Source organism: Moschus berezovskii, chromosome 14 (genome assembly GCF_049115385.1).
Source record: "Moschus berezovskii isolate FMDL1 chromosome 14, NW_MosBer_1.0, whole genome shotgun sequence".
Lineage (NCBI taxonomy): Eukaryota > Metazoa > Chordata > Mammalia > Artiodactyla > Moschidae > Moschus > Moschus berezovskii.
In genome coordinates, this window is record NC_142473.1 from 88,390,559 (window position 1) to 88,455,659 (window position 65,101).

At 44.9% G+C, this 65,101-nt stretch overlaps 2 protein-coding genes across 3 annotated transcripts; both read left to right on the forward strand.

The window, feature by feature from the left end:
* Positions 1-1,653: 1,653 nt before the first annotated feature.
* LOC129554212 (membrane-spanning 4-domains subfamily A member 5) lies at positions 1,654-28,623 on the forward strand. Its single transcript, XM_055422818.2, has 5 exons — positions 1,654-1,806; positions 9,298-9,426; positions 12,760-12,816; positions 13,699-13,851; positions 28,501-28,623. Exons 1-5 carry the CDS (start codon positions 1,654-1,656, stop codon positions 28,621-28,623), a joined length of 615 nt encoding a protein of 204 aa, XP_055278793.2.
* A 4,785-nt stretch (positions 28,624-33,408) lies between these two features.
* Positions 33,409-48,921, forward strand: MS4A1 (membrane spanning 4-domains A1). 2 transcript variants are annotated; one of them, XM_055422819.2, is made up of 7 exons: positions 33,411-33,613; positions 42,480-42,653; positions 43,109-43,228; positions 44,395-44,451; positions 45,930-46,166; positions 47,286-47,387; positions 48,484-48,921. In XM_055422819.2, exons 2-7 carry the CDS (start codon positions 42,495-42,497, stop codon positions 48,718-48,720), a joined length of 912 nt encoding a protein of 303 aa, XP_055278794.1. In that variant the 5' UTR covers positions 33,411-33,613; positions 42,480-42,494; the 3' UTR covers positions 48,721-48,921. The 2 variants fall into 2 exon arrangements, with proteins under 2 accessions (XP_088699484.1, XP_055278794.1); XM_088843358.1 differs by lacking the exon at positions 44,395-44,451 and having other exon boundaries at positions 33,409-33,613.
* Positions 48,922-65,101: the final 16,180 nt, after the last annotated feature.

Here is a 65,101-nt window from a genome sequence, read left to right on the forward strand (position 1 = left end):
TTTTAACAAGAAAAAACAGAGGATGCCAACATAGAATGTGCAAAAAGCACGGTTCTCCCCTCCCCTTCATCCATGCACTGAGAGCAGCTCCTCCTCTGGAGATACAGGAGTCCACATTTTCACCCCTTGAATCTGGGGTCCATGCCATTTGATGCCAGTGATCAACGGGACATGAGCACACGTGATTCAGGAGACTTTCGAAAAACATTTGAGGTGCAGGAGCCCACCAACTGGCAGATACGTGACTGCCTGCATGAGTGCTAAGTTGCTTCAGTCATGTCCAGCTCTTTGTGACCCCATGGACTGTAGTCTGCCAGGCTTCTCTGTCCAAGGGATTCTCCAGGCAAGAATACTGGAGTGGATTGTCATGCCTTCCTCCAGGGGACCCTCTCAACCTGGGAATTGAAGCAGTGTCTCTTTTGTTTCCTGAATTGGCAGGCAGGTTCTTACAACAAGAGCCACCTGGGAAGCCCAGATATGTGACGGAAGTCATACTAAATCATCTAGCTATGGTCCCTTCACTAGCTAACCACAGATACATCAGAAAGCCTGATAGAGAACAGCTGAGTTGGACCGGACCAGTAGAATCACCCAACAGAATCCAAAGAACTGTGAGCAATATCAAATGGTGGCTGTTTGAAGCCAGAGTCTTGAAGCGGTTTGTTCACAGCCAAGCTAATAAAGGTCTGTCTAGTCAAAGCTATGGTTTTTCCAGTGGTCATGTACAGATGCGAGAGTTGGACCATAAAGAAAGCTGAGCACTGAAGAATTGATGCTTTTGAACTGTGGTGTTGGAGAAGACTCCTGAGAGTCCCTTGGACTGCAAAGAGATCAAAACAGTCAATCCTAAAGGAAATCAACCCTGAATATTCATTGGAAGGACTGATGATGAAGCTGAAATTCCAATACTTTGAGAATTGCCTCATGAGAAGAACTGACTCATTGGTAAAGACCCTGATGCTGGGAAAGATTGAAGGCGGGAGGAGAAGGGGTCGACAGAGGATGAGATGGTTGGATGGCATCACTGACTCAATGGACATGAGTTTGAGCAAGCTCTGGGACAAGGAAGCCTGGTGTGTTGCAGTCTACGGGGTTCCAAAGAGTCAGACACAACTGAGCAACTGAACTGAACGGAACTGAAGCTAATAAAGTCAGCTGGCAAAAAACAAAAGTGACAGGCTAAATAGACATGACGTCTGCTTCAAGATGTAGCTAATTAATTCTGTGGGCTGAGAGGTTTTGTTTTCTACCTGTCTGAAGATAGAGAACTAGAATAAATGTCCATAAAACTCATTCATTTGAGAATTGAAATGTCTTTATAAACCATTTAGTCCAACCCAATCAGTGCGCAGATAAAGGCTGAAACCAAGAGGGGGCTATGACTTGCCCAAGATCACAGTGAGCTCCCAACTGAATCAGGTCTACTGGCCAGACCCTCTGAACCCCAGGTCTGGGCCTTTTACTCACTAACCTTCCTGTGATCTTGACCAGTCCTGAGATTCCATGACTATGACTCAGCGGTTCTATAATTCCAAGACAAAGCACAACAATGGCAGCGCTTCAGACAGCCTTGGTACAGAAGAACATGATCTAGGCTGAAGCATCAACTAAAGCACTTTTTTTGTTTCACTTCAAAATCTCAACTACAGCATCATGGACTCAAGAGCTGCACACAGTCCTGTGTTTCTAGTGTTTCCTCCAGACATCACTGTGCCCGAATTGCAGTCAGGGGACGTTACAGGCACAACCTATGACTCTAGCATGCCCTTTCCAAAATTACTTGCTACGAGAATGAAAATCTTAGGGGTGAGTAAGATTTTCCCCCTGTAAATTCTACAGAGGGTATGTTAGAGGCTTAATGTTTGTTAGCCCCCAAATTTGTATTTGAAATCCTAATCTTAATATGATGGTATCTGGAGATGGGGTTTTCAGGAGGTCATTAGTTTACGATGGTGGAGACCACATGAATGGGGGATTAGAGCCCTTGTAAGGAGAGGCCAGAAAGCTAGCTAGCTTTCTTTCAACAACAGCACTCTGCGACCTGGCAGAGGACCTCCTTCAGAACCCAACCATGCCGGGAATCTGACCTCAGACTTAGGGTCTTCAGAACTATGAGAAATAAATTTCTGCTGTTTGTAAGCTACTCAGTCTATGGTACTTTGTTAAAGAAGCCTGAACTAAGACAGTGGGTAAGAAGAAAAGAGGGGTGGGGAATATATATACACGGCAGAGTTATGTTTATTAAATTCATTTTATTGAAGTGTAGCTTATTTACAATGTTGTGTTAATTTCTGCTGTGCAGCAAAGTGATTCAGTTATATACACATTCTTTTCTATTATGGTTTATCACAGGGTACTGAATATAGTTTCCCATGCTGTAGAGTAGGACCTCGTTGTCTATTCATACTATACATAATAGTTTGCACCTGCGAGCCCTGAGCTCCCAATGCAACCCTGCCCCCACCTCCCTCCCCTCTGGAAACCACAAGTCTGTTCTCTAGGTCTATGAGTCTGTTTCATCGACAAGTTCGCTTACGTCATATTTTAGATTCCACATCTAAATGATATCATATGGTGTTTGTCTTTCTCTTGCTGACTTACTTCTGTTAGTGATAATCTCCAGGTCCATCAATGTTGCTGCAAATGAGATTATTTCATTCCATTTATAGCTCAGAAATGCTCCACTGTGTATATAAACCATGGTCGTGGTGGTTTGGTCACTCAGTCATGTTCGACTCGAGATCCCAAGGACTGTAGCCTGCCAGGCTCCTCTGTCCATGGGATTCTCCAGGCAAGATTACTGGAGTGGGTTGCCATTTCCTTCTCCAGGGGATCTTCCTGATCCAGGGATAGAACCCAGGTTTCCTGCATTGTAGGCAAATTCTTTACCAACTGAGCCACAAGGGAAGACCTATATCTTGTCTATTTATCTGTTGATAATATATTTAGGTTGCTTCTATGTCTTGCCTACTGAAAACAGTGCTGCTATGAACATTGCAAGGGCTTCCCTCGTATCTCAGCTGGTAAAGAATCTGCCTGCTATGCAGCAGACCCCAGTTCAATTCCTGGGTTGGGAAGCTCCACTAGAAAAGGGATAGGCTACCCACTCCAATATTCTTGGGCTTCCCTGGTGGCTCAGCTGGTAAAGAATCCTCCTGCAATGTGGGAGACCTGGGTTCAGTCCCTGGGTTGGGAAGATCCCCTGGAGAAGGGAAAGACTACCCACTCCAGTATTCTGGCCTGGAGAATCCCATGGAGTGTATAGTCCATGGGGTCTCAAAGAGTCGAACACGACTGAGTGACTTTCACTTTTCATGAACATTGCAGTGCATGTATCTTTTTGAATTATAGTTCTGTATGGATATATGCTCAGGAATTGGATTTCTGGATCATATGACAATACCATTTTTAGTTTTTTAAGGAACCTCCAGTTTTCCACTCCCATCAAGAGTGTAGGAAGGTCTCCTTTTATCCGCAGCCTCTCTAGCATTTACTTTTGTATATATTTTTAACGATGGTCATTGTGACCAGTGTGAGGTGGCCTCCTTGTATATTTTCACTTCTTAATAATTAGTAATGTTGAGCATCTTTTCACGTGCCTGTTGACCATCTGTATGTCTTCTTTGGAGAAACACCTATTTATATTCTATACATTTTTTGATTGAGCTGTTTGTTTTGTTGTTGTTGAGTTGTATGAGCTATTTGTATGTTTTGAAAATTAAGCCTTTGTTAGCTGCATCATTTGCAAATATTTTCTCCCATTCTTTAGGTTGTCTTTTTGTTTTCTTTATGGTTGGTGACACCATGTTTCAAGGTAGGAGCCAGTTGCAAAGTTTATGTTTGTTAAATTCAGGAGATGTGTATCACTTCTATATCAATCATGTGTAAGATTCTATGGAAAGGAAAACATTAAATGAATAAACCAAGATCCCTGGACTCTTAAAAGTCACAGAGTAGAAATCCCCAAACTGACTACCTGTACGGTTTTTTTCCAGTCACATTCAGAAAAAAGAAAGGAAGGAGAAAATCGAATAGAAGCCAACAGACTAAGCTCTACAGCCCAGGTTGTTCAGTTCTACAGTTTCACATTTTGCCAATGAAAAGTCAAAATTCAGTTTGACAACAATGATATGGTATTTGTGTGTGTGGAAACTTCTTGCAGAAAATCAACTTAATACTATAAGTCTTCATCTATCCATCCATCTATCCACTTCATCAACATTAATTATCAATTATTTAGCAATCTTCTTTTCAGACAATGTGGGGATTCAGGTATGTTTGAGGCTATGAAAGTGAAAGTGTAGTAGCTCAGTTGTGTCCGACTCTGCGGCTCCATAGACTATAGCCCACCAGGCTCCTCTGTCCATGGAATTCTCTGGGAAAGAATAGTGGAGTGGTCATTCTCTTCCTCAGGAGATCTTCTCTTTCTAGGGATTCAACCCAGCTCTCTTGCACTGCAGGCAGATTCTTTACCGTCTGAACCACTAGGGAAGCCGTTTGAGGCTGTAATATTGCCCAAATCTTAGAAAATATCTTTTCAATACCCAGACCTCTAAGAATAGAAAATAGAAATAAATCTATATCTTTTTCAGGAAAAATAAAGAGATTAGTACATAAATATGGTCCACTGACATGAGGAATTGGGCCATTAGTGTAAACCGCATTAGCACCTATTCAAATATAATGACATCCAAACTTCTGCTGAAGAGTGAAAATTATTTTTGAAATACACGTTATTAAACTACATGCAGGAAACTATGTCTAACATTATAGGGACTCTAAAAGCGAACACAATCTAGCTTCACTCACTGAGGAGAGAAAATAAATAATTTAAAACTAATAGAATGAAAATGTTAATAAGTACACTTCAATGTAGCGTTTGCTAAAAGTCCTAAATGGTGCTAGTGGTGGGGCAGGAGAACCCAGGGGGAAACAGTTACTTCCAGGTAAGGGGATGAGACGACATCACGGCAAATCTGAACACAGAAGAAGTGATGCAATTTTAGAAAGCAGAGCGGAGGGAGGCAGAATACTCTAGATGAAGAAAGCATAATGGACAAAAGCTCGTGGCGGCATCGCTATCATGAATGGCAAAGGAGAGCTGGGAGAAGAAAGCGAGGCTTAAGAGATGAGAGAGGATTGAAAAAGGGCAGAATAAGAAAGCACCAGGACGCATAAGCGAAGGGCGGAAGGCCCACACCACGGACTATTGCTCAGCAGTGAAAGCAACGGGCCAGCAGCCGCGCGGCGGCCAGGCGGGCGCAGACCCCACGCCCTGAGCGAGCGGAGCCGTCCTGCGGAGGCCGCGACCCCGGCCCTGCGGCAGCCGGAAAGCAGAGCTGCAGCGAGAGACGAAACCACCCGCGGCCGGGAAGCGAGGAGGGCCGGGAGGACGCGGAGGTGGAGGACGGCGGAGTTTTAGGGCAGGAGAAGCTGTTTTGTACAATCGTATAAGCGTGGATACATGGCCTCATACGGTTCCCAAAAGCCCCAGAGTACAGCGCGAAGCGTGAAGCCCAATGCGGACTAGGGTCTCTGGCTGACACCCATGTGTCGGTGTTGGTTCCTTGGTCTTAACAAAAGCACCGTCTGGTGGGAGATGTTGATATTTGGGGACGAGAGGAAAGAAGCGGGTAGGGCGATATGGAAACTCTGCATTTTCCCCTCAATTTTTCTGTGATTCTGAAACTACTTTTAAAAATAAAGCTTACTATTTTAAATAAAATGGTAAGGATGGTAAATTTTATATGTACATTTTACCATGGTGTTAAAAAAGTGAAAAAAATAAATAAATACTAAGTGGGGAGGAGAAGTAACCAGGAAAGTAATTTGGAGACCTAATTTCCAGGAACCCTGTAAACCATCCTTAGGCAGATTTTATAACATAGATAAGTATTAATATTTTCCAGGCTGTAAAATCTATGAAATAACCTAAGGAGCTTTATAAAATACATACAAAGTCTCCAGACCTTGTTCTGGAACTACCTAATTACAATTTTGAGGGGGTGGGGGCTGGAGACCATTTTTAGCACTTCTCTGAATGAATTTGATGACTGCTGTGTTTCAAATAATACTGAGAAAAGCAATGGGATTGGCCTTCTCTTTTACACTGTCGAACAGCGAAATGGATGGTGGTGCAGAAAGGCCAGTAAGAAAATAATTTTAATAGTTTAGACGAATGGTAGCAGCCACTGAGCTTAACTTACTCCCCAGATATCAAGCTTTCCCACTGCAGGAGCAGGAACTGCCCGAGAACATTTAGGCCTTGAGAAGCAGAAGACTGCTGGAAGCCCTCACGGCAAGGAAGGAAGAGAGAAGGGGGTCACCTTCCCAACCGCAGATGGAGAAAAGCTGAGAATATTCGCACATACGCACTGACACATGGAAGGGACTCAGGGTGCATGAAATAGGTGCCCCAACATTGGTGGCGACAGAAAAAAAGGAAACAGCAAAAGCCAAATATTTTTGATTTTGAAAACAGAGGGAAGAGGAAAGCTTGGTTACTTTCTGATTGCAGGGAGTCAAGGGACGTTCGAAGAGCAGAAGATGACTTTAAGGCTAAGCCTAGTTAAAGGATGACGCTGAAAACAAAGAAACAGAGGGCAGAAAGAAGACAGGATCTAAAGGGAGAAGAGGGAGCGTGGTTCTGGCACATGGAACGCAGGGTGGTAGCGGGACCCTCGAGTGGTGGCGTTTGACGAGAACTGGACGTGTGAGTCTGGAGGTGAGGCAGACGGCGCCATTTACAACGCACCTCTTCAAACGGCACTCGCCCTGGAAGTAGGGGAGCTCAGTGTCTGCGGAGGTGGACGGGGCATAAGCGAAGACAGAAGACGCAGACTCTTACGTTGCACACCTTCTAATCACGGCTTCATTCTCGCCAGCCAAAACACTGCCTGGTGTTGCAGGGCATCACAAACGTGGCGCGGAGAGGAAAAAAATAGAAAAATGTAGGAAGGATGGGGGTGCCCCGGGCCCCGGGAGATGACGGTACCGCCACAGGCTCAGAGGACTGGTCGTCAGCAGAAGGGTTTTCTGACTGTCCACTACTTGAGGCCAGGCTGGTATGGTGATTTATTAATTTTTTATTGGAGTATGATCAGCTTCCCAGGTGACTCGGTGGTAAAGAATCTGCCTGCCAGTGCAGGAGACATGGGGGGCTGGGTTGAGCTCCTGGAGCAGGAAATGGCATTTTATTCCAGTATTCTTGCCTGGAAAATCCCATGGACAGAGGAACCTGGCAGGCTACAGTCCATGGGGTCACAAATAGTGGGACACAACTCGGCGACTAAGCGGCATGCATAATTGCTTTACAATGATGTGTTAATTTCCGCTGTACAGCATAACGTCATGACTCAGCCATACGTATACAGCTATCCCCTCCCTCTTGGGTATTCCTCCTTTCCCACTCACCTAGGTCGTCACAGAGCAGCGTAGCTCCCCGTGCTACGGTGATTTAGAATTAGGTGTTTTTCAGACTCTATCACTTACATGACAGAGACTTTGAGGTTTCTCACCCAGCTTTACTAAGACATTATTGACATCGAACACTGTGTAAACGCAAGGTGTACAGTGTGATGATCTGGTACGCACACATATTGCAAAATGTTTATATAGGAAGGTTAGTTCTCACTCCTTCGCCTCATACGCTACTGTTTTTATTGTGGGAGTGGTGGCGAGAACATTAAAGCTTGGCTCTCACAGCAACTTTCAAGTCCACAATGCTGTCTTGCTAACTACAGTCACTATGCTGGACCCTCGATCCCCAGAACTTAAAACCAAACATTTGTCCCCATTGACAAACATCTCCCCATTTCCCCTGCCCCCCAGTCCCTGGCAATCACCATCCCACTCTCCTTTCCTGTGAGTTTGATGTGTTTTTTAAATAATTTCTTTTATTTTTGGCTGCACAGGGTCTTCATTGCTGTGCGGGCCTTTCTCCGGATGCGGTGAGCAGGGTTCCGCAACTGTGGCTCAGCAGCTGTGGTTTCCCGGCTCTAGAGCACAGGATCAATAGTTGGGGCGCACGGGCTTATTTCATCCTCGGCATGTGGAATCTTCCTGGACCTGGGATCGAACCCGCGTCTCCTTCGTTGGCAAGCGAATTCTTTACCACAGAGCCACCAGGGAAACCCGAGTTTGAAGTTTTTAGATTCAGCATATAAAGGACATAATATGGAATTTGCCTTTTCTTTTGACTTACTTCACTTAGCATAATGCCCACAAGATCCATCCATGTTGTTGTAAAAGCAGGATTTCTTTTTGTGACTGAACAACATTCCTGTGTGTGTGTGTGTCTTTATCCACGCATCTGCCAATGAAGCTTTAGGCTGTTTCTCTGTCTTGCCTATTGTGAATAATGTTGCAATTAACTTGAGTATAGATAGCTCTTCGAGATAGTGATTGCATTTCCTCTGGATATATACCCAGAAGTGGAATTGCTGGATCACACAGCAGTACTATTTTTCACGTTTTGAGAAATCTCCATTCTGTCTGCCATAGTGATACATTCCCACCGAGACTGCACAAGGGCTCCCTTTTCCCAACACCCTCTCTAGCATTTGTTCCCTTGTCTTTTATAACCGCCATCCTAGTAGGTGTGAAGTGATATCTATTTGTGGTCTTTATATGCATTTTCCTGATGCTTGGAGAGTTTAAGACACAGACTTCTCAGTCTCATCTGGAGAGTCTTTTTAGTAAGGACAGGATATGACCTGAGAGTCTGCATCTCTAATTCCCAGGTGATCCTAATGTTACCAATCCATGGACTGCATTTTCAGGAGCAGTGAATTAGATCATTTTACCTCTCATCAATCACTGGAGAGAGAGATCAAGAAAATATCTGTAGAAGCTTCTGCTGCTGCTGCTAAGTCACTTCAGTCGTGTTCGACTCTTTGTGACCCCATAGACGGAAGCCCACCAGGCTCCCCTGTCCCTGGGATTCTCCAGGCAAGAACACTGGAGTGGGTTGCCATTTCCTTCTCCAATGTGTGAAAGTGGAAAGTGAAAAGTGAAAGCGAAGTCGCTCAGTCATGTCCGACCCTTAGCGACCCCATGGACTGCAGCCTACCAGGCTCCTCCATCCATGGGATTTTCTAGACAAGAGTACTGGAGTGGCTTGCCATTGCCTTCTCCAGTAGAAGCTTCTACTGTCATCAAAAAGAATCGTCTACTATACCTCCCTTATTTATAAACAGGGGTAATTTCCTTTTAAGCAGAAGGAGATCTTCTAAATTTTCAAACAGGAAACTCACCACTCTGATTTCTTCTCACCAGGACGTTCTCCTCTATTTGCAGGCTGTCCAGATCCTGTTTGGAGTGATGAACTTTTCTTTTGGAATTATTCTCCTTTTCACTTTGGAAGATCCATACCCAAGGTTTCCCTTTATATTTATTTCAGGATATCCATTCTGGAGCTCCGTTCTGGTGAGTATAAGTCAGTCAAATTCAATTTGAAGTCATGCCAACAGGGACATTAAGGAATTGTTGGTAATGAAATGAGCTACACTGAGTTGTATGAGATGGTTTGAAAAATTAAAATAAAATTCAACTCTGTTGAAATGATTTCCCCACTAATTCATCAGCTACTTGTGTTCCATCACTGGGGCTTGAGGTTCTTTTGGGGATATTTGCTTGGGTCTTGACACTGTTCATCCACTCATCCATTCAAAATGAATTATAAGTCAGATATGGAAGGCCCCTGGAGTAGGAAATGGCAACCCATCTCCGTATTCCTGCCCAGAAAACCCCATGGGCAGAGGAGCCTGGAGGTTACAGTCCATGGGGTCGCAGAGCGTGGGGCACGACTGAGCACAGCACAGACACATGGAGGAAGGCAATTAGGGCCCAAAGGCTCCTAATAGGTGGGCCCTCACCACGGGAACAGCAACCCATAATAATAATAGCGGAAGGCAATTAGGGCCCAAAGGCTCCTAATAGGTGGGCCCTCACCATGGGAACAGCAACCCATAATAATAATAGCGGAAGGCAATTAGGGTCCAAAGGTTACTAATATGTGGGCCATCACCATGGGAAACAGCACTGATCCCCTGGTGGCTCAGGTGGTAAAGAGTCTGCCCGCAGTGCAGGAGACCTGGGTTCAATCCCTGGGTCAGAAAGACCCCCTGGAGAAGGAAATGGCAAGCCATTCCAGTATTCTTGCCTGGAAAATCCCATGGACGGAGGAGCCTGGGGGGCTACAGTCCATAGGGTCACAAAAAGTTGGACACGACTAAGCAACTTCACTTTCACTATGGAAAACAGCATAGAGGTTTCACAAAAAATTATTAAAAATAGATTTAGGACCCTGAAGTTCCACCTCTAGGAATATACCCAAAGGCAATAAAAGCCCTTGGTCAAAAGCATATCTGCACTTCTATGTTCATAGCAGCAATGATTATAATAGGCAAGTCATGGGTATTACCTAAATGTCCATCAATGAACAGACGAAGAAGCTGCGGTATATCACACACAACGAAACATCACTCAGGCTTGTTCATAAGAAAATGAGGATATTTTGCCACCTGTGACAATACGAATGAACTCTGAGGGCATTATGCCAATTGAAATGTCAGACACAGAAAGACAAGAACCGGATGATTTTCTGATATGTGGACTCCAGGAAAGAGGTCAGGGGGATGGGCAGAGGTGAGCGGGGAGCTGAGTGAATCTGCTCTAAGGTACGCACTTCCAGTATGAGACGTGTAAGTGCCAGAAATGCCATGTACAACATTACGACCACAGTAACACTGCCATATGATACACGGGAAAAATCTTAAGAGAGTAGATCCTAAGAGTTCTCATCACAAGGAAATTTTTTTTTCTTCTTTGCTTTCTCTTTTCCTTTATTTGATACTTATATGAGATTATGAATGGATGTTTAAACTTATTGGGATAATCTTTTCATGATACACGTAAGTCAAATCATTAAGTTGTATGCCCTAAACTGATACAGTGCTATAATTCAACTATATCTCAATAAAACTGGGTGGGGGAGGGGCAGAGGAAAAGAATAAAGCATGAGCCCTTCCTTCCAAGGGCTCTCACATCTAGCAAGAAAGAAAACATGCAAACAGGTCATTTCAAAGTAGTTGATGGATATCACAGAGGCATAGAAAGTGCTTATATAAGCAGAGACGAAAGATCAATCTACTCTTTAGAGAATTGGAGAAGCAGCTAGGACTTCTCAGATGTACCTTTGAGCTGCACAGAAGCATTTAATCACATTTGATAAGCATTATTTTAGCACCTATTCTAGTATCAGAAAATTGGCAGCATGTGGGGATTCTGAAAAACGGCAGTCCCTGGTCTCAAGGTCTCAGCTGAGTAGTGAGTTTCAGTCACTCAGCCGTGTCCAACTCTTTGCAACCCCATGGACTTTAGCCCTCCAGGCTCCCTCTGTCCATGGAAGTCTCCAGGCAAGAACACTAGAGTGGGGCTGCCATTTCCTTCTCCAGGGAATCGTCCCTGCCCAGGGATCGAACCTGGGTCTCCTGCGTCTCCTGCCTTGGCAGGCAGCTGAGTAGAGTGTTGGACAATTATCGTCTGGTGTTATGTGTGATGATAAAGGACACACAGGCTGCTGCTGCTGCTGCTGCTGAGGCGCTTCAGTCGTGTCTGACTGAAGCATATCCGTTTTAAAATCTAGTGCGACCCCACAGACGGCAGCCCACCAGGCTCCGCCATCCCTGGGATTCTCCAGGCAAGAACACTGGAGTGGGTTGCCGTTTCCTTCTCCAATGCAGGAAAGTGAAAAGTGAAAGTGAAGTCATTCAGTCGTGTCCGACTCTGTGAGACCCCATGGACTTCAGCCCACCAGGCTCCTCTGCCCATGGGATTTTCCAGGCAAGAGCACTGGAGTGGGTGCCATTGCCTTCTCCACACACAAGCTGACTCTGCAGAACAGAGGACAGTTTCTCCAGAGACATCTGCAGCTTGACTGACTGTAAAAGGATGAGAGGTTAGCTGAGATGTTAGCCTGAGAGACATCTGCAGCTTGACTGACTGTGAAAGGATGAGAGGTTAGCCTGGTAGGAAGGAGAGGAGTTGGGGGTGGTTGGACGTTCGGGGCAGTGCTACCTTGCTGCACACCAAGGGAGAATCCCAGGCAAAGGCTTAGGGTATGGGAGGACATCTTCTCTTCTGAGAACCGAGTCCAACCCAGAGAGCAAGAGTGGTAGGACAGAGCTGAAGAAGCTCCAGTCCACGTGACTAGATTTTAAAACGGATATGCTGTAATCAGACTGGAAGTCTCCACCAGACGATAACAATACACAGCATGACTCACCTCCATGGAAATTACCAGGATTTTTCCAGAATTTCCAGTGTATTAGCTGCAACTCCATCTATGTTCTCATCCAAGCGAACACATTGGACTGCAAACGGTTATGAAGGAGGTTTCTTGTAAGAATGGTGGAATCCAGTCCCATTGGCTGTAAACTGATCGGACACCAGTCTCTCGTGGTATCGGAGCTGGGTCCACAATAGCTATTAAAGGAAGAGAGATGAGAAAACAAAAGCGCAGTAAGGTTAAAAAATTTCTCCTGTTCAAATAGGTACCAAAGCAAATTTCTAGTCCTGGATTTCACCCACTATGCATTTAGGACAATCATAGAAGGCATCAGCCCTTCTCACTGCCTTGGGGACCATGTGACCTAGGAAGGAGGGATGCAAAGGAAATGGACAGTGGTCTGTTAATCACGAGAATCCTTTAAATCAGTTCAATGTGTCCGTCTCTAAGATACGTATTCTTTTTAACAGTTTGTTAATTCTGGAGCCTTTCTAGTTGCACTGGAAAGAAAAACCACAGAAACTCTGGTGAGTTATATATCCCCTTTCCTAAAGAATTCTAACTTTGAAATAAATCATTCCAGCCTTGAAAATGAATTTGGAAAATCATTAAGCCACTATAATCCCACAAACTTGCCAAGTACTGACCCCAATCAATGGTGTTTACTTCTTTTTTCACAGAATCATAAAACACTAGTGCCATTTCTAGGGCATCTAGTTAAATTCTTAGACACTGAGGCGTAATAAATGACTTGCCCACATTACTCAGTCATATGAGGGGATGGGTCTCAGTGTTCCAGTAACATCCTTATCCATTTTCTGTAATTCAATTGTAAGCAGAATCTCAAAATAAATAATACAGTGTTAATGAATGCAAACTTTTAATTTACAAGTAAGTTATAAAGTAGAGTATTTTTACTTTTCCCAAAGAAGCAAAGACATGAGATATTAATTCATAGGCCAATAAATTATTTTCAGCAAAGGATATCACCTGTGGGCTTGTAGTTTTAGGAGGAAATAAAAACTGCAAAGAAATACAAGGTTTCATTAAACAACCATGAAATGAAAATGTCAGTAGGCCATGGCTTTTACCAGAGCATCAAAAGGCAGGGCAATGTGGCTGCCCCCGAACTGTTAACTCCTCTACTGTCTGCTGTGCGCTGTTTCCCACAATTAGACGGGGAGCAACTTAGGTATGGCTTTTGGGGGGATGGAAGGGTTATGACCAGTTCACTGGATCCCCTCCTTTCGGTGGACGAGGACCTGAAGCCCACAGAGGTCAAGTGAAGGCCCTGAGGTCACAGGCCGCTCTGGGCATCTCAGGGCTGTGACAGCACCCTGCTCTCCGGCCGCGGCTCCATCCGTGCGCGGCACTGGGCGGTCACCGCCACCGGTCTCGCTCCCTTTCAGGTGACCCTGAGCCGAATAATGAACTCGCTGAGTGCTGTGGCGGCGGCAGCTGGAATCGTCCTCCTCGTCCTCGGCTTCCTTATAGATCAAGACTTCCTGTGCGGCTATGCTGGAGAAGTTAGGGAGTGCCAGGCGGTCACCACCCTGTTCATCGTAAGTGTGCTGTAGTTTTGGGCGAGGAGAAGTGGGTTTACTCAGGAAGGTTCATTAGCACCCGATGAACATCCGCTAAAAATCACAGCAGACACGGGTGCTGTCTTTTATTCACAAACATCGTACCGAAATCACAGTATCTGATAGACTGTTATATCAGGCACAAAACAGAGAAATGAATGCATTATAACCCCCACTTTTAGGAATTCACAGATAAGGAGATAAACAAGCATACCAGTAAATATAACCCAAAAGATAAAGTGATATACTAAAAGAAAAGTGTACTTCTAGCAATATGGTAATAGTTCAGTCCTAGATGTACGTATAGTCACATATGGAATGTTTTTATGGTATTGATTTTAATACTTAGACTGGACTTCTGATAAAAACATGGTAGATAGAAAACAGGCATTCATTTCTGCCCTTTCCAAAATACCACTAAAGTTAGTGTAAAGAAATGGAAAAAAATATGACTCTATATGGACAAAAAATAGTGAGACTCCAAAATTGCTGAGAAAGCTGGAAAGGGGAGATCCTAATAAAAGTAAAATATTTCACATGGCACTTTCTAAGAAACCCTGAGTGTCTGTATGTACGAGGACCACAGAAGGCAAGGCAAAAGAGAAGAAAATGGAGACTGATTCTGGTCATTGTTCACTGAGCTATCTGAATCAAACCTTCTCTGAAAACAAAGAAAAATGCTATGTTTAAAAAAAAAAAAACAGTTCAGAAACACGGAAGAGCTAAAGAGTCAACTGGAGCTCCTAGATCAATTTTTACACAAAAGTCTAATCTAAAAATCTATCAACAAGATGCCAAAGAGCAACACAGCTGCTTCTCCTCAAGGCCATTTGCCAACGTTGTCCAGTTGGAATCTGATTCCCAGCCTAAGCGTAGAGCAGAAGAAAGAGGCCACAGCCCAGAGTCCACTCCGAGTAGGAAGACTTAGAAAAGACCTCCATGTTGAGCTTAAGGATCTGGGTCCTTGACAGATCACTGTACTCTTCAGGTAAGGGCAAAACAACATACAAAATCCTCTGCCCCATAACAGCAGACAGAACTTAATGAACGGAGTAAAGAAAGAAAGAAATCTCCTTGAGAAACTGTGGCCCTGTAGCAGATCCCCTGATGACCTCCTCCCCACTTCCACCCCAACCAGGACGTGAACCTCTGGTTAAAATTAACTGGGTGCCTCCTGCACTGTTGCTGGGAATGTAAACTGGTGTAGCCACTACGGAAAACCTGGTGGCTCAAAGGCAAACAATCCGCCTCCAATGCAGGAGACACAAGAGACGCAGGTTCGATCCCTGGGTCAGGAAGGTCCCCTAGAGAAGAAAATGGCAACCCATTCCAGTATTCTTGCCTGGAAGTCCCATGGACAGAGGAGCCTGAGGGGCTACAAGAGACATGACCTAGTGACTAAACACCAGCAACTGTGGAAAAGAGTGTGGAGGCTCCTCAAAAACTAAAAGTAGAGCTTCCATATGATGCAGCAGCCCCACTCTAGGCATCTATCTGGAAAGAACTATGGCTCAGAAAGATAATGCACCACAGTGTCCATAGCAGCACTGCTCACAATAGTCAAGACGTGTTGTTTGTCCAAGCAGTCGGCTCTTCACATCAGGGGCCAAAGTATTGGAGCTTCAGCTTCAGCATCAGTCCTTCCAATGAATATTCAGGGTTGATTTTCTTTAGGATGGACTGGTTTGATCCCCTTGCAGTCCAAGGGACTCTCAAGCGTCTTCTCCAACACCACAGTTCAAAAGCATCAATTCTTCAGCGCTCAGCCTTCTTTATGGTCCAACTCTCACATTTGTACATGACCACTAGGAAACCCAGAGCTTTGACTATATGGACCTTTGTCTGCAAAGTGATGTCCCTGCTTTTTAATCTGCTGTCTAGGTTTGTCATAGCTCTTCTTCCAAGGAGCAGCGTCTTCTAATTCCATGGCTGCAGTCACTGTTCACAGTGATTTTGGAGCCCAAGAAAATAAAATCTGCCACTGTTTCCATTTTTTCCCCATTATTTGCCATGAAGTGCTGGAGCCAGATGCCATAATCTTCATTTTATGAATGCCGAGTTTCAAGCCAGCTTTTTCACTTTCTTTTTTCACCTTTATCAAGAAGCTTGTTAGTTCCTCTTTGCTTTCTGCCATTAAAGTGATATCATCTGCATGTCTGAGGTTGTTGATATTTCTCCCGGCAATCTTGATTCCAGCTTGGGATTCATCCAGCCCAGCATTTCTCATGCATGTACGTTAAATAAGCAGGGTGACAATGTACAGCCTTGATGAACTCCTTTCCCAATTTTGAACCAGTCCATTGTTCTATGTCCAGTTCTAAGTATTGTTTCTTGACCTGCATACAGGTTTCTCAGGAGGCAGGTAAGGTGGTCTGATAGTCCCATATCGTTAAGAATTTTCCAGTTTGCTGTGGTCCACACAGGCAAAGGCTTTAGTATAGCTGTACTGCTGATCCTGTTCGTGACACCAATATGTCCGCAATGTTCGCTGAACCCAGGACAGGCAAAGCATGAGCTAAGAGGCTGGAAGAAGACTCCAGGGGCCGTAGGAACTTCAGACACATTTATTTTCTCCTGGCTGACACAGCAGCTGTAACGACACACACGCTGTAGCCCTCCTCTTGTGGCTGACCGGCAGATGCAGCTATGGTGCCGCTTCTTGCAGGTGGAGCCCACGCATCCCTACAGCACACACCAGCTCGCGGCCAAGCAAGTCCCTCATGGCTCACGTGGGCACGACTGTAGTGATCTCAGCTGTTACGTAACTATTATTTATAAAACGTGGGGTGAGAGAGTCTTCTTGGCTAATTTGCGCTCTCCCCACACTCGCCAGAGAAGCAGATGTTTTGCTGTAATTCCTTGCTTCTTCTATGATTCAACAGATGCTGGCACTTTGACCTCTGGTTCTCTTTCTTTCCTGATGTACATAAGGAAGTTTTCGGTTCACATACTGTTGAAGCCGAGCATGAAGGATTTTGAACTCTACCTTGCTAGTATGTGAAATGAGCGCAATTGTGTGGGAGTTTGAACATTCTTTGGGATTGAAATGAAAACTGACCTTTTCCAGTCCTTTGACAACTGCTGAGTTTTCCAAATTTGCTGGCATATTGAATGCAGCACTTTAAGAGCATCATCTTTTAGGATTTTGAATATACACACACACACACACACACACACATATATATATATCATTGTTGTTTAATCACCAAGTCATATTCAGCTCTTTTGTGACCCCATGGTCTGTAGCTCGCCAGGTTCCTCTGTCCGTGTGATTTCCCAGGCAAGAACACTGGAGTGGGTCATTATTTCCTTCTCCAGGATCTTCCTGACCCAGGAGTCAGACCCACGTTGGCAGTCAGGCACCTGCCAATGCAGGAGATGCGGGTTTGATCCCTGGAGGAGGAAACAGCAACCCACTCCAGTACTCTTGCCTGAAGAGTCCCATGATCAGAGGAGCCTGGAGGGTGACAGTCCTCGGGGTCCTGAAGAATCAGGCGCAACTGAGCACGCGCGCGCTCATGTACACGTTTGCAATGTCATTGTCCGCTCATCTGTCGGCGGACATTAAGTCACTCCTGTGTCTCGCCTGTTGGAAGCAGTGCTGCGGCGAACACTGCGGTGCCCGTGTCTTTTTGAACTTCACTTTCATCTGTTTGCATGCCCAGGACTGGGATCCCTGGATCAAATGGGAACTCTGGTTTTAGTTTCTTAAGGAACCTTCACAGTGTTTTCCATGGTGGATGCAACGATTCACATTCTCACCAACAGAAAACCACTGTGTCTTGATTTTGGCAGTTTTGTAATAAGTTCTGAAAGGGGAAGTGCAAGTTCTCAAATTTGTTTTTCTTTTTCTGAATTGTTCTAGCTGCTATGGGCCTCTGCATTTCCACATGAATTTACGCTCATCCAGTCAATTTTGGGGAAAAGAAAAGCCAACTGGAATTTTTATAGGTACGACATTGAATCTGTAGACCAATACTGACGCCTTAATAGGCAAAGTTGTTTGATCCACGAGCCTCTTCATTTGATTAGTTCTTTCTCTGTCAGTGTCTTAAGTTTTCCGTCTACAAGCCTGCGCTTCTTTTGTGAAATTTATTCCTATCTTATTCTTTTTTTATGCTATTACAAAATTAGGATTTCTCAGGTGGCACAAGTGGAAAAGAACCCACCTGCCAATGCAGGAGACTTAAGAGACATGAGTTCAACCTCTGGGTCAGGAAGGTCCCCTGGAGGAGGGCATGGCAACCCACTCTCATACTCGGGCCTGGAGATTCCATGGGTAGAGGAGCCTGGCAGGCTATAGCCCATGGGGTCACAAAGAGTTGCACACAACTGAAGTGATTTATCACACACACATGCACAAATGGAATTTGCTTTCTAAATTCTATGTTTGCAGTATTCATTGCTTCTGTGTGGAAACACACTTGATCTTCCTATTGATAGACTATATACTCTCACTCTTATTATTTGTAATAGTTCTTAGAGGATTCCTTAGGATATTTTATATACAAGAACATCAGTTCAGTTCAGTCGCTCAGTCATGTCCGACTCTTTGCGACCCCATGAATCACAGCACGCCAGGCCTCCCTGTCCATCACCAACTCTTTGAGTTCACTCAGACTCATGTCCATCGAGTCGGTGATGCCATTCCACCATCTCATCCTCTGTCGTCACCTTCTCCTCCAGCCCCCAATCCCTCCCAGCATCAGGGTCTTTTCCAATGAGTCAGCTCTTCACATCAGGTGGCCGAAGTACTGGAGTTTCAGCTTCAACATCAGTCCTTCTGATGAACACCCAGGACTGACCTCCTTTAGGATGGACTGGTTGGATCTCCTTGCAGTCCAAGGGACTCTCAAGGGTCTTCTTCAACACCACAGTTCAAAAGCATCAATTCTTTGGCGATCAGCTTTCTTCACAATCCAACTCTCACATCCATACATGACCACTGGAAAAACCGTAGCCTTGATTAGATGGACCTTTGTTGGCAAAGTAATGTGTCTGCTTTTTAATATACTGTCTATGTTGGTCATAACTTTCATTCCAAGGAGTAAGCATCTTTTAATTTCATGGCTACAATCAGCACCCGCAGTGATTTTGGAGACCAGAAAAATAAAGTCTGACACTGTTTCCACTGTTTCCCCATCTATTTGCCATGAAGTGACCGGACCAGATGCCATGATCTTAGTTTTCTTAATGTTGAGCTTTAAGCCAACTTTTTCACTCTCCTCTTTCACTTTCATCAAGAGGCTCTTTAGTTCTTCTTCACTTTCTGCCATAAGGGTGGTGTCATTATATGCAAATTCAGATAGTTTTCCTTTTCTTCCAATATGGATGTTTTCCTTTCTTTTTCTGTTCAACTGCCCTGGCTAGAACATCCAGCACAGTGTTGAACTGAAGTTGCAAGAGCAGACAGACATCTTTATTTTTCTCCTGTACTTTGGGAGAAAACATCTAGTCTTTCACCCTTAAGTAGAACGTTGACTGAGAACTTTTTTCTGGTTGAGGACATCCTCTCCTCTTTCTACTGTGTTGAATATTTTTATAATGGGTGATAAATTAGTTTCATGCTTTTTCTCAATTTACCTATTGAGATGATCATGTGGTTTTTGTCCTTTATTCTATTGATATGGTATATTGCATTGATTTTTTTTAATCCGAAATAAACCTTAGCTTCTTGAGATAAATTCCACTTGGTCATTGTACATAATCCTTTTTAAATGTTGTTGGATTCAGTTTCCTGGTGTCTCGTTAAAAGATTTTTGCATCTGTATTTATAAGAGATATTGGTCTACAGTTGTCCTTTTTTGTGATGCCTTTGATTCTGTGTCTGGTTAAAACTGGCCTTACAGAATGAACTAGGAAATATTATCTGCTCTTATATTTTGGGGGAGAATTTGTGAAGCAATGGTATTTTCAGTAAACATTTGGAAGAATTCACCAACAAAGTCTCCTGGCCTTGGGCTTTTCTTTGTAGAAGTTTATAATTATTTGTTCTAGACATTCAGGTGCTCTATCTCTTCTTGGGTTAATTTCAGTGGTTTGTGTCTTTTTGGAAATTTGTCTCTCACTGTTGGCATTAGTGAATGAAGAAATATGCCACTAACAATTTTCAAAGATTACCTTGGTGGCCCCACGAGTGTAGGACTGCCCACCAATAATCTAGAACTCTGAGCCAACTCAGAGGGGAGGAAAGGGCCAAGAAGACCAGCACACCACCATCAACAGTGTCTGTCACTCTGAGCCGGGCAGGGGCGGGGTGGGGGTAGTTTTGTTTCAATCATCTTGAGTGGGAGCAATTTACTTGGTAATTCTGAGGCACTTGCACCCCCTGTCTGCAAGCTGTCCTGCCTTTTGGACCATTTACTTCTGGAGAAATGCTAGAAGAGTAGAGCTTAAGGTCAGGAAAGGTGTGTGGGATAGTGGTGGTGGTGGTGTTAGTAAGGTCTTACTGAACAAGGCTCAAGCATATTCTTTCTCTGACGAAGTTTCTGAAATAATCAAGTTCCTGCCTAAGGTGGCAAGAATGATAACTAGCTGTCAAAGGAAAGCAGTCTATATCAGAGGGAAAAACCGACAAATTTATTGGATCATCCATGTTCTCAGAATGGGAGTCAAATCCATTGAAATATTGATTGAAATATAACACAGTTAATTTCTAAGGACTCAGTCAATGATTAACTGGGAAGTAAGAAGGTTGAGGGATAGTGACAGCCTTGGAAAATCCACCCCTCCCCGCTGACATAAGGAATCAGCCGCCTCTGACAGGTGGGATTTGTCAAAAAGAATCTCTCCCACAGCAAATTTCTTATACATAAATAAAACTAAAAAAAAAAAAATTCTAGTATTTTAAGGAGGAATCCAAGATAGTTGTTTCTATAAGGGATATTGCTCAAAGAAACCTTTTACCCATTAGTCTCTGTGGCTGGATAAGAATGATAAAACCTGAAACGACTCCTGCCCTGTGACCTGTTCTTACACACGCAGAGAAACACAGATAGAAGGCAGATGGGCAGACAGGATGGCTAGTGGCAAAGCTTGGGCAGAACTTCACCGAGAAAAAAGAAAACAAGGACAAATCTGGAGAGATAATGAAAAAGGACTCTGGGAGACCAGCGTCCTAGACAAATAAATAAACCCTGCTCGATGAAAAGTGCTGCACTCACCTCCCCAATAAGGACAGTCAAACCCTGGACAGGGAAGCTCACGGGCATCCAGGGACCAGCCACCAGAGGAGTCCCAGGACCATGGTGGTGAGGGGTCTGGCCTGGCACCTTCAGAGATTACTAGCAAAATCTATGGCAATTAAAAGCTTAATTTGTCACATTTGTTAAGCAGAGGAGAGCAGAGTCTCAGACTCAACAGGTGGAAACAGAAAAGGCTGTCAATAGGGTTTCATCAGCTGGAGTCAGTCATGAGGCGGTTTTAGGGACAGGACAGGAAACAGTTAGACTTGCAAAGCAGAAGAGGTGCAGGGACAGATGACAGTCTTATTTTTGGAAAACATGAATTAACATAAAATCACCATGAAAACAGCTCTCCGTGGGTTTACCTTGAATGAAATAATAAGGCTCTGAAGAGCCTCATGCTAAAATCTTGGATTTACACACCACACTGTGGTGCACTTCAACTATTTGCTGAGTGAGTTTTCCAAATTAACTTTTCTTTTCACTTCTCAATTCTCAGCAATCATAACTAAAAAAAAAAGATTCTGATAACTACAAAAAAGGGAAAAGTAAAAGCAACTAAATGGACAGCTAACTTTCCAAAAGCATCAATAAAAGAAGACAACAGAACAGTATCTTCAATATGCTGAATAAAATAACTGCCAACCTATAATCTATCATTATCCATCAAAATATCTTACATGAAGGTGAAATAAAAAATTTTTAGAGATACAAAAATTGAGTTTGCCTCCTGTACACCCCCATTAAAGGAATAATAAGGGATGAATTCCAAATAGAAGGAAAATGAAAGCACAATGAGATGTAACAAAAATAAAGATCAAAGGATAGAAGAAACACGTGGACACACACAGGTGAATACTGCTTGTATAATGCAGTTCAGTTCAGTCGCTCAGTCGTGTCCGACTCTCCGCGACCCCATGAATCACAGCACGCCAGGCCCCCAACTCCCGGAGTTCACTCGAACTCATGTCCACAGAGTCGGTGATGCCATCCAGCCATCTCATTCTCGGTCGTCCCCTTCTCCTCCCGCCCTCAACCTTTCCTAGCATCAGAGTCTTTTCCAGTGAGTCAACCCTTCGCATGAGGTGGCCAAAGTATTGCAGTTTCAGCTTTAGCATCAGTCCTTCCAATGAACACCCAGGATTGATCTCCTTTAGAATGGACTGGTTGGATCTCCTTGCAGTACAAGGGACTCTCAAGAGTCTTCTCCAACACCACAGTTCAAAAGCATCAATTCTTCGGCGCTCAGCTTTCTTCACAGTCCAACTCTCACATCCATACACGACCACGAGAAAAACCATAGCCTTGACTAGACGGACCTTTGTTGGCAAAGTAATGTCTCTGCTCTTTAATATACTATCTAGGTTGATCATAACTTTCCTTCCAAGGAGTAAGCATCTTTTAATTTCATGGCTGCCATCAGCATCTGCAGTGATTTTGGAGCCCAAAAAAATAAAGTCTGACACTGTTTCCACTGTTTTTCCATCTATTTCCCATGAAGTGATGGGACCAGATGCCATGATCTTTGTTTTCTGAATGTTGAGCTTCAAGCCAACCTTTTCACTCTCCTCTTTCACTTTCATCAAGAGGCTTTTGAGTTCCTCTTCACTTTCTGCCATAAGGGTAGTGTCATCTGCATATCTGAGGTTATTGATATTTCTCCCAGCAATCTTGATTCCAGCTTGTGCTTCTTCCAGCCCAGCGTTCCTCATGATGTACTCTGCATATAAGTTAAATAAGCAAGGTGACAATATACAGCCCTGACGTACTCCTTTTCCTATTTGGAACCAGTCGGTTGTTCCATGTACAGTTCTGACTGTTGCTTCCTGACTTGCATACAGGTTTCTCAAGAGGCAGGTCAGGTGGTCTGGTATTCCCATCTCTTTCAGAATTTTCCACAGTTTATTGTGATCCACACAGTCAAAGGCTTTGGCATAGTCAATGAAGCAGAAATAGATGTTCTTCTGGAACTCTCTTGCTTTCTCCATGATCCAGCGGATTTGGCAATTTGATCTCTGGTGCCTCTGCCTTTTCTAAAACCTGCTTGAACATCTGGGAGTTCACGGTTCACATATTGCTGAAGCCTGGCTTGGAGAATTTTGAGCATGACTTTACTCGCGTGTGAGATGAGTGCAATTGTGCGGTAGTTTGAGCATTCTTTGGCATTCCCTTTCTTTGAGATTGGAATGAAGACTGACCTTTTCCAGTCCTGTGGCCACTGCTGAGTTTTCCAAATTTGCTGGCATATTGAGTGCAGCACTTTCACAGCATCATCTTTCAAGATTTGAAATAGCTCAACTGGAATTCCATCACCTCCACTAGCTTTGTTCGTAGTAATGCTTTCTAAGGCAGTAATAATAATAATATACACTAGGATTAAAACAAAGTATTTAAAATACCAGACAACATTTTTAACATATAAGCAGAAATGGGAGCAATGGTACTCTGCTGTTTGTGTCTGCTGCGGGCTTTAGTTTTACAGGCTTCCCTGGTGGCTCAGACAGTAAAGACTCTGCCTGCGATGCAGGAGACCTGGGTTCAGCCCCTGGATGGGGAGGATCCCCTGGAAAAGAGAATGGCAACCCACTCCAGTATTCTTGCCTGGAGAATTCCATGGACAGAGGAGCCTAGTGGTCTACAGTTCATGGGGTCGCAAACAGTCAGACACGACTGAGCGACTAACACTTTAACTTCACCAGAGAAGAGGGTAAAGGTTTGAAGAACTTGAGACTTTGTTTTAATGCTTGAAAATGAAAAGTCAAAGTGTTACTCACTCGGTTCGACTGTCCGACTCTATAACCCCGAACTGCAGCCTGCCAGGCTTCTCTGTCCGTGGAATTCTCCAGGCAAGAATAGTGGAGTGGGCAGCCACCCTCTTCTCCAAAGGGATCTTCCCCACCCAGGGATCAAAGCAGGTCTCCTGCATTGCAGGTGGATTCTTTACCTTCTGAGCCACCAGGGAAGCCCTTTAGCTACACAGTGAACCTTAATATTGCAGAGAGGGATTCCTTCTACTTTATTTCTTTCTAGGATTGTTTCAGCTGTCATATATCCTGTGCCATTCCACAAAATTTATAGAGTAAGCTTGTGCCTGTGTTTTGATTTTGTATCTTGCAACTTCACGGAATTTGTTTATTAGTTTTAATAATTTTTGGTGGAGTATTTATCCCTGGGCCGGGAAGATTCCCTGGAGAAGGAAATGGTAACCCACTCCAGTATTCTTGCCTGGAGAATCCCATGGATGGAGAAGCCTGGTAGGCTACAGTCCCCGGGGTCGCAAAGAGTCGGATACGACTGAGTGACTGAACAGAACAGATTTATCAATAAACAAAAGTTAAGTGCATTCTAAACACTAATAACAAACTATCAGAAAGAAAAATTAATGAACCACTCCAATTTGAAATTACATCAAAAAAGATAAAATATACAGGAATAAATTTAACCAAGGAAGTGGAAGATTGGCATACTGAAAAATATGATATTGAATAAAGAAAATAAAGAAGACACAAAGAAATGGAAAGATACCCTCTGCTCATGGATTAAAGGAATTAATACTGTTAAAATGTCCATACTACCCAAAGCAATCAACAGCCAATGCAATCCCTACCAAAACTCCAATGGCATTTTTCACAAATGTAGAGGGGAAAAAACCCGTTAAAATTTGTATGGAACCACAATACACCACAAATAGCTAAAGTAATCTTGAGAAATAAAAAGCAGAAGAAATCGCACTTCCTGATTTCAAAGCATATTACAAAGTTACAGTCATCAAAATAGTTTTGGCCTAAAAACAGAAAGATGGATCAGTGGGACAGAATAGAGAGCCCAGAAATACACGGTCAATCAATTTATGACAAAGGAGCCAAGAATATAAAATGAGGACAGGACAATCTCGACAATAAATGGCATTGGGAAAAACCAGGTAGTCACACACAAAAGAATAAAACTGGACCACTATCTTTCACACCACACACAGAAATAAACTCAAGTGGATTAAAGACGTGAATGTGAGACCTAAAACCATAAAACTTCTAGAGGAAAACAGGAGGTAAGCTCCTTGACATTGGTCTTGGCAATGATTTTTTTAATTTGGCATCAAAGCAAAGGTGAAAAAAGCAAAAATAAAGAAGTGGAACTACTAATATCAACCTAGAAAAGCTCTGTATGGTGAAGGAGACCGTCAAGAAGATGAAAAGCCAACCTACAGAACAGGAGAGAATATTTGCAAATGATATCTCTAATATGAGTCTAATATCCAAAATAAATTTTAAAAACCTTACAAATCAACAGCAAAATAAACCCAATTAAAAACTGGGCAGAGGGACTGAAGAGAAATTTTTATGAAGGATGCAAAAGGCCAATAGATACAAGAAAAGATGCTCAACATCATGAATCATCAGGAAAATGCAAATCAAAACCACAATGAAATATCATCTCACACCTGTCAGAATGGTTATTATCAAAAAGGCAAGAAATAACAAACGTTGGCTAGAAGGTAAAGAAAAGGGAACCCTTGTGTACTGTTAGTAGAAAAGTAAATTAGTGCCATCACTATGGAAAACAGAATGGAGGCTGCTAAAAAAATTAAAAATAGAACTATAATATGATCCAACAAATCTACTCTGGTGTTTAATCCAAAGCAAACTGCAGTGCTAACTCAAAATACGTGTACCCCCATGTTCACTGCAGTAAGACTTACAATCGCCAAGACATGGGAAAAAACTAACTGTCCACTGATGGATGAATGATAAAGAAAATACGAGATACACACACACACACACACACACATACACAGGAACATTATTCAGTTATAAAAAAGAAATCTTACCATTTGCAACAAAATGGATAGACCTTGAAGAAATTATGCTAAGTGACATAAGTCAGATATTGAAAGATAAATATTGTATGATATCACTTATAAGTGGACTCTAAAAATCCAAATTTATAGGAACAGCATAGAATGGTGGTTACCAGGGGCTGGGCAGTGGGTGATTAGAGGAGATGTTTAAACTTCCATTTACAAGAGTTTAAACTTCCATTTACAAGACGAATGTTTTGAAGACCTAACACGTGGCACAGTGTTACTGTTAACACTGCTGTATCACATACTTCAGTGTCATTAGGAGATTAGATTGTAAATGTTCTCATCATGAAAAAGAAAAGATAATTACATGACGTGATAGAAGTGTTGACTGATGAACACAATGGTGGTAATTATATTGTAATATATAAATGTATTATATCAACATGCTGTACACCTTCAAGTTATACAATGTTATATGTCACATATCTCAATTTTTTAAAAAAAGTAAGTGAAAATGCCAGGCACAGAAAGGGAGATAATCTCTTCAATACATGTATCTGATAGATGACCCACATGCAGAATACATACGCATTCCTGAAAATCAAAAATAAAAAGACCAAAAATTAAAAGTAAGGCCTGCACAAGCACCTCACAAAGAAGGCATATCAATAACTAGTGAGCATATATCTGTTCAACATTATTAATTACCAAAAAAATGCAAATTAAAATCACAAGTAAGATACCACTGCACATACACCAGAAAGACTTGAATTAAAAGAACTGGCAAAACAGTGCTGGCCGGAACATGAAGAAACCAGAATTCAACCACCTTGGAAAACCACTTGGTAGCTTTTAACAAAATTAAGCATAGACCTATTTATATATCAGCAATATACCCAACAATGTTCTTGGGAAATCTATTCGTAGCAATTAAAAACTTGAAATAGTTCAAATGTCTATCGGCATCAGAGAGGCTCACGAACTGTGACTATTCAAACGACGGAATGCTGATGCCTGCAGCAATGTGGCTGAAGTGCAGTCCAGTATACTGAGCAAACTCAGACACAAAATCAACAGGTAAATTTAACCAACTGTGTTAGAAATCAGAAGAGTGGTTTCCTCTGGAGGGAGTAGGGGAATTGACTAGCAGAGGACACTAGAGAACTTACTGTGTGATGAAGTGTATGGTTCTGATCTAGAAATCACAAAAGGGCAAAGAAAACACATTTATGTTAAAACTCTGCAATGGTAAAATAACTGGAAGAATATTTTTAAAGCAGATAACAGTGAAGTTTTAAGGTTTTTATACACCAAGAGAAAATAAAAGTGACAAAAAAGTCAAGAACACAATGGAAACAATAGAAGTTCATGTGGAAGGAACAAGCATGCATATGTAGCAGCCAGGGGTGCTCAGAGGGACGCTCAGAGTCACTAGGAGGGAAAGGCCGAGCAAACCAGCAATGGACGAGGATTCACGTGCATGCGACTGGCAAAAACCAGAGGCAAAAGCTAAAAGTTAGGACTGGCAAGGAAATGGTGAAACGGATGCTTTTGTGTACTTTAGCGGCAGAAATACGAAATGTTCCTAAGATTCCGGAAAGCTAGGAGACATTCACTTCTACGAAAGATGCACACGTTAACCCAGAAGGCAGTCCCTGCAGCACTGAGGCCCCGACACATAAGGCTGTGTGCCCAGGGGTGTTTACTGCAGCCTTTTTCAGAATGGTAAACACACAGAAAAAGACAAAACACAAACAAACAAAAAGCACAAAAGAACAGAAGAGGAGAAAGAAGAAACAAACTATTTCCAGTCACTAAAGAAAAAACAATTATAACTACACCAAGAGATACTGTGCTCAGTCATGGCAGACTCTTGGCGACCCCATGGACTGTAACTCCCCAGGCTCCACTGTCCATGGGATTTTCCAGGCGAGAATACCGGAGTGGCTTGCTATATGTGACTTGAGAACAATTTTTCTACCTTTAGTCAGAGCATGCAGACACAGACAGTCGTAGGACAGAGTGTCAACCACACTATCTTTACAGACCTTCACCAATGAAACACAAGCTGTGACCAGCCCCTGGACTACCAACACGTGTGTGTTCCTACAGGCACTCTTAGTGGCCAGAACACAAAGTAGTTTAACGGTCTCCAGTGCTAACAAAAAGAACACACGAAGTCACTGTTAGCGTTACATTACAGTGTCTTTTTCTGCACGTTCCTCTTTTTCTTAGCCTGTAGGTTTTTATCCCCGCTTTTTCTTTCCTTTTCTATTTTTGCTCCTTTTTCATTTCTTAACCTTCTTTCTTTCTCTTTCAACAAGCCGCTTTTAAAATATTTCTCTGTGTTGCATGTTTATGGAGTGGAGTCACATAATTTAGCATAGAATTTAGAAAGTAGATGCATAACTTCCTCGAGGAAACAACGATGCTGTTCTACACGGGGCCCTGCTGTGTGAACACACCCACATTTCCTCACGGCCCCCCAGCAGTTTGCTTCCTGAGCCTGGACACACCTGAGACAGGGAGGTCTCACCTCTTGCCCTACGGCTGCTGCCCCCATCAGCGTCGGAAATCACTGTTACACGAGCCTTGCTGTGCTAACACCGTCACTCTCCGTATGCTTTTCTTCTGTTACAGGGGATTTTGGTTATGATGATGGCCTTCAGCGTCGCTGAATTTCTCATCTCCCTGTCTTTCTCCATTACGCGGGGCCCCGCTGAGTGTGGTGACTGTGAGGAGTGGGACGCGGCAGAACTGTGAGAATAAAGGCGAGACAGGAAACGTGACCGAGAGGCGGGTTGTGCTCGTGAGGAAAAGCCCGCAGGACCCAGACTCCCAGGCCGGGAATCCCTCGAAGCCAAGGGGCGCGACTCAAAGGAGGGGCTTTGTGGGGGCAGGGGGCGGGCAGGGGAGGGGGTCTGGGAACATTTTGGCTGATAAAACACACTCTGCCTCTTTGCAAGACCGTCTCCTCCTCTCCCCAAATCACACAGTCCCTGTGGCTGTTACTGGTCCATTCACTGAACTAAAGGATGGCAATGCGGGGCTGGTCGAGAAATGAGCCAGAGCTAGGGCGAACTGGGTCCAAGGTGCCTCCTGCTGACGTCTCCGAGAGACTCCACCTAGGGACTCCTGCTCCACTGCTGTGTGAAAAGATGAGCTGGCTGCAAGGATGGCTAGGCCCACGTCTACACTGATCGATGTCAGCCACTTATAACCACTGGCAGGTAACGGCAGAAGCCACTACAAGGTTCCAGGCACAATGCCAAGTGCTTCAGGGGCATTGCTTATTTAACCTCACCAAAAAAAAAAAATCTAAAAGGCAGGTTTTATTATTATACTCATTTTGCAGACCCAGTGAAGCTGAAGCATACAGAGGGTAAGTCAAGTACCCAAGGTCACAAAGTTTGCAATGGCAAAGTCATGTATCAACAAATAATCCAGCCCCAGAGCCCAAAGTCTTACTCTCTAGGCCAACATACTGACATCTTTTAGATCCTTGGTCTCAGAACCTCTTGACACTCTGAAAAAATATTTGACTGATCATTACAGATTAATACAGGTAATATTTTACTAAAATAACTCTAGTTTAAAAAATAAGAATTAGTGTGGAGAGTAACATTGATATACAGTTTTGTAAACTTTTTTTTAGGGTTACGTGATTCTTTTATTTTTAGCTTTATTGAGTTATAGTTTATTTATCAAAAAACTGCACACATTTTAATGTGTGCATATGCCCTGTACCATCACCAAGATGCTAAGCCTACCCATCACTCCCAAAGTGCTTGTCTGTCCTTTTGTGGGTTTTGGTTTTAGTTTTAGATTTTAGTGAAAATGCTTAATAATAAGTCTATCCTTTTAGCCTATTTTCAAGTGCACAATACCATATTATTAACTATAAATACTCTGCTGGACAACAGATCTCTAAAACCTACTCATCTTGTGTAACTTTACATCCATTGAAAAACAAATCCCCATTTAATTTGACTTCACATTCAAGGGGAACTTTCAGAAACCCCAATGCACCGCACACCACTCCGTACCAATTAAATCAAGGTGTGGTAAGAGTCGGACATTGGTATTTTTGAAGGTTCCTGGGTAATTGCAGCAGAACTTGGAAACCACGGCTTCACTCTTGACGGAAGACAGTTCGAGTCTCTGGGCTGCTGCGGCGTCTCACGTTCTGCAGTCCGTGCAGAGTGCTGTTGTCAGTCCAGGCAGAGGGGAGATAAGGTCTTAGTATTAGGACCACCCGACCTGCCTCCTGAGAAACCTGTATGCAGTCAGGAAGCAACAGTCAGAACTGGACATGGAACAACAGACTGGTTCCAAATAGGAAAAGAAGTACGTCAAGGTTGTATATTGTCACCTTGCTTATTTAACTTATATGCAGAGTACATCATGAGGAATGCTGGGCTGGAAGAAGCACAAGCTGGAATCAAGATTGCTGGGAGAAATATCAATAACCTCACATATGCAGATGACACCACCCTTATGGCAGAAAGTGAAGAGGAACTAAAGAGCCTCTTGATGAAAGTTAAACAGGAGAGTGAAAATGTTGGCTTGAAGCTCAACATTCAGAAAACAAAGATCATGGCATCCCGTCCCATCACTTCATGGGAAATAGATGGGGAAACAGTGGAAACAGTGTCAGACTTTATTTTTCTGGGCTCCAAAATCACTGCAGATGGTGATCACAGCCATGAAATTAAAAGACACTTACTCCTTGCAAGGAAAGTTATGACCAACCTAAACAGCATATTAAAAAACAGAGACATTACTTTGCCAGCAAAGGTCTGTCCAGTCAAGGCTATGGTTTTTCCAGTGTTCATGTATGGATGTGAGAGTTGGACTATGAAGAAAGATAATCCCTGAAGAATTGATGCTTTTGAATTGTGGTGCTGGAGAAGACTCTTGAGAGTCCCTTGGACTGCAAGGAGATCCAACCAGTCCATCCTAAAGGAGGTCAGTCCTGGGTGTTCATTGGAAGGACTGGTGTTGAAGCTGAAACTCCAATACTTTGGCCACCTGATGCAAAGAGCTGACTCACTGAAAAAGACCCTGATGCTGGGAAAGATTGTGGGAAGGAGGAGAAGGGGACGACAGAGGATGAGATGGCTGGATGGCATCACCGACTCAATGGACATAGGTTTGGGTGGACTCCGGGAGCTGGTGATGGACAGGGAGGCCTGGCGTGCTGCGGTCCATGGGGTCGCAGAGAGTTGGACACGACTGAGCGCCTGGACTGAGTGACTATGATGGAAGTTGTTCTGAGGTCGTAGGCCTCTGGCGCATCTCAAGAAGCTCCCGGGGACTCCCAGAGCGCCCTTTGACGGCCGCCAGCGGGGAGAGTCAGAGTCTCAGCTCTGCTGTCTGTCGGTTGCTGCTGCCGCCCTGAAAGAGGTGTAACGAGCCCACACCGCGGCTCAGAGCAGCTAACTTCTCTCAGACCACATTCAGTTCAGGCTCTGAATCAAAACCCCTGACATTAAGTCCTGTTACCCTCTGCTTCTTCAGGCATGGGGAAAACAGCATGCCTCCAGAACAAACAGGCAGGTTTTCATTTCTCCTCTAAGCTGGAAGGAAAAGGCATAATTGAGGGCAGACGGCTGGGGAGTGGGGTTCCGATGAAAAGTAGATGGTAGCCGCTGGGTGGGGTTCTGATGTGTAGGGTTTGAGATATATTTGAGGAGGGTAGGCCTGTCATCTAATAATAAGGGCTTTTAAGTCGGGCGTTGGTTTTGACCTTTAAAGCAAAGTGCCTTGAACAAAATATTTAAGCTTTGTGAGCTTTAAACTCCTACACTAAAATGTAATGATACTACCTGCCTAACATGTTTACTGTGAGCCTCAAATGAAATGTGACTGGATTCTATGACTGCTTGGAACATAAAAATCACTCAGAAAATGGTGGGTTTTCTTTGAAATGTATAATTACAGTTATCTTGCTTCCCAAACATCACTATCACATACTCTGTGCCTTTGAGTCACTTTCCCCCGATTCCTCTGAACTTCGGTTTCCACGGTTATAAAACGGAACCAATACTGTAGGTGTTACATGGACAGTGCTTGTCACATAAGTAGATGTGCAACTGTTATTTATTCTTAATATAAAGTGGTCCCTTAAAGCAGAAGGAAGGGGCTTTCCTGGTAGCTCAGTGGTAAAGAATCCACCTGCCAGTGCAAGAGTGAAAAAAGCCAAAGTGTTCGTCACTGAGTCGTGTCTGCCTCTGCGACCCCGTGGGCTGCAGCCCGCCAGGCTCCTCGGTCCGTGGGATTCTCCAGGCGCGGGCTGCCCTCTCCTCCGGGGACTGCTCTCGCTGACCCGGGAGCGAATAGTCTCCGCGTCTCCCGCACCGCAGGCGGATTCTGCACGAGGAGCCTGCAGCGAGGCCTCCGGCCTCACGGGCACCCGCGGCCCAGCCCTTGGGGCGTGGCCGGCTGTCCGCGCGTCCGCAGAGCTCGCAGGCCCGCAGCCGGGGGTCTCACGCGCCCACCCTGTCCACTCCGCGACGTCGGGAGGGGCGGCCGCGCGGCTCCCACCTGTGCGAGCCCCACGGCGGCGAGCTCTCTGTCCAAACGCCCGCCTGTCCCACTGCCCCAGCCGAATCAGCCTCTCCAGAATGACTCTCCCTCGGCTTTAATCATCTGGTTCCAGAGCAGCTTAAAGCAAAAAGAGAAATAGAGGAGAGGGGCTGTGAGCTGCCGCCAGGTCCAGCAGCAGGGCTGCCGCGCTTCGGCCCTCAGACTCGGCAAACCACTGCCCAACTACAGCCCTGGGCCTCTAATGAGATAGCAGACGGGAAAACGGAACAGTCAGGGAGAACCCAAACCATGAAGAAACAGGTTGTGTGCTGTAGGGCAGGGCGCCCAGTGCCTTCGGACGAAGCTCTCTCGGCTTCCTGCTCCATACTGATCTGCCTTGGTTTGATCCGTCTTCCCTCTCCCGGTCATCATCTTCCTCCACCCCTCACCTGACCTGGCTCTGGGCTCGGCGGTCGCATGGCTCCAGCCCCTGCTGCAGAGAGGGCACAGGGGGACTAGACAGACGGGGGAAAAGGCGAGCATGTAGGCAAAGGTGCTATTTCAGTGACACCCCAAGAATGGAACTCTCACCTAAAGCTTCCGGGGACACATTCTATAGCACCAAACAATATTTTTAGGCCATCTCTACTAAATTCAACTTGAGACACACACATTCCCACTAGAACTCTGCCAAAGAGGGTGAAGAGGGCACATACTCCACTTCCATTGGAAGGGCTGAGCGATCCTCGAATCGCTCTGCACCAATGCCTCCTTCCCACCTACCCCCTCCTAAAAGCAAATGGAAAAAGGTAAGAGTCCTAACAGCCCTTCTTGGGAGAATTTCTAGAGCCCTTCTTGCCCTTGGGGACCTACCATCCACACCTGCTTACAGGGCGGGGGTACAAAGTTCTTCTAATTAAGGCAGCGTGAAGTACGCCTGGCAGTCCCTGGGGTCTTTTTTTTCAAGAAGTGAAACCTCCTGGTATGGCAGGAACTTTTTTGTATATCCTCCAGCTCTCATAACTGTGTATTAAACTCAAGCCGCCGGGGCAGAGCCCAAGGTAGCAGAAGCCCCTGACTTCCTGTCACCTGGTATCTCTCTGCGATCCCAGGCCTGGCCCCTCTCACTCCGGCCCCCGTGTCCTGGGGAAACGAGCTGGCCAGGTGAACTCAGCAGCCAGAACCCACACATCAGCCCTTGAGCCTTGAGACCTTGGAGACTCAGGTAAGGAATCCATTTGCTCCGTTTAAGTGTCTCTGAGGCAGTGATGGATAAGACACAGGAGGGTTCGCGAGGCAATAGTCTCAGCTTTAATTCTAGGGCCCCCTGGTCGGGTTTTCTGGTAGTGTCATCATCTGAGGAGGGGCGATACCAAGACGTGCGGTCCACCTACCATCTTAACTGCTCTCTCTCTCTCAAGAATGGCCTGGGCCAGTCAACTCTGGGTCATTCTACAAAAGCAGCAGATTGAAATACGTAGAGTAAAGCATGGTTACTACCTGCTGGGCTCCAACCTGAGCGCCACCATCAGCAAGTTACTGAACCTCAATATTCCTCAGTTTCCTTATCTGTAAAATGGGGGCAGTAGTAATACCCCCTGCATTATGAAGAATAAACGAGGTAAAATCCTGACGCTCTTAGAATGGCCCTGTACCAAGTGAGAAAATAATCAGTCACGGCTATTATGAAAATAACACACCTCTCGCTTTAAATGCTTTTGTCTCCAGAGATATTGTACTAAATGTGAATAGTGTTAGGTGTTGGTAAGCCTCTCGGGCTAAAAGTTTCTGGAGGGGCTTGGTGGACAGCAAACCAAGCACAAAACCCTGCCTCAAACCCATCACAGCAGCTGCTTGGGGTGGGGGTGAGGGAGGATGTGAGGAGGATCTAGTGAAGGCTGATAGAGATGACTTAAGCCTGTCATGGTTCTTTCCTGAAACCAGCAACGTTCCCATAAAACGGTCTCAGCTCACTGATCAACAGGTGAGGGGAAGTGGTCGCCTTTTGCTCTGACACCTGAGTGTGCATAAAGCTGCCGAGGGAAGCAATTCAGCTTCTGTTTATTAGCTCATAGTGTGCAGAAAAGATCTGCCCTGTGGCTCAGACGGTACAGAGTCGGCTGCAATGCGGGAGACCCGGGTTCGATCCCTGGGTCGGGAAGATCCTCTGGAGAAGGAAACGGCAACCCACTCCAGTCCTCTTGCCAGGAGAATCCCATGGACGGAGGAGTCTGGCGGGCTACAGTTCATGGGGTCACAAACAGTGGGACACAACTGAGCGCCTAACACTGCTACCACTGGTGTGTAGGAAAGAGGTTCTTATGTAACCCTGGTAAAGGCGTTCCCAAAGGAACTTACACTCCATTAGAGGGGCTAACAGCGTGCCATCAGAAGGATGACTTTTGTTGACGAGTGAGGAACGCAAGGAGCTGGGGGTTTAAAGAATTTCTGCCCAGAAGAGCCTTCCATGTGTGTGCTCAGTCTGTCCGACTCTTTTGCGGCCCCCTGAGCTGCAGCCCGCCAGGCTCCTCTGTCCACCGGATTCTCCAGGCAAGAACACTGGAGTGGGCTGCCATGTCCTCCTCCAGGGGATCTCCCTGACCCAGGGATTGAACCCACGTCTCTTGTGTCTCCTGCATTGGCAGGTGGGTTCTTTACCACTAGTGCCACCTGGGAGGCAGGAGATGTGTCCAGACCAGTGGCTTTGTGGGCAGTGGAGGGATGTGAGCTTAAGAAACCATGTTGAGACCACCAGTGACACAGGCAATGCTTCTTAAGCCTAAACTCTTAGAATAAAGCAAAGTCTGAAACTGTTAAAAAAAAAAAAAAAGTCATGTACAGCCAGGTGGATGGATCAGAGGAGAGTTCGAGTTCAGGAAAAAGTATAACTTCAGCAGGGATTTAGAGAGTCTGATCTAGTAGCCTTGCAGAGGATGGATTAGGAAAGAGATATGAAAGTCAGAAAAGTAAGATTTTTGTGCTAGACCAGGAGAGGAAACGAGAATCTCACTCATCGGGTTACACTGGCAGTAAAAAAAAAAAAAAAGAAAAAGGTCCACCTGCAAACTAAGATCCCTTACAGAGGTAGAAACGGCAGGACTTGGCCACTGGTTCCACGTGGAGATGAAAGAGCTGGAGAGGAATATGGCTCCAGCTTTCCAAGCCAGGGTGGCAGGGATACGGACATGAAGCTGTCTGAGGGCTGGTGCCTGCCTCAACAGCACAGTCTTTATCTCTTGGAGCCGTCTCCCCCTAGCTCGTGGCATGCAGAACCACAGTGGCACGCAGGATCTCAGTTCCCAGACCAGGGATGGAACCCGTGCTCCCTGCAGTGGAAGCGCAGGGTCTGAAGCCACTGGGCCTCTAGGGAAATCCCTGCAGCACAGTCCTTGAAAAGAGCAGTTTCGGCTGAGTGGCTCCGGCAGGAACTAGCCACCAACGTCGAGCAGTAAGTGTGTGGTGAGGAAGTGGAGGGAGAAAGGAAGCGCTTGAGACGCTGGGGGCACAGGACTGGGGACTGGGACGTGGCTGGGGCAGGCCCGGGGTGGAGGAAGGGGCTTTGGGGTTCGGGGACACTGCAGTACCTGCTGATCGCAAGGAAGGTTCTTCGATCTGTTCTAAATGTTGTGGACACAGTGGGGGAAGGAGAGGGCGGGACGAATAGAGGCGGCAGCGCTGACATACACACACGACCGTGTGTCAAACAGAGCAGACAGCTGGAGGAAAAGCTGCTGTGCCGCACAGGGAAGGGAGGGGGTCCACACACATATACATGCTGATCCACGCTGCTGCAGGGCAGAAACTAACACAACAGTGTAAAATAATTATCCTCCAGTTTAAAGACAACGTAAAAATTTAAAAAAACACAGGTTCCAGTGACAGTTATCCTTTGAGCGTCTTAAGTTGAAATCATCTCCACACAAAACTGACTGGCAAGATCAGATCACCAAGGTAGCGAGCAACAGAGCTGGGGACTAGAAACAGCAGAGCCCTTTCCTCCTTACACTCCACAAACAGAACAGGAGCCAGAGATGCGAGGACAGACCTCTGAAGAACTAACAGCTCAGTGACAGGAGACGGTCTGAGGGGCACAGGCAGAGGGGGGGACGTGAGACCACGCTTCCTCAGAGATGGGCACACCGCAGGCCACGAGGGGTGAAATGGAAACTATTCTGAGTAGCAAAGGAGGAAGCCGAGGTAACAAGAGCCAGGCAGCTGTGAGCTTCTGAGTAAAGACGGGCCTATTGGACCTAAGAGTCATTATTCAAAACAAAACCCGTAAAGGCCGTGAGACGTCTTCAGTGCAGATGGACAGGGAAACCACGGAGGTGCCATTTACAAACCCAAAAAGACTTGCAGAAGTTGCTCTAATAACACAGGGCACGGTCTGATCAACGGAGTCCTGCTTTTAGTATAGTTCAGTGAAAATAACATCCTCTTATGACCACGTTTTGGCCAAAGTGATCAGTAGCCGCTACCACGTGTGCCCACGCGTCTCTGAGCCTAACTGTGCACTGGAAACCACACCGGTGGACAAACAGTCACTGTGAGCAATTAAAAAAATACACATAGGGTAAGGCTGCAGGAACCTACAGGGTTCTGATGGGTGTGGTCCAGTTTCATATATTCCCATAGAATAAAGTGAATGAAATCTTTCATTAGTCAGTCCGCAATAACCTGCTATATGGGCTTCTCTGGTGTATATATAGTTATTTCCATGAAAAAATGATTCCATGAAGAAATGAAGTAGCAAAGAGAAACAATATGTCTGTGTTTATAAATTACCATTTACAGTAATATATGTGCTGAAGGTTTCGTAGAAATACACTTGCCGGGGTGAGACATCATTTTAATGAGAAATAAAATATTCCCCTCCAAAGTCATTACTACCACTGGTCATTGCTGACACAGCCCTAGCAGGACTTGTCTACGTAAAAGGTTTATGTCACCAATAATATAGGCATAACCTTAAGCAGCTGAGAAATAAGGCGAAATTAACAGTAGTCCAGTCATCGCCTTCTTCCAGATAACTGATGATCTCGGCTCTGGAGACAGCCAAGGTGACCCCAGCTCATTCCGTACTTGTTATTGGTGTTTAGGTGCTAAGTCGTGTCTGATTCTTTTGTGACCCCATGGACCTGCCAGGCTCCTCTGTCTATGAGATTTCCCAGGCAAGAACCCTGGAGTGTGTTGCCATTTCCTTCTCCAGGGGATCATCCCGACCCAGGGATCGAACTCACACTTCCTGTATTGGAAGGCAGGTTCTTTACCACTGAGCCACCAGGGAAGCCCCTTCCATGCTTAACCGTGGGAAAATTAACTAAGTTCTCAGAACTCCCATTTCCATGCCTGCAAAAAGACAAAATGCCCACTTGGTAGGAAAGGTGTGGGAGAGCTGGAACCAGGTACACAATATCCCTGGCACGGAGTGGGTGCTCCGTGAACAGCCCTATGTGGTCCAGCCTGCAGTGCAGAGAAGAGCACCAACCTCAGAGCCCTGGGTTTGGCTCTGTCACGAAGTGCAAGGTCTTTTTAAAATATGTCCATCATTTATTATTCATGGGAATAAAGTCCTAGAAATATAATTATGGGAGCCCGTCAACATCTTTCTTGGCTGCACCACACACAGCCTGGGAAATCTTAGTTCCCCAACCAGGGGTCGAACCTGCACCCTGTGAACTGGAGACACAAAGTCTTAACCGCTGGACCACCAGGGAAATCCCAAGTGCAAGGTCTCCAACAAGGCATGTCCCATCCCTGCGCCACAGTTTCCTCATTTGTCAAATGAACAGAATGGTTTCTGAGGTTCAGACTGGCGCTAAAAACTCCACCTGCCGACCAGAAATGACTCTGTAAACTCCCTTGGCGGTCTGTGTTAATATATTGCCTTTTGTTGGTGGTCTTGTGGAGAGGTTTGTGGTGCAAAGCAGGTCCCTGAGACCACCTAGCATCTGGCAGCCTAGAGCTGAGGCAAACATCAGGTGTGCCAAACCCACAGCCTCTCCTCTTCCCTTCAGCCACGGCTCAGACAGATATTCTGCTTTCAACTGATTTATACTCACCCAAACTGTACATTTATATGAATAGAAGGAAAAGCTTCATAAAGGAAAAGCTAAATTCCTGTTCCCCATGGGAGACAAAGCAGCCTGATATCATTGACACTGTGCTGGCTAGGGCTTAGCCCTCATTTTCTGAAATTTTTATTGGCGTGTAGTTGCTTTAAAACGCTGTGTTAGCTTGTGCTGTGCATCCGTGTCAGTCAGCGATTACGTGAGCACGCATCCCCCTGGTTGCTGGACTCCCTCCCGTTTGCTCAGGGAGCACCGCGCAGGGCTCGCGGTGCTCCCAGGCGGGCTGTGGTTAATCCGCTGCCGCAGGCACGGGCGCGCGGATGCCGGCCGCGTCTCCCAGCTCATCCTCCGCCCTTCCCCGCCGCGGTGAGCCCTGCGTGGTTCTCTGTAATCATGCCTCTGTCTCTGCCAAGCCCTCGTTTGCAGTCTCTGGTGGTTCTGTGGCTTGGATCAAGTTGCTCACTCCTCCGTGTGCTTGCTGCCGTTCCCACACGAGAGCGGCAACGCTTCACCCCATCTCTCCTGTGAGGCTCAGATGAGGTGCCAGAGCCAGGAGGTCTGCGTTACTGGGAGGTGGGCACGGACGGGGCCTGGAGGCTCCCGACACCGTCCTCAGCACGCCGGGTGCCCGGAGAAAAGCACGCGGGATGCACGGCCTCGGCCTGCGAGGCCGCTCAGTGAGGACAGCACGGCCTCTGTGTCCCCAAAGGAAGACTCCCAGGGCCCAGGAAAGGCTCCGCAGAATGCATGGCAGTAACTGACACACAGAAATGAAGTCCAAAGGGGATCACACGATGAAGAAGGTAGAACAGTCTTAAAAGGTCAGAGCCGGAAAGGGGCATTTCCGCTCAGAATCCAGAGATCAAAGCACAGTTACTTTCTCCCTGGGTACGGGGCATTTTCACTTACGTCAACTTACTCATCACAACCTGTCTGTGAAAGGTGTATTGGTCTCACTTTTCAGATGGAAAAAAAAATAGAAACGAATGCTCCGACAGGAAATCATGTTTAGAGCGGGGACAAGAACAACAGAAGCGCGTGCTTGAGACGTGGGCGCCTCACCTGCATTTACTTCTCCAATTACCTTCACGAAGAAACTGCTAAACCCGGGCACACTTTCATTACTTTTATTTATTTATTTATTATTGTTTAAATTTGCTTAATTTATTTTAATGGGAGGCTAATTACTTTACATTATTGTATTGGGTTGTACTCACTTTCTTGGCCGACTGTCCCGGGGTCTCGGGGCGCCACGAGGCCCCGCCCCGCTCACCGCAGGGTCTCGGGTGGCGTCGTGGGAGAGCGGAGTCTTAGCCACTGGACCTCTGGGGACGTCCCAGGCGTGCTTTAAATGGTAAAGAAGAAACGCAAGGGATTTATGCTCTAGCAGGGAAAGACAAACGATAAACAAGCAGGCAAACACAGTAACTGCTCACAATAAGCGACCACGAAGCAGGGAACGGGAGGTGCTGCGGGAGAGTCTTCAGGAGGCCGCACTGTGGCCCGAGGGCTCGGGGAGGCTTCTCTGAGATGCCGAGGTCTGAGCTGCCCCCGGCTGAGGCGCACACGCCGTCGGGCCACTTAAGTCTTACAGCAACCTGTGAGACAGGAGTGGTCACTGCCCCGTCTTATGGCTGAAGACCCTGAGGCCCAGAGTGTGAAGAATGTGCCCAAAGTTTCACCGCAAACAGGGAGATCATGGTCTGAACCTAGGCAGTCTGATGTGCGATTCAGGAGGCCACCATCTTACACAGAACCTTCGAGAATCTCCCTGAGCTGACGTACTCAAGGTTGCAGAGTTAGTGGGAGCAGGGCAGACTGTACCGGCCCCTCCTGACTGCCGGGACAGTCTTCACCATCCTCTACCACGGTGACTCTGGCCCATCACCACGGACAAAAGCAGATAAGCAAAGGGACAAGGTCAAGCCCATGAAAAATACATTTTCTTATATTAAAGCACAAGAAAAGCATCCAAGGGTGACAGACACATAGAATACGAGTTAACGAGCATGATGTTCTCCACAAAAAAAACCATGACCCTCGTGTGGGTGTCAGGAATACTGGCAGGGATCCCTGAGCCAGACACCTGTACATTTAAAAAACAGTCACAACCTAGAAGTTGAGAATGTTCTTTTATTTGGCAGAAATGTTTAGGACTTAAGCCCAGGCGGCAGCATCTCAAGGAATCCTGAGAGAACTGCCCTGAGGAGCTGAGGGAAGGCGCCGGGTCACTCAGAAGTTTTGAAACAAAGGGCAGGTAGCCTGAACATCAAGATGCTATTGTTAATTAAAGGAAATCAGACCTTCCAAGTTAGGGATTCAGCGCTTTTCTCTGTGTGGGAGGTAAGAGTCTGGGCTCACAGAAGTCATTCCTTTCACACTTGTTCAGTCGCTGAGCGACCGACCCATGGACAGCAGCTGGCCAGGCCTCCCTGTCCTTCACCATATCCCAGAGCTTGCTCAAATTCATGTCCGTCGAGTCAGTGATGGCACCCAACCATCTCATCCTCTCTCGTCCCCTTCTCCTCCCGCCTTCAATCTTTCCCAGCATCAGGGTCTTTCCAGTGAGTCCGTTCTTCACATCAGGTAGCCAAAGTACTGGAGTTTCAGCTTTAGCATCAGTCCTTCCAATGAATATTCAGGACTGATCTCCTTTATAATGGACTGGTTGGATCTCCTTACAGTCCAAGGGACTCTCAAGAGTCTTCTCCAACACCACAGTTCAAAAGCATCGGTTCTTCAGTGCTCAACTTTCTTTATGGACCAACTCTCACATCCACACATGACTACTGGAAAAACCATAGCCTTGACTAGATGGACCTTTGTTGGCAAAGTAATGTCTCTGCTTTTTAATATGCTGTCTAGGTTGGTCATAACTTTTTTTCCAAGGAGCAAGCGTCTTTTAATGGGTGCCCTAGATGGCCGGGAGAAATATCAGTAACCTCAGATATGCAGATGACACCACCCTTATGGCAGAAAGTGAAGAGGAACTCAAAAACCTCTTGATGAAAGTGAAAGAGGAGAGTGAAAAGGTTGGCTTGAAGCTCAACATTCAGAAAACAAAGATCATGGCATCTGGTCCCATCACTTCATGGGAAATAGATGGGGAAACAGTGGAAACAGTGTCAGACTTTATTTTTTTGGGCTCCAAAATCACTGCGGATGCTGATTGCAGCCATGAAATTAAAAGATGCTTGCTCCTTGGAAGGAAAGTTATGACCAACCTAGATAGCATATTAAAAAGCAGAGACATTACTTTGCCAACCAAGGTCCGTCTAGTCAAGGCTATGGTTTTTCCCGTGGTCACGTATGGATGTGAGAGTTGGACTGTGAAGAAAGCTGATCGCCGAAGAATTGATGCTTTTGAACTGTGGTGTTGGAGAAGACTCTCAAGAGTCCCTTGGACTGCAAGGAGATCCAACCAGTCCATTCTGAAGGAGATCAATCCTGGGTGTTCACTGGAAGGACTGATGCTAAAACTGAAACTCCAATACTTGGGCCACCTCATGCGACGAGTTGACTCAATGGAAAAGAGTCTGATGCTGGGAGGGATTGGGGGTGGGAGGAGACGGGGACGACAGAGAATGAGATGGCTGGATGGCATCACTGACTCGATGGACATGAGTTTGAGTGAACTCCGGGAGTTGGTGATGGACAGGGAGGCCTGGCGTGCTGTGATTCACGGGGTCGCAAAGAGTTGATCACGACTGAGCGACTGAACTGAACTGAGGGCTCAGAAATTCACACTGCAGGGCCAGAATCATTGATGACTCTGACATCCTCAATTACTGATCAGGCAGGAAATAGTCCACTTCTCATACCTTGTCTGAGGTGCTCCCCCAGACCCTGTCTCAGAACAGGGAAGAAGAGGCCTTGCCTCGGATCCAAAGCCAGTAGGAAGAGGTCCTGACTGCCTTCAGTGACACCATGCAGCGAACACAGAGGAAAACATTCAGACTCATGACAAGAGAGAAGTCGGCTAACAATCCTGTTTCCTCTCATTTTATTATTTATCTTCAGGAGTCTGAAGGTGAAATGACGACACCCAGGAATTCAGTGGTTGGGGCTTTCCCAGCAGAGCCTCTGAAAGGTCCCATTGCCATGCATGCTGCTCAGAAAGTGATTCCCAGGAGGGTGCCTGTGGTGGTGGGCCCCACACAGAGCTTCTTCATGAGGGAAGCGAAGGCTCTGGGGGTAAGTCAGTCGCCCTGCATTGCAGATCCTAGGGACTCTCTGGCCTCCAGAAGCAGCTGCTACGGGCCAGGTACAGGATTCAACCTGACGTGAAGGTATTGGATCCACCATGAGGTGTTCTTTATGTCTGACATGGTGGGGTGGGGGGCGGGATCAAACCAGGGATGCACAGAGATTACTGTGTTTTATGCTCCCCTGCCCTGATCCTGAGATTTGCACAGTTAGGGGCCTCCATCCCAATTCATCACCAGTATCCCAGTACACCTGCCATGGAAATGCCAGGGTGGTAGGGAAAATGAATCTGAAGATGACAAAGGTCTTGGGCCCTTTAACGCTTGCTCTGGACATCTCACACCGCCCGTCTGCTCAGGAGCCAGGGTTTCCAGGCCCCGCTCCGGCTTCCTGACTGGACAAAGATTTCAGTTCCACTGACAGCACCCCTCTCCTCCCCACAGGCTGTCCAGATCATGAACGGGCTATTCCACATTGCCCTGGGCGCCCTTATGCTGATCCACATGGACGTCTACATGCCCATCTGTGTAACCTTGTGGTACCCTCTCTGGGGAGGCATCATGGTGAGTAAAACCTATAACATTTTTGGGGAGTGATGCCGACAAAATGTTCAAAGAAGCTCCACGGAAATATACCAGATCACGTGTGTGTTGAGGAAAGCACAGGAGTGGGGAACAGGTTGTCTGGTTGAAGTGATTTAGAGGAAAAAGAGGCTGAGTTGAGCCTGAGTCTCGTGGTTGAGTCAGTGGTGCTTCTTAGGAATTCAGAGAAAGCGGCCCGACGTGGGTGTCCACAGCGAGGGAAGACTGCTCCAAGCAGGACCTCTCCAGACTCCTCGGCCTGGGTGGTTCTGGTCGGGTCCTAGACTGTACGCTGGTGTTTCAGCAAGCAAGAGTGGGCGGAGCATCGCAGGCCCTCCCACCTGGCCCTTCTTCCTGAAGATTCTCTTTAGTTCCTGTCTCCTGTGGTCAAACAGTCCCATGCCCAGTAAATTCCCCTCGCCTATCAGTGGAGCAGTAATCCTCATGGCTGCTTCACGTGCAGCTTTCCAAGTCTGCAACCCTGTGTGGATGAGGTCCGGGGCAGTGATGTCTTTATCCGCTTTACACTGTCATCGATGAGCTATGAAGACTGGTTCAGGACTGAAATGTTCAGGGCAAGGAGAGATCGATCAAAGCCAGAGTTTCCTCCATTTTACAGCTTAAAGAGTAGAACAGGAAGACGAGAAAAAAATGATCACTTCCTGCAGTAGCCCACATTTTAATGAAGCTCCTGCTACATTCAGGCCACGTGCTTCTTCTACGTCAATTCATTCATCGTTGCCATCAGTCATTTAAAACACCGTGAACTCCAAGGAACAATTCCCCCCAATTTTTTTTTAATGGAAAGCTAAAAATAAAACTTTTAAATTCACAGCGAGAGTACTAACTGAAATGGAAATGCGAGTTCTGCCTCTGGTTTTACTAAATGCCTAGTCACAGATCCCCAGCTGGTTGAAAGAAAGGCATGGATTTAATGTGGTTGAGCCTGAATAGTAGAGAAATGTGTGCTGAAAAATGAAAGAATCCATTAAAAAGGGCTGAAGAGTGCAGGGAAAGTGGTTGAAAGGGTGACAGCTTTTCACAGTCGCTTCTCCACGCTGAAAGGTGACCTTCCTCTCCGCCCCTCTCCCCGCTGCTTCTCCCATGTCTCCCCACCCTTCCCCGCCCACCACCTCTCTCTTTTACAGTACATCATTTCGGGATCACTGCTAGCAGCAGCGGAGAAAAACTCCACACAGAGCATGGCAAGTAACCGCATGTCCCCCTTTCCCACACATCAGAGCAGTGTCTGCTTTCTCAGCTGGAGTCAAGGACCCTGGAGCACCCTTGGAGTCACTAGCGCTGTTTTCCCTCAACCCCCAAAAGTGAAACATACTGATGCTACTGTGATGGGTCATAAAAAACGTGAAAACGGGATGTCCATGGAAACAGTGGCAGATCGATGAAGAGCAGGCTTATGGTCTCAGGAGTGAGATGCTGCGAGAGACTGAGATCTCTTTGAAAGTCGTGTCACTTCTCTCAGATCAGCGTTGAGGAAAATGGTCAAATCAAGACTGTGATTGACTCAAGTCTTGTTTAACCTTGAGCTGTAGCCTTGGGCAAGCCAGCTTCCCCCTACGTACCTCTAAATTTCACCTGTGAGATGGAGATAATAGTCCTTGCTACCATGTGAAACTGTCCTGAGGATAAATCAGTAACATATATGCAGGATAAAATATATGAAAGTGCTTCAGAGTCTATAAGGAGCTAGAGGGGTCTTGCTCAGGACACAGTTACACCCCGGTACATCCCCTGATTCTCTACAGGTCGAGTTTAGCAGCAGGCTTCCTTCTTCAACTTTTCTACATTTACTAAGGTCTTACTAATTTAAGTCGCTTCTGAAGTCCATGAGAGATTGAGGAGAGTGAGATGGCTCCCCTCTAGAGGTGCTCTGACAAACTCACTTTGTGGGGAAAAAAGCAAATGTTTATGAAGATGAAGCTGTATTTAAAATACAGCCCGTCGTACGAACTTGCCATCTGTGGTCATACAACCAGGGTTGAATCTGTGTGTTGTAAGATAATCACCAGTAACAGCACATCGTTATGGTACTTGTTGCGTGACTCTTCCTGTTTTTGACCTTTCATCATCCCTGAAAGGTGGCGTGCCACACTGACATCCTGGTGATACCCAGAGACGTCAGCCCTAAGTGTATTTGTTTTGGGAGATGGCTGGCTGATCGGGGCTGATTGCAGCCTGTGTCCACAGGGAAGGAGAAGGTGTATTCCTACTGTGTGTTTCCACTGGATGGTACAGACCTAGAGGGGCCACCCTGCTCTCTCCCTGCCTGTATCCGCAGAGCATCCTGCTTCACTGTGGCACACACTGGATACTGCTCACTTCACTCACTCAGCAGCTGTGCACTGAACGTCCACTAGGATCCCCAGGGCGGGGAGGGGGGCAGTGGCAGCTGAAGGAAGTACAAGGATCGCTTCTAGAACATTTTCTTGATGAACTGATTGGATGGGTGGCATAAACGAGGTGGGAAGGACCGAGAAAGGTGCAGACAGGAAGGTGTTTATTTTACAAAGAGGCTAAAACCACCAACAGAAGCAGGACTTGGCAGGATTTAGAGGTAGTACCTTTATGAGTCAGGAAAATAGGATCTGGAACTCTGTCCTAGCTTATATTGTCCAACTGGAAACCAGACTCAATTGATAAATATCTGTGTCTCTTATTTCAGCTCACAGGAAGAGTAATAATGAACTCTTTGAGCCTCTTTGCTGCTATTTCTGGGATAATTTTTTTGATCATGGACATATTTAATATGACAATTTCCCATTTTTTTAAAATGGAGACTCTGAACCTTATTAAGACTCAGATGCCATATATTAACATAAACAACTGTGAACGAGCTAACCCTGATGAGAATAACTCTCAGTCCGTGGAATATTGTGCCAGGATAAGGTTTGTGTTTTTGGTAAGTATGAAATTGGATTTATTTTCAGGAAGGAAGCATGGCATTTTTCTTATGATCATCAACTCTGGATCCAGACTGTCTGTGTCTGCTACTTGTCTATATGGCTTTGAGCCAGAATTCTGACCACACCACACTGTGTCTCATTTTCTTCCTCTGTAAAATGGGAGACGGTAACAGTATTTATAGAACTGTTTTGAGGGATGAGTTAACACACGAAAAGCACTTCGAACAGTGTCTGGTACATAGAATGTGCTATTTAAGCCTTTGCTTTAACATTTATTAACATTATTAATGGAACTAATATTTATTATTTTTATTATTAAGATGAACATTGAAGAACCTAAGTTGTAATGAGTGTCATTTGCCTCAAGGGCTTCCCAGGTGGCTCAATAGTAAAGAATTTTTTTTTTTTCTTTTTGCAGCCTGAGGCAGTTGTAAAATAATGTAGCTTTTTACAACTTTGTATTCTATAGTATTTTTTCATTTGGTGAAATTTTAACTGTTAATGTTTTTGGCATTGTGCTTTGTACCATTTATTAAATAAAAATTTAAAAAAATAGTAAAGAATCCACCTGCAAATGCAGAAGAGGTGGGTTCAACCCCTGGGTCGGGAGGATCCCCTGGAGAAGGAAATGGCAACCCACTCCAGTACTCTTGCCTGGAAAATCCCATGGACAGAGGAGCCTGGCGGGTTACAGTCCATGAGGTCATAAAAGAGTCAGACACGACTTTGGCAACTAAAACTTCACTTCACTTGAAGGGAAAAAAATACATCTCCCAGGTGTGGAGAGATTTCCTTGGTGTGATGCTATACCACCTAAAGCTTGATACAGTGTCACATGGAACTCACATTAAACTGTTCTTGCCTACATGGAATTGACTCTTCAGCGAATTATTACTGCCTTACTTTCGGTCAACAACATGCACTCTCTGTTATGTGCCAGGAGTTGTACTAAGGGTTAGGGTTATGCAGATACTAGCATCTCTCACGGTTGGTCACTGTTTCCCTGAAGAACTGACCTTTTAATCATTTACTTTTAGTCAGCGGTCATTTACTGTGCATTAACCATGTTCTCCTATCTTCATTAGCATTTTCACCCTCATTTTTCTGTTCTTCAGAGCAATTTCGCAGTGATGATGATCTTCGCCTTCCTCCAGAAACTTGTGACAGCTGGCACTGTTGAGAATGAATGGAAAAAAATATGCTCCAGGCCCAAAGCCGTAAGTAGAAGCTGTGCTATTCACAACCTCCCTTAGGAAAGTCTCACCTGCAAAAATCATTTCTGGAGAGCATAATCTGATGAGTCTGGAGCATCGTGAAAAAGGATTCTGGCACATTTCCGGGAAGCAGAAAATACCAGTGATGTTCAGTGTATTTGTTTTGAGAAATGGCTGACTGGGGCTGATTGCAGCCTGTGTCCACAGGGAAGGAGAAGGTGTATTCCTACTGTGTGTTTCCACTGGATGGTACAGACCTAGAGGGGCCACCCTGCTCTCTCCCTGCCTGTATTCGCAGAGCATCCTGCTTCACTGTGGCACACGCTGGATACTGCTTACTTCACTCACGCAGCACCTGTGCACTGAACGTCCACTAGGATCCCCAGGGTGGGGAGGGGGCGGGGCCATGGCAGCTGAAGGAAGTACAAGGACCCCATGCTACGTGCATCCTCTTACTAACCTTGGACTCTGCTGGACTTCAGTCATGCCTCTTGATTTCAGGTTTCCATACTTAGTGTATAAAAGCAGGATGGCTGAAGGCTGATTAAAGCCACTAGTTCTTCCAAACCCAATTTCTCAGTACTCGTTCTCCCCTCTTCTTTCTATCTAATCGTTCTTCCAAAACAACAGGTTCAAAGAGGCCCTACAGTTGAGAGATATGAATATCCCAGAATAGATCAACTACCCACTGCTTCAGAACCATAGGATGTCAGCTTTGCAATAGAATTTAGAAATCATTGCTAATGCCTTCATTTTGCAAGTCAGGAAAACAGGATTAGAGACAGCAAGTTAATACTTTCCTGAGGTTATCTCCAATAAAGGCCAGTCAAAACTGAAATATAAATTCCTCTATTATCGCAGTGTTCTTTCCCAAACACTGTGAGTTCATTCCAGGTAAGGTGGCAAGTATGTGCTGGCCTTGAGGATAAGCCTTGATAAGTGGTTTGGTGAGGATCTGAACACCTGGGAAACCAATCCTGGTATGCAGAAGCATTTAGAAAATAGCATAAAAACCAGGAGATATTGATATTTGTGCAGATTGTTGAGAAATGTGCCAGTGATAAAAGTCGAGAAAAGTTTGCTCAATTTTGTGTTCCAGAACATCGTTCTCCTGTCAGCTGAAGAAAAAAAGGAACAGGCGATTGAAATAAAAGAAGAACTGGTTGAGCAGACTGAAGTGGCTGAGCAGATTGAAATGTCTTCCCTACCGAAGAATGAAGAAGACACTGAGATTATTCCAGTCCAAGAAGAGGAGGAAGAAGAAGCAGAAATGAACTTTCCAGAGCCCCCCCAAGACCAGGAAAACTCGCCAATAGAAAACGATAGTGTCCCTTAAACGGCTTCTTTTTTTTTCTGTTTTCTTTTTTTCTCTAAGCATTAGTGTTCACAGCTTCCCAGAGACTTATTTGCCTGCATTTCTGAAGGCACTCTGCACGTGGCCTCTGTGTCTTCCTCTGGTCTTTGTGTGGAGGGACCACAGACAGCTCCCTTCTCCCCATCCCCATTCAGGGGATGACCACAGGCCACTGCAGCAGACCGCAGCATCGTGTTTCTCGCTTAGGACAGCCTTCTTACATTAGAAAGATAGAAGTCTGAATAAGGCTACAGATGTGATTTGTCACCGGCCTGGCCCTTGGGTAAGGTGTAGCAGTAGTAGCAGAGTACTCACGCAGCAGCAGCAGCAGTTTGTTTTTTCATTTCTTCTCTCTGCAATAGGCAGACTCAATTTTCTGCAATATCAGACAAAAAATGTGAGTGACTGCTCCATGCCATCCTTAAGCTGTCTTTGATTTCTTCCACATCTACATTGTGTGTGTGTGTGATCTCTTTTGTGCCACTGTTTTCAGGAAAGTAAAAGATAATAATAATGAGGTACAGTAAAGAGCCTATTCCCTCTGTCTTTCTATGGGGCTGACGCTGTTGCCTCTGCGTCTCACTGGAGGAGCTCTCAGGGGCTAGTCCTCAGCCCTGTCTCTGCACAGACAGCGCCGCTTATACTGGATCCGTCCTAACTCTCCCTAACCCTCCTCTAGGCTCTCGGCCGCACTATCTGCATACTTTTCCCCTTTAGGCAAGAGAAGAAAGAATGATAGAAAGAAATGCCATAATGAACACCCAAATCGCAAAGGACAGTCAATGCTTGTATTTGTACAGTGTTTTCCAGTTCACAAAATGTTTTATCAAATAATTGTAATTATCTTCCATGATCAAGGAAAAAAATTCCTATCTCAGTTTTACAATGTTCACACAGTAAGTAAGTAAATAAATCAATGTAACTTGTCAATAGTCACAGCAAGTAATTTTGATTCTTCTTTCGTACCCAGATCTTCTTATTCAAATGCTATAATGCTTGAAACAATGAAATTGCCTATCCAGTGTCTATGTAAGGGCCAAGTCAACAGGTTTATAAAGTGCCCGCTCTCTGACCAGCATGAAAGAGGTGTTGAGAAAGACACAAGGGAGTCAGAAATCATGTTTTACCCCTTGGGGACAAAAAGCTTAAACATTCACAATCTTCAAAAACTCATTAACATACAGTTCGCTGTCAGATTATAAAATGCAGACACCAAGTGCTAGAGACATTCTGAGAAAGAAGATCATGCTTGAAAATAACACAATTACTTACAATGCCAAGTCTCAGGGACTGTTTACCTTACCTCTAGATCCTTGCTCATATTCAGAGAGGTTACTGCCCTACACAGAGAGAGCGTTAACCTAGGAAGATGTCTCCAAAATCCATCAACTCTGAGCATCTGCTGCTCAAACCTGCCAGACCCTGACGGGTGTACAGAGGTTGCAATTTCCACTTTTAGTGACATGTCCACTTTGTTGGGGACCACTAATAAAGATATTTCTGGTGATTAGAGAAAAAAAGTAGGTGGGGCATTTCTCTATGTAAAGTGCTTGAAAATGGCTTTAAATTAATCAAACACTACGTGTGTGCTTGGCTGCAGCAGGTGATTCCAACATGGTATTTCCCTAAGCTTCCTTACTCTTGTAACATTCTGGTCACAGGAGCCTCCAATGCTCTCAAGTTCATATTCACGTAACCCTGATCTGGGTTTGAATGGTGAGATGTCAAGACATTGACGATTCGTGTCAATGTATTCTAACACACACGTATTCCCAAGGAAAATTCTGCTGGAGTAGGTCATTAATAACACACGCCTTCCTGTCTTCACTCCAGAATGTGACTGGAGTGGATAGTGGTGGACTAGGGCCAGTCCCTGCCTTGGATTAGCGGAAAGGCAAGAGGGTGCGGCTATGACCAACTCAAGGCAAAAACTGGTGAGAAAACCTTCAAAAAAGACAAGGTCTTGGGACTTCCCTGGCTGTCCAGTGGTTAAGACACTGCACTTCCACTGCAGGAGGCATGGCTCTGATCCTTCCCTGGGGAACTAAGATCCTACATATCATGCTGCATGGCCAAAAACAGAAATTAAGGACACAGCAGCTTATCTCTATCTCATTTTCTCCACTTCTGAAATATATATGAGGATCCTTCTCCAAACACATGGCTTCCTTAAATATTTTAGCTCCTTTTATTCATTTTTTTAAAATAGAGCTTCCCTCATAGCTCGGTCGGTAAACAATCTACCTGCAATGCAGGAGACCCGGGTTCAATTCCTGGGTTGGAAAAATGCCCTGGAGAAGGAAATGGCAACCCACTCCAGTATTCTTGCCTGGAGAATTCCATGGACAGAAGAGCCTGGCAGGCTACTGTCGATGGGGTTGCAAGAGTTGGACTTGACTTAGTGACTAAATCAGTTCATTTTTATATTTTCAAATAGTTTTTACTGAGCCAACATTAACTCCTTATCACAAGACACCACTGATGTCTACTCTTAGAAAATGAAAATCCTGTATCATGCAGGTTTGAAGAATGATACAGGATGCTCGGGGCTGGTGTACTGAGATGAACCAGAGGGATGGGATGGGGAGGGAGGTGGGAGGGGGGTTCAAGATGGGGAACACACGTACACCCGGGGCAGATTCATGTCAGTGTATGGCAAAACTAATACAATAATGTAAAGTAATTAGCCTCCAATTAAATAAATTAAAAAAACAAAAAGAAACACAAGGAAGGACTGAGCAAGAAATAAATTTCCCCAAGAAACTTCACTGATTCCAAACACAGCTAGCAACCACTATGGCCCATGCAAAATGAGAAACACTGTGAGATATATTTGCACCAAAGTAAACTAAAATAAATGAAGTATCTGGTAAAAAGAAAATGAAAATCCTTGCTATGACTTTCTCTCCAGTTACCTCTTTGGCAATTTGGCAATTTGTTCATAGCAGGGTGACTGACCACCCAACTCTGCTCAGCACTGAGAGATTTCTTGGGATACAGGAAGTTTAGTGCTAAAAGCCAGATTGTCTGAGGCAAACCAAGGTGAATGGTTGATCACCCCAGTTCAAGACAATACATGATTTTACCCAGATGCAATCCACCTCATGTGAAGAGTTGACTCACTGGAAAAGACTCTGACGCTGGGAGGGATTGGGGGCAGGAGGAGAAGGGGACGACAGAGAATGAGATGGCTGGATGGCATCACCAACTCGATGGAGGTGAGTTTGAGTGAACTCCGGGAGTTGCTGATGGACAGGGAGGCCTGGCGTGCTGTGATTCATGGGGTCGCAAAGAGTCGGATATGACTGAGCAACTGAACTGAACTGAACTGAACTGAATCACTGCATAATAATATAATATTTTTATACTTATATTTATATCATAAATATGTTTCTTTTGTTGTTGTTGTTTAGTCCCTCAGTCGTGTCTGCCTCTTTGCAACCCCACGGACTGCAGCACCCCAGACTTCCCTGTCCTTCACCATCTCCCAGAGCTTGCTCAAATTCATGTCCATTAAGTTGGTGATGCCATCCAATCATCTCATCCTCTGTCGTCCCCTTCTCCTCCTGCCCTCAATCTTTCCCAGCATCAGGGTCTTTTCCAATGAGTTAGCTCTTTGCATCAGGTAGCCGAAGTATTGGTGCTTCAGTGAAGCTTCAGTCCTTCCAATGAATATTTAGGACTGATTTCCTTTAGGCTTGACTGCTTTGATCTCCTTGCTGTTCAAGGGACTCTCAAGAGTTTTCTCCAACACCACAGTTCAAAAGCATCAATTCTTTTGTGCTCAGGTTTCTTTATGGTCCAGTTCTTCCATCCATATATGACTACTGGAAAAAACATAGCTTTGACTATATGGACCTTTGCTGGCAAAGTGATGTTTCTACTTTTTAATACACTGTCTAGATTTGTCATAGCCTTTCTTCCAAGGAGGAAACATCTTTTAATTTCATGGCTGTAGTCACTGTCTGCAGTGATTTTGGAGCCCAAGAAAATAAAATCTGTCATTGTTTCCATTGTTTCCAAATGGGGACATCCATTGCCATGAAGTGATGGGACCAGATGCCACGTCTTCTATTTTTGAATGTTGAATTTTAAGCCAGCTTTTTCACTCTCCTCTTTCACTTTTGCCAAGAGGCTCTTTAGTTCCTCTTTTTCTGCCTGTAGGGTGGTGTGATCTGCATATCTAAGGTTATTGATATTTCTCCTGGCAATCTTGATTCCAGCTTGGGATTCATCCAGTCTGGCATTTCTCATGATGTACTCTGCATATAAGTTAAATAAGCAACGTGACAACATACAGCCTTGACGCACTCCTTTTCCTATTTGGAACCAGTCTATTGTTCCATGTCCAGTTCTAACTGTTGCTTCCTGACCTGCATACAGGATTCTCAGGAGGCAGGTAAGGTGGTCTGGTATTCCCATCTCTTGAAGAGTTGTCCACAGTTTGTTGTGATCCACACAGTCAAAGGCTTTAGTATAGTCAATGAAGCAAAAGTAGATATTTCTTTACTGTTACATAAATTTTTTATTAGTATATAATTTTCTTAAGTATTATTTTTAGTTGCAACTTAGTACTTCACTGAATCAATATAGGATAATTAACCATTCCTCTATAATTGGGTACTTAGGGTATTTCCTTGTTTTTTTTGCAAATCATTTTTATAGCTGCACAAACCATGAGCAAGAAAAAAACATATTTCCTGTTCTCATTATTCAAAATGTGGTTTCACGTGTCAGGCCTTGTCAAAGTCTACCAGCAGGAAGCACTGGCACTTGTGAAAAGCCAGGGAATCCGTTTTTGTCACACTTTGAGAAGAGAAAAATCCAATACACAGAAAAGGTAGCTTGGATTTGATTTGTTTTCAAACTCTTGGTACACAACCTAAAACACCAATCAGAAATCTTCATAAGTCTGTAAACCTGAGGGGTTATACGCTCTCAGCTAAAGAGAACCAAGCGATATAAACCGAATATGGTGGGATCGTTTGTGGCAAAGTCACAGCCAAGCCAGGAGTCTCCCGTGGAGTCACGTTTGCCCCTGCTCACTCTTCCACTGACGACTGATTGTAAGAAAGCTACTCTCTCCTCGTGTGCATTCTGTGCAAGGGTGAGCAAAAGCCTCAAGTAAGAACTGACCATTGGGGAATCATCAATTTAATTATCCAAAAGTACTTACTGATGCCAGCCTATCAGTAAGCAAAAATAAGCAGAGTCCTCTCCTTGTAGAGCTTACTATCTGGTTAGACAGAGATTAGTAACATTCTCAGAAGGCACTTACAATGGGTATGGCATCCTGTTAGGAACAGAGTGGTATACTTCGAGATAAGAAAAGCTCCCTGCCCTCAAAAATAAGAAAAACCCCCGCCCCCAAAGTTCCCTGCCCTCAAAAATAAGAAAAATCCCCATCCTTTAGTGCCTAATTGGAGACAATAAAAACCATATGCATTAAAAGATAATCAGTACAGACACAAGAAAATTCAGTGGGAGAAGAATAATCCTTCAACCAATTGTTGGTTAAATTGGACAGTCATGTACAAAAAGGAATAAAACTGGACACTTGGCTCGTATCACTTACAAAAATTAACTCAAAATGGATCGGAGGCCTAAAGAGCTAAAACTATACAGCTCTTAGAAGAAAACAGATATAAAATTCATAACCTTGGATTAGGCAATGGTTTCTTAGACACTAAAAGCATAAACAAATAAAAAGAACAGATCAAAATTAGAAGCGTCTGTGCTTCAAAGGACGCTGCACAGAAAATGAAACCAACCGGCAGGAGGGGATACAACACCTGCATAGTGTGCGTCTGGTGAGGCTCTAGTGTCAGAGTGTGAGCAGAGAGCTTACAATTCAACAACAGAAAAGACAAACAGCCCAGTTAAAATTGGGCAAAGGACGTGAGTACGTATTTGTCCAAAGAAAATATGCAAATGGCCAATAAGCATATGAAAACAGGCCCCTCACCAGTCACTAGGGAAATGCAAATGAAAGCCACAATGAGGGAACTTCCTTGGTGGTGCAGTGGCTAGCACTTCACCTTCCTAGCAGGGGTGTGGGTTCCATCCCTGGTCAGGGGAGCTGGGATCCCACATGACATGCTGCCAAAACATCAAAACATAAAACAAGCAATGCTGTAACAAACTCCATAAAGACTTTTAAAATGGCCCACAGCAAAACATCTTTAAAAAACAAAAAGCCACAATGAGATATGACTTCATACCCACACAGATGGCTATAATCAAAAAGTAAGCAATGAGTTTACTGAGGATCTGGAGTAATTAGACCCTCATACACTGCTAGTGGTAATGTAAAAGGGTGTAGCTGCTTTGAAAAACTGTTTGGCAGTTCTTCAAAAAGCTAAACATATGAGTTACTATAAGGCCCAACTAAGATCATGACATCTGGTCCCGTCACTTCATGGCAAATAGACGGGGAAACAGTGGAAATAGTGACAGACTTTATTTTCTTGGGTTCTAAAATCACTGCAGATGGTGACTACAGCCAAAAGACTCTTGCTCCTTGGAAAAAAACCTATGACAAACAGATAGCATATTAAAAAGCAGAGATATTCCTTTGCTGACAAAGGTCCATATAGTCAAAGCTATGGTTTTTCCAGCAGTCATGTATAGATGTGATAGTTGGACCATAAAGAAAACTGAGTGCCAAGGAATTGATGCTTTTGAACTGTGTTGGAGAAGACTCTTGAGAGTCCCCTGGACTTCAAGGAGATCCACCCAGTCCATCCTAAAGGACATCAGCCCTGAATATTCATTGGAAGGACCGGTGCTGAAGCTGAAGCTTCAATACTTTGGCCACCTGATGCGAAGAACTGACTCATTGGAAAAGACCCTGATGCTGGGAAAGATTGAAGGCAGGAGGAGAAGGGGACGACAGAGGATGAGATGGATGGATGGCATCACCCACTCGATGGACATGAGTTTGAGTGAACTCCGGGAGTTGGTGATGGACAGGGAGGCCTGGCGTGCTGCAGTCCATGGGGTCGCAAAGTCAGACACAACTGAGCGACTGAACTGAACTGATACAGTCCAGTAGTCTCCTACTATGTATATACCTGAGAGAAATGAAAACACAGGCTGACACAGAAACTTTAATACAAATGTGCATACGAGCATAATCCATAATGAGTAAAAAGTGAATAACAATCCAAATGTCTATCAACTGATAAACAGACAAAGAAAAAGTGGTATATGCATAAAATGAAACATTATTCAGCCATGAAAGGAAGGAGGTACTGGTACATGTTATAACACAGATGAGCCTTAAAAATTTCATGCTAAGTACAAGAAATCAGATACAAGAAACCATACACTATATGATTCCATTTATATAAAATGCCCAGAATGGGCAAATCCATAAAAACACAAAGCATACAGAGGCTGGGGGAGGGGGACGAGAGAAATGGAACGAATGTTAATTAATCAATTAGGTTTCCTTTGTGTGTGCTCGGTCAGTCCTGTCTGACTCTTTGTGACCCCATGAACTGTAACCCGCCAGGCTCCTATGTCCATGGGGTTTTTCTCAGGCAAGAAGACTGGAGTGGGTTGTCGTTTCCTCCTCCAGGGGATCTTCCTGACCCAGGGACTGAACTCTCGTCCCCAGCACTGGCTGGCAAATTCTTAACCGCTGGAGCTACAAGTCCTTATACAATGGGGCAAAGATGGTTGTAAAATTTTGTGAATATATTTTTAAAAATCTATAAAAGGCGTGTGAATTATATTCCAATAAAAACAATTTAAAAAGAGAGAGTAAGTGATCTAAGACAGCCAGGAAGTACTAAATAATAGTAAAATGCTCTAGTGCCTAGCACAAAACAACTGCTCCATACTATTACAGGAATGAGCCAATGAAGGCTAATATATTAAAAGGAAGCCTCATGAAATAGGAGAGATTTGAGTTTAGTCCTAGAGAGTAAGTAGAAACTATATAATAAAAAATGAAAGATCATTTCAGGTAGGAGGAAAAATACCTATGCAGGATGAAACAGAAACATTCTAGTTGTGTTCAGAGCCAATAATGATAACCCAGATGGTTCACAGTAAACCAGGGTGTGATCAGACTTGAGGTAACAGACAGAAGCTGAAACCACACTTGTGTTCAGAGCCAGTAACGATAACCCAGATGGTTCACAGTAAACCAGGGTGTGATCAGACTTGAGGTAGCAGACAGAGGCTGAAACCACACTACGCGGGGTCTCACATGCCCACGGCATCTGGACCTTAATCCGAAAGCATTAGAGAATCACTGGAGGTGAACTCAGTAGGGAAGAAAGAAATGACAATTAATGGTTTAGAAAGTAAGTGAGACAGTAGGAGTAAACAAGGAACTAGACTGAATTAAAAATTAGAAATAAGAAGGGGTACTACATTCCAGAGATATTTGAGGGTAGAAAAGATTTAATAAATGTGAAGGAATTTATTAGATATAAACTGAGAAAGAGCAGAAATCGCAGGCACCTCTCAGCTCTGAGTCTGAATGAGGGGAAGCGGGAAGGACTTTAGATGGCGGTGATGCTGAGAGAGAGAGACAGGAAGCTGAGAAAGTTGGATCAGGAGCTCGAACTGGACCAGTTCTGTGAGCTGACACTATAGACTGAAGATTGATTACGACATGCATTGCGAACCTCTGGAAATGCAAGGTGGCAAGTCAGACAAGAGAACAGGATTGAACGCACGTGGCATCGCGTGACAGGTTCACCTACAACTGACGTTATGGGATCGGATGAGAGTTCCAAGGGAAGGTGGCGCCTTGTAAGGAACGGGCACATCGGCTGAGAAAGTGAAGTTAATGAAGACGAACGTGAGCGCATCGAGGAAAGTAAGAGAGGGGCTCAAGAGTGTCCTGTTCTGGAAGCTAAGGAAAGACAAGCAGCTCACAGGGCCGGGAGGAAGCAGAGCAATGCTGCTGAGAAATCCGGAAGGTGGGGATCAAATACAGCCCACTGAATTTAGCCATCAAGTTGTTACTGGCGGTATCAGGGAAACAATTTTAGAAAAGTATTAAGGAGAGAGGAAAGACTGCAATTCACTGGGGAAGAAATGAACGTGGCATGAAAACATTTAAACTGTGAGAAGAAAACTCTGCTTTGGGAATGTCTGGCTACAGAAGGAAAGAGAGAGATGATTGATGGTCTGACTGAGAAGTAGGACAAGAAATTACTCAGAACACTTGTTTAGTTGCTAGGTTGTGTCCGGCTCTTTTGCGAACCCATGGACTGTAGCCCGCCAGGCTCCTCTGTCCATGAGATTTTCCAGCAAGAATACTGGAGTGGGGTGCCATTTCCTCCTCCAGGGGATCTTCCTGACGTAGGGATCCAACCTGAGTCTCCTGCACGTCCTGCATCGGCAGGCACTTTTTTTTTTTTTAAACCAGAGCCACCAGGGAAACCCATTCAGAAGAGTAGGTGATGTAAAACCTGCAGACATAGATAGGTACAGGGCAGTCCCTGGGTTGGGAAGATCCTCTGAAGGAGGGCATGGCAACCCACTCCAGTATTCCTGCCTGGGGAATCCTATGGACAGAGAAGCCTAGCAAGCTACAGTCCATGGGGTCACAAATAGCTGGACACGACTGAAGGGACTTAGCATGCACACACTTTAACAAATTCAAATATTTACTGCACGTGGGACTGTCTCTAAGTGATGAGGACATAAGTAGTGAACAACGCAGACAGAGGTTCCTCCCTCTGCGGAACTGACGTCTTTCAGATGCATTCATCGGCTGTCAGGTTTCTCTTCCCTGAAGGGTTAGGTTTCAGGTGCTTCAGTTCCAATGTACTGACATTCTCATAACTTACTGACGATCAGGGGTAGCTTTTACAATGTTTTTGATTTTCAAAACAGTATTTCCTTAGCTTTGACAGGAACAACCACAACAGCCAATATAGTAAAAAGCAAATTTGTGGGCTACAGCACGAGACAGATGCAGTGTTACGCCAGGGACCGAGGGGGATCAAGGAAGGGAGACACTGCTGGCCCCTTGAAATGTCAAGAAGTACTCACAGCATAATTACTGGGCACCAGTTTTCAGCAGCTTCTGCAGGGGAAGAGCTGCCCAGAGATCTATCAACAATGCTCTATGCTTTTATCTGTATAGGAAACGAAACTTGTTAAAGTTACACTTTTGCATTTTGTAGGAGACAGCTGCAGTGAATCTATGCTTAAGACAGAACAATCCAAGTCATGAGATGGTAGGAAACTGTATTAAAACTGATTCAGAGAAGTCAGACCGTATACATTTTATTAAGAAAACTTGAATTTTGTTAAACTTTCATGTGATTCTAATGTGCAGTAATCTGAGGATCACTAGTCTAAATTCTTTCTATGGAATTCAAATAAGATTAAAAAAAAAAAAACAGGTAACAAGTTATCACTTTAAATATTGGGTTGGCCTAAAAATTTGTTCAGGCTTTTCCCTAAGTTGTTACAGAAAAACCCAAATGAACTTCTGGGCCAACCCAATAGCTTCTGAAATATACTTTATATGGAAAAAACACTTCAGAATTTTGCAGACATGACAGGGAAAAAACAAACAACATAAAACCACCCAGTTGCACCTTATTCTCCCGACACTGCCTCCCAGCTCATCTTTATTCTCTGCCTGACACTCACACATCACAATTGGATGCTTCCACCGTTTATTTGCGTGTTTGCTTCTCCTGACTAGAAGACAAGTTCCTGAGGCCTAGGGCTCGCCTGTCGTGCTTACCACTAAAACCATAGCATCAGAAAGAGTGTGGCGCAGAGCGGGTCCCCAAGCAGCATGTGTTGAAGGGTGGTGGTTAAAAGTCAGTTCTGTTTACGGCTGCTCGCAGTCAAACTGATCAACAGGCATATTCTTTTCCCTGCACAACCTTTATAATGGGTTTGTGTATGTAGCTTTAGCTTTCCATGCTCTCACTTTCGTGGTTGCACAAGAGTCCATCATGAGAAAACCCAAAATTACCCATTTACCGTGTTCCTGAACTATCTCTACCTGGCTGATTCTAACTGTATATATCTACCTGGGAGTGTGCACAGTTGCTCAGTTGTATCCAACTCTCTGCGACCCGCCAGGTTCCTCCGTCCATGGGATTCTCCAGGCAAGAAAACTGGAGTGGGTTGCCATTTCCTCCTCCAGGGGGTCTTCCCCACCAGGGATCGAGCCTGGGCCTCCTGCGCTGGCAGGCAGATTCTTAACCACTGAGCCACCCGGGAAGCCCATGCGTGTCTGCCCACCAACCTGCTTGTCTTTACACTTATCAATTAAAATAGGAGCATTCAGCTTTATTCTTCTTTCATCCCTTTATGAAAGTTTACATTAGAAGTCAATGAAATTTTGAATCAAAGGGATTTCACTCATTTGTCTTCATGTGTGGTGATTTTTTCTATATATTAATAGTTTCAGGTTAACATATGCAGTTCCCTTAAAAGACAGGTGTGCCCTGTTCACTAAATTTAGACTAATTTTAATAAATTACCACTCTCTCACACCCTCCTCAATTCATTAAACAGAACATTGTACCATCTTGATAACTTCTTATTGCGAGTAAATAGAACAGCATTCTCATATACTAAATGAATTTCTTTTTATTTTCGGTTTATATTTTCTGACCAGTAAAGTGACCAACCTAGATAGTATATTAAAAAGCAGGGACATTACTTTGCCAACAAAGGTCTGTCTAGTCAAGGCTATGGTTTTTCCCATGGTCGTGTATGGATGTGAGTGTTGGACCGTGAAGAAAGCTGAGCACCGAAGAATTGATGCTTTTGAACTGTGGTGTTGGAGAAGACTCTTGAGAGTCCCTTGGACTGCAAGGAGATCCAACCAGTCCATTCTAAAGGAGATCAATCCTGGGTGTTCATTGGAAGGACTGATGCTGAAGCTGAAACTCCAATACTTTGGCCACCTCATGCGACAAGTTGACTCACTGGAAAAGACTCTGATGCTGGGAGGGATAGGGGGTGGGAGGAGACGGGGACGACAGAGAATGAGATGGCTGGATGGCATCACCGACTCTGTGGACATGAGTGTGAGTGAACTCCGGGAGTTGGTGATGGACAGGGAGGCCTGGCATGCTGTGATTCCTGGGGTCGCAGAGAGTCGGACACGACTGAGCGACTGAACTGAACTGAACTGAAAGTATGATTTACCTTTGTTGACACTTTTACTAACTTAATAGCATCAAGTAGTCAGAACATAGAAGAACACAAGACACAGCGAACCGTGAAACCTGACAGTTTGGAACAAAGTTTCCTTTCTTCGTCCTCCTTTCCTTCCTTCTTGTTTTCTTTCTTTGCTTTTCTTTGCTTCTGTTTTCTGGAGGGAGCACCTTTAAAGAGGCTGATGCTATCATTTCTGAAGAAATTAAAAAGTGAATCCCTTTGAAGAGAGAATCTCATAAAGACACATAAAGTAGAGTCAGTGAAGAAACAGTGAAGTCAGATGAAGTCAGAAGATAGGAGTTACAGAGAATATGGTTAGAGTGTTATTGGAGAAAACTAGAGGATGAAGAGGCAATTCCAACAGCAGTCCATGGCATTATGCAGGAGGAAGACCCCAGATCTGGGCAGTCACCTTGCTGAGCCGTAACAGAGGAAATGGGAGTTGCTTTTCTGGTGACCATATGCAGACATTCAATCAAGCATAAAATCAGGGGTCCACAGAAGACTTCATGGGCAATCTGAGATTAAGATAGGAGCAAAAGGGGGACTTCCATGGCAGTCCGGTGGTTAAGACTTGATGCTTTCACTGCAAGGGGCAAGGTCCAGTCCCTGGTGGAAGAACTGAGATCCCCCATGCCACGCGGCAGGGCAAAAGCAGGCAAGATCATGGACAAGATAAGGTGTCCAGAGGCAAATGACCCCCATCCTGCATGTGTCTGGGTAATAAGTGACTGAAGGCCACATTCCCACCAGCAGGGAACAAGGAGAGAGACCAGCAAGGCAGACACGGTGAGAAAGCAACGCTCTGCTCTAAGACCTCTTGGTGCAAGGCACCTCCACATGGAACCACGCCTGCCCCCCAGAGGACTGAGGCAACAGGAAAGTGATTGGAGTTAATACAAGAAATAGATCGGCTTAAGTAAGAGGAAGAGAAACTAATTTCTGTTAAATATACACCATCTGTCAGGCATTGGGGTAAAAGCATTACACCCAGTAAGTTTCTTTAAACAGGAACCCAAGCGTTTGCTAGGTTCTCATTAGCAATGTGTTTTATACAGAGGACCAACAGTATACACACGTCAATCTCACTCTCCCAACTCATCCTACCTGTTTCCCCCCACGGCGTCCACACGTTTCTTCTCTAAGTCGTGTGTCTATTTCTGTATTACAAATGAGATCATTTTTCTAGATTTCATACACATGCATTCAGTTCAGTTCAGTTCAGTCGCTCAGTCGTGTCTGACTCTTTGCGACCCCATGAATCACAGCACTCCAGGCCTCCCTGTCCATCACCAACTCCCGGAGTTCACTCACACTCTTGTCCATCAAGTCGGTGATGCCATCCAGTCATCGCATCCTCTGTCGTCCCCTTCTCCTCCTGCCCCCAATCCCTCCCAGCATCAGAGTCTTTTCCAGTGAGTCACCTCTTCGCATGAGGTGGCCAAAGTATTGCAGTTTCAGCTTTAGCATCAGTCCTTCCAATGAACACTCAGGGTTGATCTCCTTTAGAATGGACTGGTTGGATCTCCTTGCAGTCCAAGGGACTCTCAAGAGTCTTCTCCAACACCACAATTCAAAAGCATCAATTCTTCGGTGATCAGCTGTCTTCACAGTCCAACTCTCACATCCATACATGACCACGGGAAAAACCATAGCCTTGACTAGACGGACCTTTGTTGGCAAAGTAATGTCTCTGCTTTTTAATATGCTGTCTAGGTTGGTCATAACGCATTAACATAACCGTTTCTTCTGACTTCGTCCTGTATTTGTCTCTAGTCCATTCACATCTCTACAAATGATTCAATTTCATTGCTTTTGTGGCTGAGCAATGCTCCACTGTATACAGGGACCACATCTTTATCCAGCCCTCTGCTGATGGACACTTGGGTGGCTCCCATACCCTGGCTGCTGTGAATAGTGCTGCCATGAATACTAAGGTGCAGGCATCGTTTTGAATTATGTCTTTCTCTGGGTATATGCCCAACGTGGGATTGCTGGGTCATACGGTACTTCTATTTTTAGTTTTTTAAGGACCTATTCTGTTCTCCATGGGCCTCCCTGGTGGCTCAGATGGTAAAGAATCTGCCTACAATGCAGGAGACCCAGGTTCAATCCCTGGGTTAGGAAGATCCCAGGGTTGGGAAGATCCCTGAGAGAAGGAAATGGCCGCCCACACAAGTATTTCTGCCTGGAGAATTCCGTGGCCGGAGGAACACAGTTCATGGGATTGGAAAGAGTTGGACACAACACACACACACACACACACACACACACACACTCACTCTTCTCCACAGTAGCTGTATCAGTTTGCATTCCCACCAAGAGTGCCAGAGGGTGCCCTTTTCTCCACAACTTCTCCAACATTTATTGTTTGTAGATTTTTAAATGCTGGTAAATTGTTTGTGAGGTACAGGGAAGCAACCTAAATGTCCATCAACAGAGGGACAGGGAAGCCTGGCATGCTGCAGTCCATGGTGTCGTGAAGAGGCAGACACGACTTGGCAACTGAACGACAACAAGCTGCTTTTCACCTCAAGCCAGTTGAGGTGAGTGTGATTCCATTTTACAGATTAAAAAAAAAGGAGTGTAATGGGCCACCTCCCAGAACTACAAAGCTAAGTGAGAGGGGGTGAGGTTAAATTTCAGTTCAGTTCAGTTCAGCCGCTCAGTCGTGTCCGACTCTCCGCGACCCCATGAATCACAGCTCGCCAGGCCTCCCTGTCCATCACCCTCAGCCTTTCTCCTACGGTCTCTTTTAAGACTAAAAAGGAACATCCCTGTCTTCCATCTAAAGATACACCATCTTATATCAATTCTATGATTCCCTGTTTTTTTACATAGCAACATCTCAGAAATCTCAGGCTGTCATAGGTTAAGGGTGCTTGCTTTCTTCCACAAGTTTCACGGTTTCAAGTGTTACATTTTAAGTCTTCAGTCTATTTTGAGTTTAGTTTGATTATGATGTGGAAAAAATCATCTGATCTTTTTACTTGCAGTTGAACAGCCTTCCTGATGCTATTTATTGAAGAGCCCGACTTCTCCCCCACTGTTCGGTCTCACCTCCTTCGCTGTAGACTGACTGACTGTGTGAGCGTGGGCTTCCTTCTGGGTTCTCTCTTCTGCCCCACTGATCTGTGTGTCTGGTTATGGACCACACCATACTGTCTTGATTACTGTAGCTTTTTAGCAGTTTGAAGTCAGGGTGCATGATACCTCCTGCTTTGGTCTCCTTTCTCAAGATTTAGGGTATTTTTATCTTTTGATACAAATTTTAGAATTATTTGTTCTACTTCCATGGCAAATGCCGTTGGTATTTTGACAGGGGCTCAGGCTGCTACTGTTAAACTGAAGCTTGCTCCTTAGCCCCAGAGATCCCACAGGTCCTCTCATCTCAGAGGAGATCCTGCTCAAAGGGAGCTTCGAGGACAGCACTTCTGTGAAGCTTTTCCCCATTCGGCATTTTAAGTTCTTTCATGGACTACCATAGCTTGTATTTCTTCGATTTTTATTCTGATTCTTTCATCAGGATATGAGCTTTTTGAGGTTAAAAACCATTTTTTAACTCATCTCAACATCCACCATTTCCTGCTAAATTAATACTTATTTTAATTGGTAAAACCATTATGGAAAACAGTCTGGATGTTTCTGAAACTAAACATACAGTCACCGTATGACCCAACAATTCCATTCCTGGGCATATATATGGACAAAACTATTGTTCATAAAGATCCATGCAACCCAGTGTTCAAACCAACACTGTGAACAATAGCCTGGATACGGAAGCAACATAGACGTCCACTGACGGCAGGATGGGTAACATATGTGGCACATGTGCATGCCAGCATCTTACTCAGCCACGGGACGGATGAGCGATGCCGTCTGCAGGCCAGCATCTTACTCAGCCACGGGACGGATGAGCGATGCCGTCTGCAGCAACATGGGCGGGCCTCGAGACTGCCATCCCGTGAAGTAAGTCAGAGAGAAAAAGAAAAAATATCATATGATGTTGCTTCTTTGTGGACTCTGAAAAAGACAGTACAGATTAACTTATTTAGAAAACAGAATAGAGTCCACAAAAAAAAAAAGAAAAAAAAAATTTACGGTTACCAGTGAGGGAAAGGGGAGAAAGAGGGATAAATCAGGAGACTGGAATCGACATACACACTGCTACATATAAAACAGGTAACTAGTAAGGACCTGG

What these genes read in the sequence shown, in the direction of transcription:
- LOC129554212 (XM_055422818.2), top strand. Translation starts at nt 1,654, where the DNA reads ATGGACTCAAGAGCTGCACACAGTCCTGTGTTTCTAGTGTTTCCTCCA. An exon ending in CATTCTGGAGCTCCGTTCTG is followed by an intron (nt 9,427 to 12,759) that starts GTGAGTATAAGT and finishes TCTTTTTAACAG; the next exon opens with TTTGTTAATTCTGGAGCCTT. An exon ending in CGGTCACCACCCTGTTCATC is followed by an intron (nt 13,852 to 28,500) that starts GTAAGTGTGCTG and finishes CTTCTGTTACAG; the next exon opens with GGGATTTTGGTTATGATGAT.
- MS4A1 (XM_055422819.2), top strand. Translation starts at nt 42,495, where the DNA reads ATGACGACACCCAGGAATTCAGTGGTTGGGGCTTTCCCAGCAGAGCCT. An exon ending in GGGAAGCGAAGGCTCTGGGG is followed by an intron (nt 42,654 to 43,108) that starts GTAAGTCAGTCG and finishes TCCTCCCCACAG; the next exon opens with GCTGTCCAGATCATGAACGG. An exon ending in GGATAAGGTTTGTGTTTTTG is followed by an intron (nt 46,167 to 47,285) that starts GTAAGTATGAAA and finishes TCTGTTCTTCAG; the next exon opens with AGCAATTTCGCAGTGATGAT.